Consider the following 65067-nt stretch of genomic DNA (forward strand, 5'->3'; position numbering starts at 1 on the left):
TTGTGTCGCTTTTGTTTTCAGTTTGGGATCCTGGAGGGGACTTTCCGCAGGTCCGGGAGCACGGGAAGGGTTTGGGGTGTGCGGAGAGGCTGTCACCGCCCTGTCACCGCGGAGGGCAGCGGGGGGAAGGGACCGTGTCCCCGGCGTGGGAGTGCGCCGTGCCTCCGCAGGCTCTTGGTGGCATTGAAACACGCTCAGCATCTCCGGGCAGGCTGGAAGTTACTGGGAACATCCAGTGCTGGAGAGTCTCGGGGGAAATCCCCAAAGGGCCAAGAGAACGTTTTGTGGCCCAGTCTGGGTGAAAACCGGCCAACTCGGGTTTTGTTTTTCCAAATTTTATTTTTGTAACAAATTCAAGAAAGTGGGATCTGTCATTGTTCCCTTTGTTCCGGGGGTTGCAGCTGCTGGTAGCACTTCCTGGGTTTATCTCTCTGCCTTTTGCTCAGACTTCAGTTTTGCTTCTCATCTGTTTAGTAAGGGGTTATATTCACACGTCCTGCCTTTGTCTGTCATCCAAAATGGAGGCAGAGCTATGGAACAGAAGTGGTTTGAAGAGATGTGTGCCTGCTCCAGTCTTTTGTTCCATGGGATAAAGCTGGAATTGGATCCAATCTGATGTTCTCTATTGAGCATATTTTGGAAGTTGATTAAAAGGAATGGTGGAAAACACCTCTGAGCGTATCGGTGGAAATATGTATTTTCATTTATAGGAGTCATTAGCTTGCTAAAAGAAAAGTAACTTTGCTCACCCCAAATTCCTCTATTTAAGTATTGCTCAATGAAGAGGAAACAATAGAACTATCTTCTGTACAGTTAGCGAGGAACTGTAATGTAAGTAATCTCATTTTGATAATTTTTACTAAGCGATTGTTAGTTACTGGCAAGAGAGCAAACGTCATGTAGGTGTGTACAACAATGGACATAAATTCTTTGGGTTTACAAGAGAAATAAAAATGTAAAACTTAACTAAAAATTAACCAGTCTATTGTTCAAGCTGAGAGAAACGTACAAAGGAACCACAAGTATTACAAGGGGCAGAACTAGACTTCTCATGCATATCTTCTCTTCTGCCTCTATCAGGTTTATTTTATGTTATGCTTTCATTAGTGTATCCTTGGGATTTTGAAACTGAGGATCACATCTAATGGAAAGGAATAACTCTGTGATACTAGTTTGACAACACTGAACTCTGATGTAGATGCATGAATTGAGCACCAAATCTATTTTAGCAGAAGTAATTTTATCCTGCTTGTTGGTCATAGTATGAGGCAAGGTACAGAAAATATCTTCTTAGAGGCTACCAAAGAAAAGTATTTTCTGAATACTTCTGTACTTGGAAAGCTTAAAACATCTTGCCCACATTCAGCCTGCTTACTCGATGGGTTTGTGATAATTTTTTTGAGTCTGCCTGGCAAACTTGAGTCTAGAAAGGGTTAAAATCATTTTGTAAAGTCTGGGTATGAAATGAGGAGTCATCACCGTTTAACAAACGATTGATTAAGTGTGTGGGTTGAACCTTTCTACCGTAGAAGTGGTCTCTCTGTCCATAACCTCCTCAGGGAACATAGAGCACTGGAACAGCCACTGCCTTTTGTGCTGTGCTTCAAGTCTGATTTGAACTTGGTTGGCTTTGTGGGGCCGTTTTCATTGCTGTGGCCTCAGCTGTGTCTTTCCCATTACTGTCTCTCTGATCTAGCACTGACAAAGCACGAAGATTCTGTGTTTACATTTTTCATACAGCCTTTGCTGGATAGAAATTCACTCCAGAAAAGAACTGGGGGGAAAAAAACCAACGACATAACCTGTAAAAGAAAAAGTTGCAGAACTGTAGGTTTTGCTTTGTGGCTGTTGCAGAACCAGCAATGAGGGGCATCAGCTAACTCATCACGTTTCTAGAGCCGGGGTAATGCCGTGATGTTAAATACCAAAACAAGGAAGTTGCTGGAACAGAGCTCTGTGTGTAATACTTACTTACACTTGACACCCATCCCTAGTGTTTCAGTGTTTAAAAAGAAACACTAAATTGTGTGGTATCCATTAGTGTTACCAATGAGCTAGAAAGCAAAGTTTTTCTAGGTTACCTAGGTCATTGCCTTGGATGGTTTATGTTTGACGTGACCAAATTTATGCTGAATCACATTCACTTTGGGATGCACAGTGTAGCCTGGGCTCTTTTAATTGTGCTGTAAAAAAAAAAAAATAATATGGCTTTGTGCTGTTCACTGTCAAACTTTTTATGATAAAGAAGCTATTTCTGAACATGAGGGAAGTGATTCCCTCACGCCTTTGAACAGTACAAGCTAACCTGATTTTAATTTTCATCATAGCTGTTGCACAGGTTGAAAATCCTAATTTCAGCTGAGCCATTTCACAGGGGAAAATACGACCATGGCATACTCCCTTGTACAGTTAGGAGATTAAAACAATCTGCTAAATCAATAAGTTACTTATAAACACAGGGGTTTACAACAGTTACCACGCGGGCTGTACTTGATCTAAATGTCACCCGTTTTTCTCATGAGATTGTTTGTGGGAACTGTACCACGCTGACAAAGGTAAAAGAACCCTGGTTTTCCTTGTTTAGCCCCTTCATCTCAGCCCTTTACAACAATGTGACCTTGCAGATCTTGATGTGTGTAGGTAGCTATGATTGACCTATGGCAGGCAGGACACTTTAAAGGCAAAAAGATTTTTTTAAAATGTGCTTTCCAAAGTGAAAGTGATCTTTGATGCTGTTCATTGTCATGAGAAACTGTGCTGATGGTTGTTTGGCCTACAATGGTTATTAAGCAGTATTAAGTCAAATTATATGTAATCTTGATATTTGATTTAGTAAAGCCCTTTAATAATTTTACAATTACCCAGATAATTGCATTACCCAAAAGTAACTTCCCAAAACTGAACTGTGTTCCAAAGTGTTCTGACCACAGTATATCACGAAGTTTTTTTGAGATTGGGACAGAAGAATTTTTTCTCGTCATTTTGGAGTGCTCTTGTCCTCAGCAGAAGCTCCTTGTAGAATGCAGGCTGAAGGATTATGTGAAGTGCAAATTTTGTTTTAGGAAAGGGCACCCTTTATTGCCCTGACAGGCTGGAATGTCGGGACGTTAGACTTCCCTGTGGAAAGCTCTGCTTTGGGAACAATGACATATAGTTTGTTTAAGGTCCATAACCTGAAATATGGACTTGGAGACGCAGATCTGCATATTCTGAACTCTGCATGTGGAGCTCTGAAAAACAGACTCCTATCGGAGTCAGTGGCATTGTGCTAACTTATCTCCAGGGTTTTGATGCTGAGGTAGGTAGAGGGGTAAACCATGCTGGAATGACTGATGTGATCATTGCATGGAGTAGGAAATACAATGTATTACTCCTGGAAAAAGTAGATTTAAGTTGATCCTTAAGTTATTTTCGCTAGGTGTAAAATGGGTAAGTGACAGTGCAGACTTGTGTTAGTACTCACCCAGTGTGTCTTACCTGTGCCCTGTAAGAAAGTAAGAGGTTAATGAGGCTCTGCAACCATTAAGTCATTCATTTTCTTTGTGAAGGTTCCCCTCCTGCAGTGTTGGGGGGAAGATCTCTGCAGGTGAGAGAATGGGCTACTCAGTTGTGTGTGGTCACGTACAACATGTAAACAAAGCACGAGCTTTATTTTAGGAATTATTGAGGATACTACTCACGCTCAGTGTGGGTGGTGTTCTTTGTAAACTCCTGTTACATGTTATTATGTCAGTTGATGTCCATCTTACTTAGCAGAAGGGTGTGATAAGGTAAGTGAAGATGACTTTGTGGGCTCAGTTATTATTAAGTAGCCTCAGAGTTCTCTCACCTTCTAATAAGAGCTTAAGGAACGCTCCAGGTGTACTTTAGGTAAGAGTGTTAACAATGGCATCAGGCACTTGTCTCAACCCTTCTGGATCCTGCTTGTTAAAGCTGCACAGAACAGGAGAGTGGGGCCTGGGAACTGTAACAAAGGCTACTTTTTGAGAAGCTTGCCAGGTCATTTCTAGATCTCGTCTCTCCTCGTCAGCAATATGACCCCTTCATGTAGATGTGAGCCAAAAATATTCCCTTCATCGGTGGACTGACGTTAGGCAACAGCTTATTTCCAGAGCACCTTTGCCACATATTCTTCGTTAATGCAGCGTGTGTTTTGGGAAGTTCTTAGCAACGGTGATAGCAGGTTTGAGATGCAAAACTTCCAGAATTTAGTTACGTATTGTATGTGCTGCTTGTAGAAACTACTCTGATAAAAACACCTATATTCATCCTATGAATGAAGCCTAATCTGAGCAGAGTTGCTGTGTTACAAATACTTGTGGATAAGGGTAATTTCAAAGCAGGGATGCTCTATTCAGAGCGCAATATGAATCAGGACATTGCTACTGAGCCTCTTACCTTGCTTATGTCAAATGCCTGATATAGTCACAAGCTTTTAAGCTCTATATAATACGCACTTTTAAATTCCACCTTGACAACCTTGAACCTCCAGAAGGTCTGCAGAAAGATTGCTGAGCTGTTCTTATTTCAAAGATGCATTTCCTTTGCCGAAATAAACGTCTAATAGTGGTAGTCTGAAAAGGCCTTGGTTGAAATTAAGTTTTTGGTGTCTTCAGGGCTACACAGGACTTATGGGAAGAAAAGACAAATTCTGTAGACAGAGATTAAATATGAGGACAGATTTTTTTGTTCTGCTCCTGGCTACTTTGTTGGCTCTGCATGCCACAAGATTTTAGTGGTTTCTGTGGACCTGGTTGTGTAGGTCATTACTATAGAGGTGTGGTGCACAGCAGTCACATCATTCATAAAAAAAGCACATTGTTGATATAATCTTTTGACTTGCCATTTAATCTACATGTTTTGTTGTACTTGTCTTGTGTTTTCACACAGTAAGCAGATGTTATTTTCTGGCTTAAATACAGCATGGATTTCATAATAATAATTTTTGATGGATTCCTGAATAGGGAAGAGGGAGCTGGTTTGTCCTCAGATTGCCAGTTCTCAATAACTTGTGTGTGGTCTGAAAAAAGCTTGGCAGAACTGTGAGATTTGGAGTAGTTACTTTTTGTGAAGATTTTGTACTGCGTGATTATGATGTGCTTTAAATGAAGTAGAGTTTGATGGCAACAGAAATTAACGCATTGGTTTCCAGTTCTCTCCCCCTTACCCTTTCTAATTTCTTTCTGCTGAGTGGCAAGAGGAATTAAAGCCAAGAAACCTGACATTCAGGTCTTAGCTTTACTCATGTTTTTCCACATGCTCCTTCAGTAGGTCACTGAATCATTCTTGTTTATTACTCTTCCATGTGGGGGAAAAAATTCCACTCTTTTGGAAGGCAGAGTTGATGTACAGTCAGCTCAGCAGCTACTTGTCTGTGTGTCCTAAAGCTGTGATTAGTCTTATTCAAACAAAGGGGTACCTAGGGGTGCAGCAAGCTGGAAAGTGGTGAGAAGGAATAAAGGGAGCTTTGTAGCCACATTGAGCTGATCTCTGGGCATTTCTGGGATGTCAGAGAGGCATTTTAAATTTGTGCAGAAATTGACAGGCTTGAAGTACAGAGCAAACTCTCCAAACTGTGATGTGTGAGTGGAATTTTTCCTCTAACAACTACTCCGAGATCTGTTGCAAAGAAAGAAGAGTTGAGAGGACAAGGACCAAGGCCAGAAGAGATTTGGAGCAAAATCAAGAGGATCTTTGAGGAATGCTTTGAATGTATTAGAAAGGCCAAGATAAAGCCACACAGTGGCCGGATGGTGTCACAGGGATGGAAACAGGAAGGAAAAAAAAAAGGATGTTGTGAAGTTCAAGTGAACAAATGACCTTTCAGTGGGTTTGAGCCTGGGTTACAAACTTGCTGAACATGTGGAGTGAGGAAGCTTCAGCAGAAGGGTTGGATGGAATGGCAGCAAGGAAAGGGTTATAGAGAGGAAAAGAGGTGGGAGTTGTACTTAGAGGAGATCTGATAAAAAGGCTGAAGGTAGATGGATAATGATGAGTTGGGGAGGAAAGAGGATGCCAGTGTAGTGCTGTTCAGGGCAGGAGAAATAGGTACGAAAGGGAGGATGATATGGAAAGTAAGGGTAGGTGATTGAAGGTGTGGCTAGAGTCAGAGCATTTCTCCCTGTGCTTTGATCTGTGACGGGAGAGTTAGATAGGAAGCATTTCATAAAGGTGCCCCTGATAAGGGAGAGATATGGAAGGGATGAATGATCATGCAGTAAAAGTGGGGCGGGAGAGCTGAGGTTCCTGGTTTGGCTCTTCTAATGCTGCCTTGCGTGCTTTGGCTGTTAGAGGGAAAGGTTTGTCTTTTTAAAACAAAACAACAACAACAAACCTTATCAGTTTAGAAACTTGGACCATTTTGGCTTTAATTTGGTATTTCATTTTTAATTAACAGTCTTCAGGCTATATGCTTGCTACTTCCTTTCCTTTGTATGCAGACATTAGTTGCATTTACAGTTTTCCTTGTCTGTCCTTTGATATTTTAACATCACTGGCACAAGCAGTCTCTTTAAAGACAAAAGTTCTAAGCTAGTTCTGAGGAAAAAGACAACCTTTCCAAACTCTTTGATGGCTATAGAAATATTTTACAGCTTTCATACAATTTTCCTTTCACTCTGGGAAGGAAACCTTTAACATGCCTATAAAACAATTATGAAGATGATTAGGAAAAGTACTTGTTTCAGTTGCCTCCAAAGAAAATAGTGTTGTTTCTTTGTGTTTCAGACAGTGATGGAAAAACCTGAATCTGATTGTTTTTAGTACAAGCTAGAGTTATGCTATTGTCACAGTTTCTGAAGCAGGAAGACTTGAAAAATGGGGTTAGGAAAAGCTAGGTTTTCCATAAATGACTTCTAGTAGTTTTACTACTGGAGCAGAAATTCTAAACATAGTCTTTTCAAAATAATTTTTTGTTTGTTTGCTCAAGTGGGAGTTGGAAGGTCATTTTTGATTGATTGTTTTGAACCTAAAACACGCTGTCTTGATGCCCTTCATAATATAACTAGTACAGACATCTCTTAGTAAGTAAAGCTGTAATCGCCATTGGAAATGTTCTGGTGTGCATTTGCCACAGCTTATTTACTTTGTGACACAAGCACAAAGCTTTTCACTAGCCCTTAGTTTCATGGCGTGTTGATCTTAGATAAATCAGTTAACTGCTTTTTCCTCCCTTTCTCCCTTCTAAAAATGACCAAAACGGTCTCAAGGCTTGTGAGACCCAGATGTGTGTACTGGCCTTTTTGAAAGGGGGAAACAAAGGCGTGAAGTTTAGAAGTGAGCTAACATAGGCGTCTAAAAGGAAGAGGTGACACTTCAGCTACAGACTTAAATAATAAAGAAGACAAGTGGAAGAAAGATTTAGGAGGGGAAAAGGAAGATAATGTGCAGCTTACTGACACCTGTTAGAAAAGCTACTGGCCCTTCTAACTGATGAGGAGCCCTACAGATGCAAATTACAGGGTAATAAAACCAGGCTGGTATTTTAATGGTAATTGTAAAGCTTCTGGAAGGCAGTGTTCTGCTGATTGCCTTTGGCATTCACTGAACTGCCTGCGAAAAGCACCTGCTCCCCACCGTGACTGGTAGTTGTGGAGCTGAGAAGCATCATTGCCCTTCTCATGAAAGGGCTGTGCTTCCCTGTCCCCAGGGAAGCTCGAATATCTGGAGCACCAGCTCTGGATTCCCTAGTCTGTTACTTGTGGGGACCTTCTGGAGAATCTGGAAAACCCTCCTGCTTTTAGAATAACAGGAGCTGTATTTTTCATAGAGGAGTTTGGATTTTTCACCTGTGGAGAGCAGTTTGATTGGGCTTGGAAGTGGTGTCAGCCTCCTTGAGCTGTCAGACACGATTGCCATGTCAAGCATGACCCCTTTCTGCAAAGAGAGATTTGTTCAGAAGGTGAACATGCTGCTCCCATTTGCCTGCCTCCTAGGGAACCGTCTTTCCTCTGCAAGTGGGAATGACGAGGGCTCCTTGTCTGCTTTCCTCCCTTGGCTTGATGCGCTGCAGTCGCTGGACTCTGCCTTCCTGTCTTAAGTGTAGTGTTCAACTGAGCAGTTGTTTGTCTTCTCAAACTCCAGTGTGAATGGTGTTCATCTTACTGTCATTCATGTGACGATCTCCTGCAGGTCTCTTACAGGCTTTAATGCCTTAATGATTGTCTTTAATCAGTGATACGTAACTGTGTTTTGGCCAGACCACTGCTGACCTACAGATAACCCTTTTGACATGATAAGGTTTATAATGTAGTATGATGCTAGGAAAAAGGTTCATTGTTTAAGTAACTAAGCATGCTACTTAATGAATTAAATGTTTTTTTCTGAAAAGCAGAGAAAGATTTTAATGACCTGTTAAATTTTAATGACTTGTTAGATAATTTCTTGATCCTTGGGCTTGTGTTCACAGCACAACATTATCTATATCAGTAATGCACAGTTAGAGGCTTTCTCATCTCTCCACTTTAGCTCAGCTGACAGTATGGTGCAGGGAAGCAGTGGATGCAGTCCTTTATTCTCCATTTAATGCCTTTACTTACCTGAATTTTTTTATATCTGGGAATGTCTTGCTACATACAGAGAGAAAAACTTTATTTTTTAACATAGTGGAAGATTTCTGGATTTTGAGAGGTATCTTTATTGCTCATTTATACCACACCAGAGCAAGCAGAGGATATCTTTATGGGTAGAGTACATATGTGGTTTTTGTCCTTCTCTTTAATTGCAGATTAACAATATTTCCCTATGCATTCTCTCAGTGATTTGGGAAACAAAGGTCAGAATTTTGGGGGGACAATTCAGAGCAGAAATAGAAGAGCTGAGGCTGCTTTTAGCTGAAGGAGCAAAGGAAGAAAGCTCTAGAAATCTACTCCCTTTAGTCCCTAAAGAGTTGTCCTTATACAAGTACAGGGATCTGGTGCTTGCTACAGCCTTGTTTCTGCTTGAGCATAAAAAAACTTCTTCCATCTCAGTTGTGAGGTGAAAAAGAGGTCTTGTCTTTGCTGGTTGTAAGTGGGGTTTCTTTGTACTAGGGTTGGCTTGTGAATGAGAACAAGAATTGAAGAGTTGAGCCTTAACGGTGACTGAGGGGGTAAGGAGAAGATCCAAACTGCCTTGCTCTTCTGTAATAGGTTTGCCCTTCCTGAGAAAGAGGATTGCCATTACTAGTTTTGGAAGTGAGACAGCAGTTGTGTTGTTTATGTTGGATCTTGGAAAGTGACACCTTACAAGTCTGCCCTGGTCTGAACCCTCAGTGTGGTGTTTGTGTGGTCCTCTGCGCTGTTGGCTTTCTACACCATATCTACCCTGGTATTCTTCCAAAAGGGTCCTGCTTGTGTGGACACTTCAGAAGTCACTGTGTTGAGAGCTTTTGTGAGCACCGGAGCCTTTCTGCCGCTGGAATAGTTGTGGCAAATACAGGAGCTTGGTCTGGGGGCTGTGTCCTGCCAGACTGGGTGTGAGAGGCGTACAAGACTGTTCTGTCCTGAGGACATCTGGTTGCATCTTGTACTACTGCAGATCCTCAGGAGCATACATAAACAGGATGAGGCCTTGTCTTTGCACTGATCCACCCAAGAGTGAAGCCTGTTAGTCCTCATATATCAGCAGGGGATTTTTTTAAGTGATATGTTTGTGTGACAAGATCCAAGCAAGTGCTGCAGAAGCACGAAGGACGCTTTTGCTGCTGAAATCTGTCAAGTTCATTATTGTTCTTACTCTCTAGCGTGGGATGTTTACTTGAAATCCTGGCCTCCATTTCCCTCTGCTGCTTTATTTACTCTCCCTTCCCTCAAGGTCCAATAGTAACCAGTGCTCTGCCTGCAGCAGTTCAAGGACTTGTCAGCTGAAGTGACCTTGGCCAGCATGGCTGTGAGACCTCTAGCAAGGCTGCAGCAAGTGCAGTGACCTTTCTATCTGACAGCCAGACTGCTTTCCCAGCGCACTTGAGCTAGTTCTCAAAAGCATTCTTCTTCTCCACATTGTCCTGCCTGTGTCAGGGGCTTTGTCTCCTTGGCTGAATTCTTACCCAGTGAAATTTCAGTTCAGGGCAAGGGTTAGACTCAGACCATCAAACCAGGAGTGATGATATAGAGCCCAGGCCTGGGTGGTGGTGGTGTGTCTTTGGAGCAGCTGGAAAGAAGTGACGTTAGGGTTGCACAACAGACCTAAAAATAACTTAGGCTCCCTGCATTTAGTTACTGTCTAGCAACTGTACGTTCATGTGAACGTGCACGCGAGCCATCACAGGCTGTTCTGCTAAATTGTTCTTACTGCATCTTGCATCCAGATTTTAGGCCACTGTTAAAATTATTCAGTTTGCCTTGACTATTGACACTGTTCCCAAAGAGACAAGGACGAAATGGAGCACGAATTGTGGAAGAGTTTCTCAGTTCTTTGTGGTTCTTCTTTGAAGTCCATGAATGCACTTTATTATCTTCTTATTATGCAGACTTTTGCTTTTGGTGCTGATATGACACTTGATGTAGCCCATGTTAGTTACTGAAAACTATTACTTTACAGTGTCAGAGGCAGAAGTGATCAACAAAGTGAAATATGAAAGGCATGCATGTAAAACCGAAAATTTTTAAAAAAGTTTAAAAGGAAATGCCTGGGCTGTTGGCCTGGCAGCTGTTAGAGAAGTGCCAAAGAGGAAGAGGCCACTGGAAGATATTGTTGTGTTCCTGATCTGCCAATCAATGAACGTGGATATTATCTGTTGACACATTTCCCAGAGCAAAGAATGATATAATTTGTTATTTTCTAGGATGGTTGGTCTCTGCTCATTCTGATTAATTTCTGAATGTTTGTATAGAAGCTGTAGCAGTGTGAGTAAGCTTATCCATGGCAAGTCAAGCTCTGATAATAATATTTACAGTGACAACTACCTGCATCAGGAGAACTCTCTGTATGCGAGAGGCAACACAACCAAGTCCTGGTTCTGCTAGGCTGTATTATGGATTCAGGAATGGGCTCTGAAATTTGCTTGTCTGTCAGCAGCCCATAAAGGTCTGGATGTTATACGTTGTCCTTCTTATGTTAGCTCATTGTGTACAGTGTCTAGAGAAGGTATAAATGTATATGTTCATGTCCTGCATATTAGTATCTGCACAGATACTTCAGCTTAGTCCGGCTTTCTGTTTGCTTGGTAAACGTCTGTCCCTGACAGGGTGGAGGTTGAGAGAACTTGAGTAGAAAGTACGGTGGTGGCATGTGACGTGTGGGAAAGCATGAAGCAGTGAACAGGAACGATGTACTTGCTTTTGCTCTTCGTAACACAGCTTTTGAGAAAGCAAATTGAGAGTAGGGGTTGTAATGGGGGGAACAGTTTAGTGACCTGGAAGCACACACAAAAATGACTTTTCTGGGTTTGAGGATGTGGAACTTGTAGAAAGGAAGGGCTAAGTCAAAGGATTTGGATATTGCTGTGAAATACTTTGATCTGATACAGAGCTAGAGAAGTTCTTTGCATGTTGTCAGCTTACTTCTAATGAACCCAGTATTGATATGGGAGACCTTAATTAGCAACCATGTTTGACACCTAAAACCTGTTGAAAATAGAAAGCAGAGATTGCGAAATAGCCAAGAGCCTGAAGCAATCTATCCAAAAGCTGGGGCATCTGAGTGGTTGCAGTAGTCACTGCAGTGGCTGTTCTCTGTTAAAAATGTCATCATCCCTCCCTTTTCAAAGCAGAGTCCTGCCAAACCAATACATGTATTCAACTCACCCAGGGGGAAAAAAAAAAGGGGGAGGGGGTGTCTATAAAACACAGCAAAAGGAGAAAGAACGTAGTTCTTCCAGTTCACTTTCAGAGAAAAATTCCAGGCAGCATTTTCACTGTTTGCTAACCTTTTTTTTTCTTTTTTTTTTTTTTTTCTTCTAAATAAAGAGATTTGTCTTTTGCTTGATAAAAATTACAGGTTTAAAGTGCTGTAATTTTATAACTTTTGCTTGGTACAGACACGTGTTTTCTTCAGGGCAGCATGGAACAGGATGTGTCAGTGGCATTAGGGTCTGGAAGCTGCAGATAAGCTCAGTTTGTGTTGCTGCATGGCTGCTTTCTGTGATACCAGCCTAGTTCTGTGCTGCTGCCTTCCCTGACCGGCTGTCTGAAAGTACGGGATATTCCACGGTATTGTGGGAGCAGAGAGCAAATATGTTTGTGACTTGAGTGGCTCTGTGATCTGAGTCATTCCTCCTATGGCAGAGGGGGAATCTGTAATCAAACTGCTTGGGAACAAGAGGTGTTCCTGTGTTCTGTCTGTCTCTCATGCTGCGTGAAATAGTTAACCCTTCATAGGAACCATATGGTTAGATTTTGCTCATTTACTTTATCAAATCAGCAAATGTTATTGACGAGCACAGCTCAATTTAGAGACTCTGTAAGTACATGCACAGAAATCTGAAATAAACACAAACTCATTACTGTTTCTAATAAAGTTTTGGTCTATGAAGGCTGTTGTTTAGGAACCCAGCATGCATCCCATCTGTTTTCAGTATCCAGTCATACAAGTAGAACACGCAAATCTCCAGTAGAAATCTTAGCGGAGCTTAAAAAGCCTAACATTTTTATTAGCCATTTTTATTAGCACATAGGCAGGCGTGGGGCCTGACCTCTGCCTGTGGTGATCACAGGCTGTGTGGATGTAGCAGGCTTTTTAAAATGGTGAGGCAGATCCCAGGAGGTTTTGACAGATTGCTTCTCTCTGTAGCAATAAACGTGTAAGAAATGTTATTTACCTTTCATTTGAGCATTCTAAGGGCCTCTACAAAGTGAAGGTTGGGGCTGGTTTATTGTGATTTGGCACATGGGAAAAACATGGTTCAAAGAAGAGACTCGTGCAAGGGTTGTTTAGTGAAGGGTGTTTGTTGTTGCTTTGTGTGTAGCAAGGTTCAGGAAGGTGCTGATGCTGTCATGTGTTTTACTCTGGAAGTCAGCAGTTGCTTTGGGACATAAACCATCTGGATCCATTTGAAAACGCGTCCTTGGTAGAGAAAGGGGATAAGTCAGTCCAGCTGTGTCTTTTAACCAGTGCGCAGGTGAATGGTGTGAGAATTTCTGAACTGTTTTCCTGGTAGATATTTAGGCCTGGTGGTTACTGTGAGCTTTATACGGTTGTATTGCAATAAAACTGGAGTCTTTCTCTGACACTCACCACATATGGTAAGGTTAAATATTGCTGTATAAAGTTAACTGCTATGAAACATTTGTCAGTGCCCTGTGCTGAGAATAATGACCATAACCACAGGACAGGACGGATCTTCACGGAAAAGTGTGGTGAGGAGGCTGTGGTCTTAGGCTGGTGGATCCCAGGGAGTTCCACTGCCATGCCTTGAGGTGTGGCTGCTCCCGTAGCAGGGGCAGGAGGAACTGTGGCTTCACAGGTCTGTGTGACGTTCACCTCTAATTGAAGGGCTGTTTTTAGTGCAGGCATTGTCAAAGCATTTGTTTGCACTTAGATCCAACAAAGCTATAAGTAGAGACTTTTCCTGGGAGGTGTGCATGACCCTTTAGAGATGCTTTTATTTTTTTTTTTTTTTATTATTCTTTTTTTCCTTATTACAGTCTGTTTTATGTTAACTGTGGAAGGGGTTTTCTCCCTACATTATCTTTCTATGGGATTTTTTTTTTTTATCTTTCAGTAGCTTTAGTAGTGACACAGCAGTGCCTTTAGTCTCCTTCTGCTTTTATGTAAACTTTGAATAAACTGTATATGCTGTTGCAGTCTTGAGTCTTTAATAACTGGATTTGGTAATAAGTCTGGTGTTTTTCACGCTGCAGGGAGTTGCAGACAGCTGGTATGAGAGTTCTGTTTTACAAGGGGAGAAGTGGGGGAGCATCTCTTCTTTTTAAAACACTTAAAGTCGCTTTCAGAATAAGATCCTGAAGTCTTGCAGTGTATTTATAGGCCTGTAACGTTGTACAGAGAATGTTACGCTATCCCCTGTGGCAGAAGTGCCGGTTTCGGGTTTCCCTGGGCTCCTGTCGGTATGTGTGCTGCTCGGAGAGCTGTGCTGATCTGCAGTGCTGATATGGTTTGTTTGGGTTTTTCAGAAGCTCTGTGTGTGAAAAGTCTTTGAACCATAATTTAGGTGCTTGAAACAAGGTCCCAGGTCATCACATCTTGATCAGTTTATTAATCTGGGCTAAGGCCTTAACGCTCAAAAGGATCCTGACCTGCACATAGCTCTCTGTACAGGAGGGTCCTTGGCAAGAGCCTGCCTTTTTAATGAGAGGGAAGGTGCACTGGACAACTGTATCAGTTCATGCTGATACTGATCATCTGTATTGGAAAACAGCACTTTGTGATGAATATTCTGTTTTTGATAAGGTTGATGGAAAACCAGAGACAGAAATCAGGTTTTAGGAAGAAGTGGAAAATTTCAAGACACTGAAACAAGTGAGTAGGATCACTTCCCTTTATACTGAAGCTGCTCTAAAAATGACACTTCTTACTTTTCACTGTGCCTGAGAGAGCACAGGGAACACTTCAAACCAAGGAAATCCAAATTTATTGATCTGATGTGAATTACTTTGTTGATATATTTCTCACTACAATGTGTTGATCATCATCATCGTAACAGTTGATAGCAGTAGGAAAGTTCCTGTACCTCGTAGCAGAAATTTTGTCAGAAGAGATCACAGTAGAACTGATCGTGATATCCTTGTTACACCACCTGCAACACTGTTAGATGTATAGTGTTTCCTTTGCCTCACCAAAATCTTCTAAAGCTTGTTGAACAGCAGGGAGGCAAGATGAAGAGAAGGCAGTGATGGAGAGGAGAAGGGGCACATTGAGTGCGGTGACTGTTTTCTGAAAGGGAAGCATGCAACGGGGAGAGACCTGAAAAGAAAGCTGTTGGTAAGGATGATGCAGCAAAGAAAATTAATAATTCTCACAGCCCTCACTGCTGCTGATCACAGCGTCAGTTACTGGTGCACCATTGTGTGTTACAAAGTCACAAGGTAGGTCAAAGCTGATGTTTGTCTTCTGCTCCTTTGGGGCAAAGCATAGAGTGTGTGTTCCCTGAAAGGAAGTTCTCAAGCTGGTTGTGTTAAAAATAGTTTTGGCAACTTTGTGAACGATGCTGGATACTCATTTTCTGGTCATTCTGGCCCAGGGCACAACACTGACTGAGCTACAGGAGCCTTGCAATCCTAGCACCAAAGAGAAGGGGAACTGGAGAGGGGGTTGGATTTGAAGTTTTGCATCTCTAGTAGCTTGACTTCAGTACTTGGCCTGCAGCTTGCAGGCAGAGAACAGCTGTCTGGCATTCTGTGAGCGGGTTTCATGCTTACTGCTTTAAGTACAGGGATAACATGATCATTTTGTTACCAAGGGTGAGCCCTTTAAAATGTGAGGCATTAAGCTTCACTGCAGAAAACATTAAAAAGAATTTGCTTCCCACCCTCTTACCCAGCAATTACTGTAGGCAACACTAGTAGCATCTGTTCTTAAAGTTGCCCACTAATCCCTCCTGTGTAACTGTACACTTGGTTGTTTTAACCGTTTGATCTGAACTTTCCCATGTATGAGCCTGTATTTTTTGAATGAGAAGTTGTTCAAAGGGGTTAGTCTGTTCCAATGATAAAGCTGAAACAAAATGTATTGCCCAAATTAAAAACAAAAACAAAGGAGTTCCAGTCATTGTTCAAATACTATATTACCCTAAGAATTGGAGCAGGGCCTTGAGATTTGGTGAGGAGGTGTCCGAGTGGAGTGCTCTGTCCTGCAGAACTGTTTTTAAACTTGGTGAAGTTATAGTTTTCTAAGAAACTAAAGGTAGCAGCTACTCCAAGCAGTGACGAAGCTTAGGAAAGTTTGTGAGGAATTTGTTAAGATTAATTAGTGATCTATAAATTAGGGTATAAGGACTGAAAAGCGAGTGGCGTTAGAGGCCACCAGTGGAAGTGCTAAATATTCAGGATGTGCTGCGTGTGTGGAGGCTTAGGAGATGAACAGATTGCTTGTGATCCTATAGTAAAGATTTTTCATAATAAGAAATGTGCAAAGATACCTACATATAAATTCAAATTCTTCCTGCCTTTTGTAGTGAATGTGTATGCTACCATAATTTTCCTTTTATGTAGGATTTAATTCAGTATTAAACATGCATTAACATTCACTTCCAACTGAGATTTGAACTCCCTTGTACAGAGTATGTGCTAAATTTATACATTGTAGGTTCAAGCCCATGCTTAAACTACTAATTCTTACCTCAAAGGAACATTTCTGTTTTAACTGAATACTTAGAAAATGTGATAATCTTCACTTTGCTTGCTTTCCATGTCTGCATCTGATCTGCCAGGAAAATCAATGACAGATTGTGTCTCTAAACATTTTATACCAGAATAGAAACCTTGGGTTGCAGTGTTTATTTAAACAAAGAACAATTTCCTCTGGAGTTTATATTTTAGATAATAAGCTTGTATTACTGCAAAAGTTTTGTAACTGTCGTAATTGTAAGATTTTAAACTACTGACGATGTTTACAATGATGCTTTCTTCTAAAGGAAGGTCTGAGGATGTTTTTACCCATGCTGATATCTGACCAACAGATGTGTTCCTAACAGACCCCAGAAATTGTTTAGAAAATATGAATATTTTAATGTTTATTTGTAAACAAAAAAACCTTCTGCCACAGGGATAAAAATGGATTCTATGTTGTTTTGAATTCTCTAGCCAAGTGGAAGAAAAATTAAGACTGCTTCCTTCTGTCTTTTTCATTGACCAAACACAAGTTGGGAAACAGCAACGCAAAATAAAATGATGATGCAGGTGCAGGTCAGCTTAGTTCTTACAGTGTTTTCTTTATACCGTTTTTCATACTGAGTCTGTTAAAATATTTGCCGTGGCGAAGCACAGGTCTGCTGGTGTAAGCCAGGCGCTCGCAGGGCAGCGCTCAGTGGGCCGTTTGTGAGCTGCCAGCATAGACATGGTCTTTATCAGAGCAAGAGCCCAGACCCTGCAGACCTTCATTTATGCAAATTAATTTAAACTCCCAAACTTTGCTTAAAATAATGTTCAATTTGTAAAATAAATAAAGGAAGGGTTTTAGTGCATTCATTGGGGCAGGGATGTTTGCTTCTGGTGTGTGACCGATCTTTTACTTTCCTGTTTCTTTTCAGGAGCTGCATACCTCAGTGTTCCTGGGTAAAATCAGTCTAGATAACAAGTTCCTTGGCAGGTGTTGCAATTCCACTTTGCCAGTGCATAACTTTGATTTTTATTTTTTTTTTTACACTTCTTAATATATAAGGCTCATGTTAGAGGAAAAATGTTGGTCTGTTCTAGTATCTCTGTCTTCAAGATTGAAGTATTATTTTTAAAAGGGCATCAATCAAACCGTGAGGAGGGTTTGATTGTTTTAAAATGTTTGGTGTAACTGCGGGCAATAAAACATCCCTCTGCAACCCTGGAGTCCACTTCTGCGGGAGGATTTCACGTTAGGAGGATGAGCCTAGGTAACCAAGAAAATGAGCTGCCCTAATGCTTGCTTTTAAAATGAGCTCTGTCTGGGATTAGTATCCTAGGGCTGCATCTGGGATTGACTGTGTAGGTACTAATAAGATGCTAAAGCCTGGCCTCCTCGCAAGCCTTACACACATACACTTGGTGTAGAAATGTTTTTGTTTCACTTGCCTGCCTCTTTGCTCCAGCACACAATGCATATAATCTGATTCTCTGAATGAACCTTTGTTTGGGAAAATACTGTTAGTTTTGGCTCTTGGAGAGCTGAGCTGACAGGCCCAACTCCCCAGCAAAACAGATTGGAGATTAAAAAACAAACTAAAACCACGCCTTCATATAAAAATTGCTGGGGAGAAGCCAAAGAGTTCCTTTTCTGTGTTGCTGAAAAAGCTGATCTGTTTAGCTACTGTAATATCAAATGAGATTTTTTTTTTTCTGTTGCTCAAGAGCCTCATTACCATCACCTGCAATAAAAGGAAGACTCTTAGTCTACATTGAAAGATTGCATGATCATGTACAGGAAGGAATCAGGGTGCGTGAAGGCACAGAGGAGGTCGGTTTTGAGGTGGGAATTAAGGCAAGAAAGAGGGCTTTTAACACAAGGGCAATGGGAATCTGTTAACAGGAAAACACAATACATTTGTGTAGCTCATTCGTATAAACTGAATTTTACAAAACTGGGTTTCAAAACAAAATAACTTGCTTATAACTGTAGTACACAAGCCTCCTGTGGTCTGTATGAGAAGAGATTCCAGCAAGTCTGCAGTAGCTGCTTTTCAAGGTATCTTTGCTGTGTTTGCTGAGAATATATATTTGGGCGACGCGGTCAGGCTTGTGGAATCTGAGCCATGGCGCTCAGAGGTTTATGTTTAAATTCCATGTAGGATAGATCTAGGCCAGGTGCTATCAGAGCGCAACAGAAGAAAACAACTTCGCCTGAGCTAGAGAGCCAACTCCTAGCCAGAGATTTTCCATGCCCCTACATAGCAAAACAAGTAAAAGATGAAAGAGTGGAAATGAGGCTTTTATGTGCAGAGTATGGCAGTATGTCAGAAAAATCTGTGTCCCACTTTTAGTGCTGTCACTCACTTTGTAGCCACGGGCATATAATTCAGGCTCACAGTTTCCTTCTTTTTCAAGATCAGGCATTTCTTCCCTCACAGAGTATTTTAAAGAGCTCTTCTTTTGTGCAGCATTTAGTTCACTACAATCGCAAGATAGCTTGCCAGCTGAAATTCCTTGCTCAGCAACATTTACATGTCATGGTGTGGAGAATGAGCTTGATTTTTTTTCTGAATGGGGGAAGGGGATTTTTTAGGATGGTTTTTAAAGCAATGTCTTCCTTGTTGTCTTCTATTAGAAAAAGATTTGAAACATAATGCTATGGTACTGTTTTGACTGTTTCTGAGGTAGATTAAAAAATGGGGAACTGCAAGTTGAATCAGAAACAGCTTAGTAAACCATTTGAGCTGTATAAAAAAAAGTAAGTTCTACTGCACTGTATAGTTTCTGTGTAATCAGCGTGTATTCTAACCACCTATTAAATGGAGGTTATGTAAGCTGACCAGACCAGCCTTCTGAGATTTTCTTGTTTGGGGTGGAATTCATCTCAATATTTAAAAACTCTCCTCTGCCCCTTCAGTGCTCTGTGTAGAAATCAATGTGTCTTAAAATGTTAGTGTTTCTTAATGCTAGTTAGTAATGAAAAAAACCCAAACTTTTTCTGGGTTTGCACACAGATAAATGTCCATTTCTGTCCAAATCCAGAGGGTGGTTGTGTCATGGGGTTTTATGCTGACCGCAGTCCATCTTAAAATCCTCTGATTTAAGGGAGGAGAACATGGGATTCTTCTGTTGTGAGTCATCATATATCAGAGCATGATCGTGCTTCTGCTGATGTTGGCAGGAGTTTTTCTATTTGAATGTTTTTGTAGTGTTTTAGAGAGCTACTGGTTTAAATGTGAATGTTGTGAATGTGATGCTGTGAATGGCATCTCACGTGCCCCATACCTGTTAAGGAAGAAGATCACCCATTTGCTCTGTGTCTACTGAGTCAAAAGCATCGCTAAAACTTCCTGGAAGATCATTCATTAACTGCTCTTCTAGGTAATATTTGTTAGCCATACACTTAAAATGCTGTTCGTTGCTAATCACCAGTGGAAGGCAACCCTTTAACAGGCAGTCTTTAAAAATCTGTGGAGATGAGAAGGGAAGAAGCCTCCATAAGTACTGGTTGTATGTGCGTGTCTGAAGTGCTTTATTCTGGGTGTTATTAACGTAGAAGAAAATGGTGAGATTCTCAGAGGCAAAACTTTGCATAAAAAGGGATGTTGCCAGGGTAAAATTTATTTTGTACCATGGTAGAATGCATGCTTTCTTCCTAATTACATTTCAGTTGATTGAAGAAAAATTGTAATATCAAATGTGTTTAAGAGAATCAGGTCATGCTTTCACAATGGGTGTCTGTTTCTTGTGTTTTGCTATAAATCCTGTGATGCCTGAGGGTTTGTAGTTGTTTTTAAAATGCAGCTGTTTTCACTGGAATTTTAAAAATGGAGAGAGTTGTGTTACTCTGACAGATCGATGCTGTGTTATCTGTCTGCCTGCGTGGATCTCGGTTGCCTGTGGTAGTTCCTGAGCTGGGAAAAAGTGTGTTAAAAAACAACCCCAAAAAACTTGAGAATGGACTCCAGCCTCTCTTGGCATATCCGGGACTTGTGTCTGAAAGCTGCAGCATATGAAAGTGGCAGCCTTGGTTGTCTGCAGCTTCTCTTCTAGAAACACTGAGATGCCTCCAAAGCACGTCAGGGCCCCAGTGTCCAAGAGGATTTCCAGCTCTGTTGGCTGTTCAGCTGAAGCTTCTAAAATTGATTTTCTGTGATTAAGTCACTTGAGGACATTTGGTCTCAGGAGGTGAAGATTTCTACATGGGAGACAGAACTGAGCTGCTGGAATGTATTGCACCTTACCCACCAGGTGGTTTTCAGCCACTTTGACTTGGTCTGTGGTTGATAGTGATGACAAGATGAGAATCACATACTCCTCCAGCATTGCTTAGATGAGGCGGCACATCCTGGGTAGCACAGGCTGTGCTTCTGGCAGCAGCGACCCCTGCAGAACGCAGAGCCTGGTCCCTCTGTGCTCCTCTCCTTGGGCACCATCTGTGCAGCACCAACATCCGCTCGGTCTGGTCAGCACGTTGCTCTGCATTTCTTGCAGGAATTGGCATGGTCTTAGGAGAGGGGGCTGGCAGAAGCCACAGCCAGTGGGTCTCTCAATTTGGTTTTTGTTGTTGTTGTTGTTTTGGTGCTTTAAGATCTGCAGGTGGGTTTCAGATAGGCATCTGCTTCCAGTCAAAGTGTTGTTCAAAGTAATTGACTTTCCATGACTCTGGAATTTAGAATAGCCTCCAAATATTGTTGTCAGCTTCATGCTGATTCCTCTCCACTGAGGCTGAAGGCGTTTCACTTGTGGCCTCAAGCTGGACTTGTGCTTTGCTCCCATGGGAAGTAAAAATAATAATTATTTTAAGAATAGGTTCTTAATCACTTCCTTCTTTTGATGCACTACTTTTGTTTAGCATTTGTGAGAATGTAATAGAAAATGTTTAAAACTATTTGTTTGAATTCCAGTTTTAATTGGCTCTTTGAAAATGAAAGGAGTATACAAGAATTAATTACAGTCTTTCCGTTTTTTTGTAGAAAAGCATCTGCTCTTGTTATTCTGAGTGAAGATTATTGGAGTTTTGTTGCTTTGGCAAACTATCCAGTCGCACAGGGCTATGAAGAGATGAACATTAAGTTGACAGATTTCTTAGTCAAAGGCATGTGGGCATTTTGTCAGTGTTAGTGATGCATCAGCATGCTCATCTCCCGTCTCCAAACTGTTAATGTACGTAGAAAAAACAGAAAAGGATGTGCTTTAATCAGGGTTTAGAAGGAATGATAAGATATGCAATGATTTTGTGGCAGAGCTGGCTGTGCAGTGAATACTATGGAGGTGATGAGATAGTTTGCAGAGATGGGGAAGATATTAAACAGATGGAGATCCACAGTCTGCCCCTGGCCCACAGCAGCTGGATAACAGTGAGATAAAATAATTAATTTGGAGATCTTTCCATAAACTGGAAGAGTCTTGAAACTCAGAAGTGGGGTTTTGGGAGATGTATTTCAAAGAGTGGCATATGGGCGCTCTCGGGGGAAAAAAAAAAAAGAGCAGAAGGGCTTTCCTAGACTCCAGTGGGAATACACAGTGGGGTTGTATGGAGTGTCTCAGAGCCCAGCTACAGAGAATAACACAAGTACATTAATTATTTTTCCTGTTCCTTGCTAATAGTTTACATGATTTACTATTACTTCCAGTCAGTGAAGTTGCTTGCTCCAGCAAGTCTGCTTGCCTTAGAGGGACCCAATGTTCTATTTTGTGTACCAAATTTTGTTTCTACTTTATTTCATCTCAAGCATGAGAATCCCAAAGGCTGCAGCAGAGCTTTATAGCGTAGCCCAGAGAGCTCAGCAGACAGCATTCACCCTGAGCGGGCAGCTGGGCATGGGGCTCGCAAGCTTGTCACTTACCTGCTGTGATCTGTCCTTTTAGTGCAGCTGATATCTGGCCTCTCCACCCACTTCCTTGTGCACATAAAAGAACAGCAGTTTTAGCTTTAAAGAGGATGAGGAGCAAAAAAAAATATTTTTACTGTCGAGCAACATCTCACCTGATGGTGGTTTAACCTATTGCTACGACTGCCATTATCTGTAGTGGTAAAATTGAAAGAGCAGAACTGGCTTTTCTCTGCCTGTCACTTGGCTGAGGTCTGGCCTTTGCTCATCTTACTGTCGCAGTTGTGGGAATACCTGAGTGGTAACAGCAGTTGTGGTGCTGGCAGGGGAGAAAAGAGATGATGAGCCAGATCCTTGAAAAAAGTGTTGGCTTAATATCCTGCTATGGGCAGCTCTGGCATTCTGTCTTCTTGTGTATAGTCTGTGAGGACTTTTTACTTGTTTATAGTATTACAACTTTTATTGAAAATTTTCTTTAAAAAGAGCTGCTATCAGGAGGTTTCCCAGAACAAGCAGGAAACTGGGAATCAGCAGTTGTTCAGCTTTCAGGCCTCTCTCTGCGTGGCCTTGGGCAAGCCAAGGGAAGTGCCTGGCACTTCTGAAGGGTGTGCTTCCTATTTTCACTGTGATTTTAGAGTGTACGTGTAAAACAGGGACTTTAAAGGAAGAATAATTCAGCTCTTTGAGTTCATTTGTACTGAATGTGTGATGGCAAATATACGGTGCCTTAGCGCAGGCCAGTTCTAGTACATCTCTCTCCAGTGTCACTGCAATTCATGGTAGAAGTCACTCCCCATCAACCGACAGAGGGCAAAGTGTTTGGAGATGACGTTGCTTGTGTCATTCATCTGTGTACTCTTCACTACAGAAGACCTTAACCTCTTGACGTGATGCTCATAATGTTTCAGGATGAACTTGTTGCCTTTCTGTCGTCGTATTGATTGCAGTTGGTGTTGCTGGTCCACTTCCGTTGCAGCAAGGATGCCCAAACAGCACAAGGAGATGTAAGCTAGGAAGATGTATGGCTAAAACCACAAAAAACTGAGAGGGAGAACCTGGCGTAGGCACAATGCCTATGCTTTAATCTGTGGCTTGAAATTTTCAACATTATGAATATTTCCTACTTCCTCTGCTCTGTCAGTAGTATGGGCTAGTGATTCATACAGGTATGTTTTAAGGGCTGGGTAGTTTGTGTTTATACAGTGTTTACTGGAGTCCTTGCTGCTTTCTTTTTCCTTCTGTCTCCCTCCTACCTCCCAAGATTGTTCGTACATAAGCCATTTCTCTTTCTAGCCTTCCCTGTCCTTTGTGCCCAGCTGTGTTTACCAGCATTGTAGAATCAGTGGGTCATGGTTTTCTTGGGCCAGAACTGGCATTTAATTCTTCCTTTCCAGTGTTACCAGCCTGGAAAATCAAATGGAACTGCAGAAGTGAACTTGTGTTGACTTCATCCAGCTCCTCAGCAAAATCCAAGCCAAAACTGTATGTGGCCAAATGTGCAAAAACCTCTAGGCCAGGTTTTGAACTTCATTTTGAGCAATCCTGTTCTCAGCTGATGGAAGCTCATAGACTGGCATTTGAGAAGGTAGGATACTGGCAAGGAGAAGAGTATGGGTGAAATGAGTTTCAGTCCAGCTGAAGATACTTGTGAGAGTGGTTGTGACAGTTGTGAGCAGGCAGATGAGGAGTCTCGAAAACTGGACTAGTCTCTGGAACCTAGATCAGTAAGCCGTGGACAATGTGTGGCAAAAGTTGTCACTGGCCAAGTGTGTCTTGTTGTGCTTTTTTCTGTTGACAGTTTTAGGGGGATGCTTTGGCTTGAAAGGAGTGGGAAGAGAAAAACTGAAAGCAGCATGATTTTTTTTGTCTGTTTTGTTTCAGTGGAAAACTGGTTTCACCAAAATGGAAAAATTTTAAAGGCTTGAAACTCCAGTGGAGGGATAAAATCCGTCTAAATAACGCCATCTGGAGGGCATGGTACATGCAGTGTAAGTATCCTGCTTGGTCGTGTCACTTGCTGTAAAATATTTTCCAAGAGATGTATACGTAAGAAGCAAGAGAATTGAAATTGCTGTCTAATGAAAAGCTCAAAAATTGGCTGAAGGCCCAGGTGTCTCAGAAGCTGTCATGGCAGTGCCATTGGATCAGTGCTTACTTAGCGATCCCCATACAGTGGTCCAGGATCTCCCCATTTCCTGGTAATTATCTGGAAGGAACCCTGGCTAGATTTTTTTTTTTCCACGTCTTGCCGTTGAAGTGACAGCTCTCTGCAGAGCCTGCACGTGCTGAGCACTTGAGTTTTCATTCTTCTTTCAGACCTGGAGAAGCGCAAGAATCCAGTTTGCCACTTTGTGACTCCCCTGGACGGCTCTGTTAATGTTGATGAGCATCGGCGGCCAGAGGTGTGTAAAACCTGAGGAACAGACTAATGAGCTCTAGAGTTTATAACAAGATTTTCTAGTCCACTACACGCTGCTGTCTGTGATATATGGAAGACCCGCATTGTCCTGATCCTTTTGTTGCTGTTAGCACGTGGCCTGCAAGGTCACACTTCTTGAGCTGGTTTCTGTTGCTTCGTGTCATTCTTAGCAGCTTTTGTGTATGCGTGTGCATGTTCATGGAACCTTGTGAAATTCTCTTTGCCTGTTTCCTGCAGAACAGAGTAGTGTATGCTTTTATATTATATTTTAGTAAATTCATTGTAAATGGGTTTTTTTGACATTTTTAAACTATCGGTTATGGGTGAGCTGATGTGGGAGATGCAGACAGTGCAGTCAGACATCCTCTTGTTTGTTTATTGTGAGAAAGATGAAGTTAGCACCGTCAGATTTGCTCTGTGATAGCTGAACTCTGGAACTCTGTGGGCTGCTGATACATGAGCTCAAACAGAATTAACGTGCTTTCTTTTGCATTTTTTATGCCTGAATATTTGCTTGGAAATTTATTGAACATTCAGCCATCATGTGATTCCGTGTAATTCATGGTATGTGTTTGTGTTCTCAGGCCATTGCAACAGAAGGGAAATACTGGAAACGAAGAATTGAAATAGTCATCAGGGAATACCACAAGTGGAGAACGTACTTCAAGAAAAGGGTCTGTTGGTTTACACAGTGAAAGGAACTTACTTGAACTTGATCACTATCTTGTTGCTTTTTGAGTTTTGATGTTGCTTTTGCTAGCATGCAAGAATACTTCAAACAGATGATAAGCTAGTACAAGCACAGGCTGATTAGCCCCACTTCACTAAAAATTATTGTTCAGGGACTAATTGTGCCTGATTAGGTCTTAAAAGTTTTGCAAAATCGGGTTTTCTACTGGCATATGTAAGACCTCTTCTGACTAACTTTTGTTCTCTTTTTGCAGTTACAGAAACATAAAGATGAAGATCTTTCAAGTTTGGTCAGGGTAGGTAATACCACTGATAAGGTGGCAGCAATTGTGCTTATAGAAGCAGCAATAAATAGCAAAGCTGGAACATGCAGTAGCTTGCATTGATTAAGATCTAAAGACAAGCATCTTGCTTAAGTCTTAATTAAGGTTAGACACCTTAATGTTTCAGTGCCTTAGAGAACACTGTAAGATTTGTAGCTTAAATTGGATGGAGGACAGGTTGAATGTAAAGTGCTGTGACAGAAGAAATGAGAATCAGTGTTGGGTGCCCAGAAAGATCAATCTCTTTGAGGGCTGGCACGTTATTTCATCTTATTATTGAGTTGCAATTGACGCTACTGCCTTGCTTGTGTAACTGCATCTGTGAAGACGTGTGTGCTACAAGTTGCAGCTCTTCCTGCTGCCCACAACATGGGGAAATAATGTGCCAGGATCCTAAAAAAGGCAAAATGTGTACAGGAACAATGGTATCACCATTTAGTATGCCCCCTAAAGCCATCAGACCTGCTTTGGGCATATAAGCTGATGATCAGAAGCACTGTTCTGGCTTTTTTTTTCTTTTTGGAGCTAAGCATAGGTCTTAATCTGTTCCAGTTTCACAAAACTCTTGGCCATGAGCTCCATCGTGGTATGTTGTAGTTACAGCTGCATGTTTGTTCAGCCACAAGAACTTGACTACATGTGCTTTTAGTCTGCAGCAAATACGAGGCAATGCAATTTAGCTTAGCCTGTAGTGAAGGGCAGGTAAGCCAAGTCACATTATGTTGTATTTTTTCATGGGCTAAAAGTGCCCACAAGAATATCAGCATACCTTGTGCAAAGTCAGATTACAATTACATTTAACTACATTTCAGAGATTCAGATACACTTCAAGATAGGAGTTATTTGCTTTTGACTTTTTGCTGTGCATGTTATTTTTTAACCATTCAACCTAAGGATTGTTAAAGTGTAGGTGCAAAAATACGCATCTAATCAATGAAACTAGAAAGTGTTGATGATTTTGTCTTATGTCCTTCTAGTCAACATCTGTTTTTTGGGCAAAAACCTTTCCCAAATTGTTGTGGTATTCTACTGAACTTTTCTGTTGTTGCTCAAATCAGTGAGCTGAACTTGGTGAATTAGGAGTACCACTGGTCTGTTTCAGTCAATATGCATGGCTCCTAAAGGAGAGTTTCTTTCTCTAAAAATGTGAAAAATGAAGCCTGTTTTCGTGTATCTGCTCCAGACTGCTTTAGCGCTGTCTAGGCAGCCTGACTTTTCCTCCTTTCCTTTGGCAGGATGATGATGTGGTTCTCTGGCAAAAAAGAAGGTATGGCAGAGAAACCCCTGTGCCTATGGAGGAAGGCAGCCTCTTGGATGCAGATATGCTTATGTCCGAGTTTACTGACACACTGTTCTCCACACTGTCGTCACATCAGCTGGTTTCCTGGCCGAATTCCAGGGACATAGGTATTTGTTGACTGTTAGCTATGTTGCAGTGAGAACCTCTAGGAGAAGTCTGGTTTGTTGCTTTGCTGCTTGTCTAGTCTTGCCTAAGAAGTTTATCTTACTTTGCTGATACAGATAAAAATACATCAGAGAATGTACTTTCCTTATCCTATATAGGTTATGGAATCCCAGTTATTCATCCAAATTTCATTTCTGTCTTAGCTTCTTACGTGCTGCTCCTAGCATTATCCTCTAATGTTGCTCTGAATAAATCCATAATGAGCAGCATTTACCTTTGTCAGTGGTGAAGGCATTGTTATTTAACATCTACGTGTGTGTGTATTCTTAAGGGAGTGCCTATGTATTTTTCTTTGGATATGTCCCTTGAAACAGGTGCAAGTCACATCTCCTGTAAAAACAATCCCAAGAGCTACACAGTTCTGTGGAATGCTCTCTAACTGAAGTGGGACAGCAGATGTCTGCTGCATGGATCTCTAAGCTGTCTGAGTAACTCCAGAACAACTGTGGTTTACATAAAGTGTACTTGAGGCAAAATAAAATGGATGATGGTTTATTTTAGAATACTGTGCTGTGAGCTGTGGTGGGGCAGGTTGTGCTTCCCAGCAGGTTTATGTGATGTGTAGCAGGGGCATGACTAAAGGTTTGGAACCAGGAGGTATCCAAGCTGGCAATCCCCAGTTGTTAGTTAGAGCCTTCAGGTTTCACCTCTTCCATTTTACTAGTTGAAAGTTTCATTCCCCGGTGGTTTTGATTTCAGAACTGTGCTGTAGTTCTGAAGAAAAGCAGATGCTCCGTTCATTTCAGCAGCAGTTCTTCTGTAACCCCTCTGGCCAAGCCTGGCTGTGGAGTGTGTGTTGGTGTTCTAGCCAGATGCTGTATTCCTACTGCTGTTTCTGTGCGAGTGATGTGAAGCTAACCTAATGTCTTCTGAATTTTGCAGCGCACTTAGGAAATGCTGACATGATTCAACCAGGGCTCATTCCTCTCCAGCCAAATTTTGATTTTATGGATACTTTTGAGCCTTTTCAGGGTAAGAATCATATAGTCAATTAATTTCTTTAAAATTGCAGTGATTTATGAACTAGTTTTTAACAGAAGATTAAACGTTGCAGATACCTACTGTCTTTAGAAGGCAGATGTGAGCGAAAGGCGAAGAACACTTGATATATATTTTCATTGTTCATTTTTTCAAGCAGATGCATATGTGGGTAAACCACCTGTGAGTGGGAGTGACCCCAGTCTTTAATTACCTGGGCTTGAGAGTCACTCTGGGATTGCCCCTTCCAAGGTTTGAACTCGGGTGTTGATTTGTCTTTCAAAAGAATAGCTTTTGGACCTTAAGTCATTGAGTAATTAAAGACAGAACATCAGATGTGGACAGGAGGACTCACAGAATCACTAAGATTTTCCCATTTAACGCTTGGTGATGACGTGATTTAACACTTTGTCTTGGAACATTTTCTGGAACTCTCAAGAATTACACGACATTATACTATTACTGACAACTTTGGTGGTTATGGATCTTTGTGGAAGTCAAAAGTCACATCTGTTTGCTGAGCCTGCATGCAGTCTGCATCAAATAACTGAATTTTGTGGGACTGCATTGAGAATCAGCTCTTGGCTGTCTGTGTCTAGGTGAACCTAAACAGCGGACTGATTTTTGTATTGTCCTCAGCTTGCATGCAAGTTGAAGAAGTCTGTCCTGAAGAGATCAGTTCCTCTGGAAGAGGACAATTCATTGTTTAGTCAACAGCAGTTGTATGAAGCAAAGATCTCGTGGTTTGATTGTTTACTAAATAGTATTGATATTCCTGTGAATTTTAGTATCTAGCAATGCAGTACCTTGAGTATGAAAAGTAGAAAATTAATAGGTGACTTTTCATATTTCAGATTTATTCACGCCCAGTCGTTCCAGTAATTATTTCCTTTCTGTGTCTGCTGTCAGCTCAGCTACAACAGACAGCAGCAGCCATTCTTCCCAGGTAAGAGAGGTTCTCCATGTTTAAAACAGCGTCATCTCAGAAACATATGTGCTGTGAAGACTCTCAGACATGAGCCATGTCCTTCTCAGAAGGAGTTCAGACGAGAGTTTCAAGGGTCATGTCTGAATCTGTAACATTTTTCTTTTCTGTCAGTCTCCTGTGCTGCCGTCAGGTTCATTACCCAACACGCTTCCAGCAGGGAACATCAGTGACGGACTGATTGCTTCCTCAGTACCTGCTCCGGGCAAAGCTGACCAGTGTTCCACCATTAGAAGTGGAGGATCTTTCATCCAGCAAGCGGACTTCACTCCCGACTCGTCTCTCAGCGGGCCACAAACTTTTCTGCCAGTGTTTCAGACACCCTTGCCACCGCTTCAACCTGCAACACAGCAGCACCAGTCCCCGTTGCCCGCAGTGCCTCTGAATTCTAGCTTAAGCTCTCCGCCAGCTGCGTTTGCTGCACCAGAAACCCAGAAGTTTGGCCTCTGTGAATCTACAGTTATCACCCACACAGCTTCTGCTACATTGACCCACAATGCCCCTGCCACCACCTTCAGCCAGAGCCAGAACCTTGCCCTGGCAACGCAGCAGCCAGGTGCAGGAGTGCCTTGTAACCTGGCTTTCCAGACTACTGTCCTGCAGGGCCAGCCCCGGCCCCAGCTGCAGTCCCAACTGACATTTGCACTTCCCAAAGCTGTTCCTCTGGCCAGTGCTGGGACAAGGCCCAAACAGTCGCAAAAAATAGTGCCTGCTTCGAAGCCTGAAACAGTGTCCTTATTGTTAAAGAATGCCTTCATCACCCCAGGTGAGAAGCACTGGTGGGGTGATGTTTTTCTTTTCTGAGTGGGACTAGCAGGAGGGAGAGACCTTCTTGCTTTTCTTGTTCTTTCTTTTTTTTATTTATTTACATAATAAGTGAAAATATAGTTTCCTGAGGGTGTCTAGGGAACCCGTGAACCCACTGGTGTGTGACTACACTGTTCAACGGGATGCTCTAGACTGCTGCGAGGATGGGAAGCAGTTTAGTTACAAGTGTGAAAAGCTGACCTGTGAAGGGGGGTATCTGCTTGTAAAATTGTGCTGGGCTGTATAGATGCATCAGCACATGGGCTGACCAGAGTTCTGTGCTCCTGCCCCATAGAAACCTTGGTTTTGATGTTTAATGCTGTTCTGATTAACTCTGCCCCTCAGAGGAGAGCAGGAGATGGTAGGGAGGTGGTGCGGGATGGGGAATGGCAGATCTGTCCCTGTCAGTGACTCAGCTGCTTGCCCTGGACAAGTCGCGGTGCCTGTGCATCATCACGCTCTAATAACAGGGCACTGGTGTACATCCTTTCGTAATACTTTGGATGTATTCTGACATTTGTCTTAGGTGTGCCTGGAACAATTTTGGGTACAGTGTTGGCTAGGGAGCAGCTGTGGAAGTGGACCACGGCGTTGGCCCAGATGGAAGCATGGGAGTGTGCCTCTCATCCACCACCACTGCTCCCTATCCTGACCAGGGTGATGAGAATCAGCCCTTCCAGTGGGGAAAGGACTAAGAACAGGCAGAGGAAGCTGGAGATCTTTGTCTCAAGCCATGTACAGACTCCTGAGATGCTGTCAGGAGCACAGAGTTTTCAGTTCAGAGTACGAGTGCCTAACTGATAATGCTGGGACTCCACATCAGGTGTGATTGGGAGCCAGTGGCACTGCACGAGGCTAAGAATAGCAAGCGTGAGCAGTGAGGTTTATGCTTGTGGTGGTTCTTGTGGGAAAGCTCAAGGCTAGAACAGGACAGGCAGTACACTTTTTCTTGGGATTATTGCACACTGTTTTTAGACTTGTGCTGGCTGGGGGCCAAGTGACTTCAGCCACCTGAAATATGCAACAATAATCCAAGAAAAACTCTGCCTGGAGGGGTATTGTTAAATAGGCTTTGCTAAGGAGTAGGTGTGTCTGCCAGGGCCTGGCATTGTGGTTACCCACCAAAAAAAAATAAATCACTGTTCAGGAGCAGAACAGACCCAAGGATCTAATTCCAACATGTCACTGGGAACAAGTTGGTCCATGATTAATAGCACTAGGGTGTTAATGGCTGTGTTTCTATCTATAGTACATTATAAAGCAAGAGTCCATGTAACTTCAGCAGTCAAGACATGCATTTCTCACCTAGTAAAGCATTGCAGGCAACTCATTTTCAGAAAAACTTTGCTCCTAGCTTTCTTAGTGCTTCCTGGGTGGTTCCTTACCCCATATATCACTGTCCCAATGCTTCATCAGTTACTTCTAGACCATCACAACAGGTGTCTTTGTTTCTCATCTAGATTTAAAGTTGTTGCTGTTTTTTTGTTCCTGGTAGTGGCATGTGTTCAGGGATCACAGTGCTCCTAAAATACTGGGACACCAAGCTCAGAGGTCAAATCCAAGATTTTATATAAAGACTGGAGCTTTATTTTTGACGATAGAATAAGCATTGAACAGGCATTTGTGCCTGTCATTTGTGTTCAGGGCAAACGAATAATCTCGTGACTGTAAAGCAAATTGCATTTCAATGTGTGTTAGAAAGGGATGTATGACAGTTACTGCTCTGTGATGTAAGGACTCAAAAATCTGCACAGATTGTCTCATCAGGTGCAAGACTTCACATGGGAAAGAACTCTGCTATCACCATTTTGGGATAAATGTACTTATTTTGAGTGGAAATTCTGCAAAAGATGCATGTGTATGATAGAAACATGAAAAATGTAAAGGGGCATCTAAATCTGTGCTGATTGTTACAGTTACCCAAATGTGGAAATCAGAAACATCGAGTCTGTGCAGCAGCATTAATGCACTGGTAAGAGCAGGCTCTTCAGCTCAATAGAGATATTGTAAGTCCGGCTGAATGTTAGTGAACAGTGGAAGGGTTGTGATTCCAGCTTTATATGTGGGAGCGCTCAGACAAAGAATGAACTCCCTGTATCAGAGGGGCAGTGCTCTCTGCCAGGTAAACCCATGCAAGGGCTGTGTCGTTGCATGATTCTTCCCTTAGTAACAGCAGAGGATGGTTAGTGGGATGGGTAAGAACAACATCAGCATTAATGCCATGTTAATAACTGTACATTGGTTAAATTGAGATCTTAACAGATTTATGCTAGACTTTAATACTAATCATGGTGAAAAAAACTTTAGAGGAAGGATCCTGATTCCTGTCATGGGGGCAAGCCTCCTGTACAGACTTTTTTTGAGAATTTTTGTAACTTTCTCTGTGGAGACAATTGCTGCTATTCATAATTATCTCTGTCTAACACTGCAGAACTCCTGGTTCTTTAGCCTATTTTTCTGGAATTTTGGTGCTGATTCCCAATCCCATTTGGTTGTCTTATGCTTGTGTGTCATGTAAAGCAGCTGTAAAACCAGAAAGTGAAAGAAGCTAGTAAAGTGAAGTGGTGAAGAAGAGAACTATTTTTATACGTGTGTATATATATATATATACACACACAGGGAAATGTGAAGTATTGAATATGCATCCTTCTGTTGGTTTCTGTCATTGACCCCTTCTGGGTCACAGAGCCAGCCTGGTGTCCAAGAAGTATGAATGTGAGAGGAGAGGTGAAGATGATCCTCCTCCTGTCAAACCCAGCTCTGATAGAGTGAAGAGAGTTTGCACCTCCCTGATTTACTAGGTACCTCTGTAAATTCACCTCGAAGCTGTGACAGTGACGCTAGAAGCCTCAGAAATAACTGGTGTGTTAGTCATTTGTACTGATTAACAGGATTAAGATGATCTGAAAACTGTTGGCACTTTGTGTTGCAATGAAATAGTACCAAGTAGGTGCCCATTAATCCATTCCCCTGTTCAATTACAAGTTATTTCATACAAAATAATCTCCAGCTTTTTTTTTTTTTTGTCTCATTAACTATTCTAACTTAATTGTGTTCTTCAGCTGCCTTTCAGGGACAGTCCAGAGCTGTGATTGTAACTCCAGCACCTTTAAAAAGAGAGGGGATTTTGACGCCAGCCACGTCTCAGTCTAATGTTGCAATTGCACCAGCTGGAATTGTCAGAGTAAGGAGAAGAAAAATAAATATATATTTGTTTTCTAGGCCTGTTATTTGTAAGTAGTTAGAGCCGTAATGTGCTCAGGAGGGTAACTAGTCTGCTAAATCTCACCTGTTACCCAGCATATGCATTTGTGCATTCAGCATTATGTTTGCTTATTTTTAATTTAGCTACTTTATGGGCCTGGAAGCACTATCTAGTCTTCACAGACTCAGTCTCACACAACAGTAAGATTACAAAGAGGCATGTATACACAGTACTGTGAATGGGGATGGTTTGTGCTTTTTCTTAACTGTGCAGAAGCTAGAAGGAACCCAGGATGCTCACCTTTCCATTTTACACATGGGAAAGTATGCCCTGAGTATATGAGTGGGTTTCCCAACATGCTGTATGCAGGAAGATGGAAACAGATTTTAGTATATTATGCTGTTAATGTGTTGTAATATTGCTTTAAGTTATGAAAGGATACTGGTCTCCTGCCAGAAGTATGACTTCAGTGCCTGCCAATTCTTTATACATTGGCTCTTGTTTTATGTCATCAGATTGTTAATCATGTATTAATTTGCTACTTTTAGTGTAAGGCCAGGTAACAAATCTCTCTCTCTTTCTTTCTCTCTCTCTCTCTCTCTCCCTCCCTCCCCTTCCTTTCTTCTTTCTCATCCCTTCTCTCCCTCTGCCCCCATCCCCCCCTTCCTGCTCTCTTGTTCTTTCTCTCTGTGTTTCTCTGTGCTATTTCTGTGCTGTTCCCAGGCTCCCGGGGTGACGGACTTCCATAGTAACATTCTGGTTGGTCCAGCACAGCGAGCACCAAGTAGTCAACAAACCCAGTCCACAGTCTCACATCTCTTCTCTCCTAGTGTAGTCCAGGATGCCTTGGTGAAAGGAGAGCAAATCTCTTCCCACAGTAGCAGTTCACAAGTTCCCTCACCTACACCTAGTAAGTTAGCAAGCTGTGAGCCTTCTCTCTCTCCCGCACATGTAAGTGTGTTTCCGTTGGTTAGGCAGGGTGTAAATGGGCCTTGAGGATTCCTGGATAATTTTTGAAGGAAAACCTTTCAGGCCCTTCTACCCCGTAACTTTGGTTGCATCCTGCAATTTTTGTGTTAAACTACTGTGCAGCATTCCCACAAACTGCGATTTTGTGGTTCCTGTAAGTGGCTCCTTTCGAAAAGGATGTACTGTCATAGTCACCGGAAATTAAACCTGTTTGCAAGGTGTCTGTGCAGAAAGCGCTGAATAGGTTTGTTGTTCAGTATCATAACTATAATTTTGATTGGAGGATCTCAAACGCAATCCTTGTTAACGGTAGGTAAGTGCAAAGACGCCTTTTGCATGCCTGTTGACAGAGTGGTATCTGGGCTGGTTTTGGAGACATATGCTGGTTTTGCTGGTAAATGGCTTCTAAGTGTTACTGTCATGTCCCAGGCCATTAGAGCCTCAAATGGGAGCGTCCAGCAGGACAGTGGAATTGCAGCCTACGTGTTCAACATGCCTTTGCTGAAATGTGTGTGTGAAAAGAGTGTTACATATTGCTATTCGGGTTGTGTTAGCCTTGTGCCATGAAATACTAAGCTTTCCCAGCAGTCTTGACATTTTCTAGCATGTGGTTGCTGCATCAATCAGTATAATTTGATTGTCAACTGCATTTCGGTTTAATTATGAATAGAAACTTCTCAGCAGTTACATTTGCTACAGAAAGTTGTTTGTTAATGTGACTTGTCTTTCTTTCTTCATGAAGGTCGAGACTGTCAGAATTCAGACCAAGCCTCCCCCTGCACTTCCGAGCAGAGCCCCAGTCCACAGTCTCCCCAGAACAGCTGCTCAGGAAAACCTGCCACTGACCCGAATATGGCTGCACTTAAGGTGTGTGTCTTTTCCTTTGAGGTGTGTTTCTTCTTTGCCTTTGTAGCTGCTTTTCTGCCCTGATATCTGAGCATGGACTAGAGTAAGTTGTGCTTCTGGAATGGTGGAGTGTTTGTGCTGAAGGCTTAGCTTGCATGGCATCTATGCTGCTCTGTTCAATTTAAAATGTCAGACTTTAATGATCTGCTCTGCTCCTCAGGGTTGTGTCACCAGAGGAGCCAGGCTTAACTGTACCTCTGCAGCTCCTTATGGTCACGACAGCAGTTCCTACTGTGGTTCACAGGAGTGTTATGACAGGTCTCAATTTACTTGGTCAAAGGTTTCAGGCTTAGTTTTCTAAACTGTGGCTTTTTGCCATTGTTCTGTAGTGGATCTTCAGGTCTGCAGGGCTCTGGCCACTGCTGGAGGGGGAGTTCTTGACCTGCTGAGTTACTTACATGTCTCCAGTGATGCTATGCTGCTCTACAGAGAAGCAGCTCCACAGACTGTATGGGTTACAGCTGTAAAACACTTCAAGAATTATCGGGGTAAGAACTCAGTGGTCTAGAGATAGCATCTGAAAGCTGGCTGCACCTCATGCACAAGCTGACCTTGTCAGAACACTTTCTGTGATGGGATGGGAAGCTTCTCCACAATAAACAGCCAATGCAGGAAAATAAACCCCTCATTCATTCTGTTGTGAAAAGGAGTGTTACTAACCAGTTCGCAAGTGCCAGCCTCTTTTTGGCTTCTCTGACTTTATATACCCTGTGAGTTGATGTCAGCATGATTATTCCCAGGGCAGAAAGGTAAGTTTAAATGCTTGCAACCTGTGATTGCACTCAATTCTACCTTTGTTGCAGAGGAGAATCAGAACTGCAACTTGCTGAGCATGCTGCAAGTCACTCGTAAGAGTTTGCGGTTCTTTGCTTGGCATGAATGCTCACAATCGGTAGTTGAAGCCTGTTCTTGCTGCTAGGGAGAACATGAAGGAAGGAGGAAATTATTAGGACTGGCTGATGGTAGGAAAGTGGCCACTAGATGGAGGAGTGTTCTTAGAAGTGAGAGCATTGCAATGAGGTAGGCTGCAAAGCCATTTAAACTCACCTGCTTCGGCAGGAATTTCTTTGGGTGTGTACAGTCAGCAACTCTTTTGTAAGAGGAGAGAAACAGTGAAGTTCGACAGTCTCTAGATGTATGTTCTATATTCCTGGGTAATATTGTTTATTTTCAGTTTGGCAAAGCATAAAGGGTGCTGGAAATCTCAGTTCTGCTCTTGAACCTGCGTTTTCTGTGGTTTTGGGCAGCCACTTCACCGCTTTATTACATTGTTTGCCTCTATTATAAAATGGGGTGATGGTGAGCTGCTGCCGGACAGCCTAGCTCTGCCAAGAATGCATTCTCAAAGTGCAAATTCCTTGTTTTCTTCCTAGGATTTTGGTGGAAACAACTCTAAGTTTTTAATGCTGCAAATGAAAATGTTAGTTCCTGAAGAAGCCTTTATCCTCAGGATAGGTCAGAGTTGTGGATTCTTTTTCTTTTTTATTTTTGTCAGACTGCCTCTTTACATCAGTAGACAGTATGTATATATTAAGAATAAAATATATGGACTGTTTTAAACTTAAAGGCTTCAACAGGATCCTAACTGATTACATGCCTCAAAAATTGGAATTTGACTTCAGAAAAGGAAATTGTGTAACAGTCTGAAATATAAATTTTTACTTTAGGAAGAAAATCTTGCAAGGTTTGGAATTGAATTTAATACACTGGACACTTCTTTTTAATATCTTCAGTCATTGTTTGCAAATTTATAGTTGTGTGTCATTGGGAAGACTATGAATGCCACCATTCAAGAAAAATGACACTGAATTTGAATAACTGAAGTAACCATAGTAAAACTGTAAAGGAGAACAGCATAGACTGAGCTAATTTTGTTTATGCAGAATCGAAGAATGAGGCATATTTCGGAACAAAAACGAAGGTTTAATATCAACATTGGTTGCAGTACTCTGAACAGCTTGGTTTCAGCCAACTCCAAGTCGGTAAGTCACATGGCAGCACTAACAGTTTAATATGGAATATAAGAAAGACTTGTTAAATTTAATTTCTTCACTGTTGACTGAGAATGCCAGTCATTCAATGAAGATGCTTGAACTGCGGGACTTGAGAAGGAAGGGGTGATAAAGCCATGGCTTATACTTAAAAGAGTGGGTGAACGCGCTTCATCTTTTAGACGCCGTTCTTCTGATACGGCTTCAAAATTTGAACAAATCTTGTCTGATGAGATGTTGCAGCTTTAAAGCCAACAGGGAAAGAAGAAAAACTGATCTTTGCAATCCTTGCTCTTGGGACCCCAGTAACGAATATTTTTGTCACGTTTGCAGTATAAGATGACTGCATTTACCTTTCTTCTGACATGCTGGCTTTTTATACCCATTATGGATGGGTTCTGGTCCCCATAGTTGGATCTGAAAAAGCTGTGGTCCAGCCAGCATTGTAAGCTTATTCTGCCTGAACTGTGAGCCACCCAGAAACTGGGTAGATGCTGTTGGTACGATGCTGGGCCTGGCATAATATACCTTGGCATTTGGTCTGAGCTAATATACCCACCTCTGAGCACAACTGGTTAGCTTAGGCTTCATGCCATGCTAACCACAGCTGTGCTGCGTTTGGTCAGCTGAGAGCACAGCAGAGCAACCTCGTGTGCCTGCAGATACTGCTGAAACACATCGGTGAGCCAAAGGAAGAGCAAAAGTGTACAGTGGAATTTCTGAAACTTCCTACAGGGATGAGATCTCTACCTCCCAGGAAGAGTCCGGAGCCTGGCCAGTTCAGATGATTTTGAAAATCCATCTAGGACTCTCTACATCTAGTATCACCCAGCTGCCTTTAAGAATTTGGCCCTCTGCCCACAGCCTTGCAAATATTCTCAGGGCTTTTTTCCCATCACCTGTCTTTTGTGCATAGATTTACAGAGAAAAAAATTCCCAACTGGCTTATCCTTGTAAAATGGCTCTATCCAAATTAAGAACATATTCTGGCTACACTAGTTAACTTAGTTCACTAAACTGAAATCCAAATAATTGAAACACAGGCTTGTCTGCACAACAAAATTCTAAATGTCCTTTAAATACCAGTACCTTTTGAAATAGGAAAGCTTATGATGCATCATGTTGATTTGTTAAGATAATTTTTATAGTTTTATACATTTAGGCCATAAGTTGTCAGAATTTCACTGCCTGATTTGAATAGGCTGTTTGAAAGTTAGTTTTGAAAACTCAGCTTTAGTAAAATGTCTATTTTATTTCTCAAGTACATATTTTTAATTATTTCCTCAAAACGGAAGCCTATTTATTTTTAAAAAGATCTGTGACATTGTTTCTGTCTCCTTTGGTGCTAGCTAGACCATGACCTTCTGTTTAATAACTTCAGGCTTCCCAAACTATTCTATATGGTCAGTTTTGAACAATGCTTTTAACAGCACCATAATCCTATTAGCAGATGTAGCATATCCTTCAGTACTTAAGTAAGAATTGTCATTTTTTTAAGAGCATAGGTAATGAAATAAACCATTTTAAATTATTACTTCTTTTCAGCAAAGTAGCAAAAATATAATTTGTCGAAGAGAACAGCCACTGCAACCACATTTCTCTGTACTAGTGTGGAAGCAGGAGTCAGAGAAATGAAGAGTTCAGTATTATCGTGTTTCAATCTGCCTGTCTGTGTGCTTTTGCACACAGTGAAGGAAACTTAAGAAAAGGTGCTGAAGGTGTTACAGCAGTTTAGGGCAAACTCTTCATCTGTCTAGCTTTGTTCCAGAAAGTGAGCTCTGTTTGTGTTTGGTCTAGATCAGCCATGCAATCACACTCCAGAAAACAGTAGAATATATCGCTAAACTGCAGCAGGAAAGAACACAGATGCAAGAGGAAACCAAGCGCCTTCGGGAAGAAATCGAGGAGCTAAACGCTACCATCATGTGAGATTTGGGGAAATTTCTGTAATGAAGCAGAGCAGCTTGAATGTTGCTTTGGCTAACAGCAGGGGATGTTTGCCTCAAAAGTCATGCCAAACAGCAGATGGGTATTGAACAGAAGTAGAGCTGCTACCAGCTTCCAAACAAAAACCAGAGTTGCTGTAGGATGGGCATTGGTAGCAAGCTGTGTGGATTTTCAACAAGCTCTGAGCATGAACGCGCAACAGTGGTGCCAGTGACAAGGGGTTGTTTTAGAGCGAGGCTCACTGGGTGATCAAACACTCTTACTCTTTGTGGTGGCTTTGCTGCGGTTTTCTTTCCAAATGCAGTCAGTTTTGATAGGGAAATATGATTGAGTACCTAAGTCACAGGACTTTGAATCAAGGACCTTGCCACTGGCTGAACATAACTCTGATAAGTCGCTTCACCTTCCTGGTGCCTTAGTTTCCTCTGTGGGTTTACGATAGTCATGTACTATTGCAAAGCACGTTGAGAACCCCAGTGGTTTTTCTTCCATCCACAGAAGTGTTAGGCTTAGGCATTATGTTAGACTTATCAGCAAATCAAAATATTTTTATTTTTCTTTGAAAGTATAATGGTGTCTGGTTTTATTTAAATTGATCTGTTTCTTAAGAATCTTTGTAATATTTTCTTCTGTAACGTTGCTCAGGAGTAACTCTGTAAATTTTTTCCTTGAGTCCTAACATGCCTTTTTCTAATTGGATGCCAAAACCTACTTTATTCTATCTTCTACTTTGCTTCCAGTTTTGTTGCTTGTAATAAGAAGTGTGTAGCAGCTTGAGAAATCACTTTGCTGTGTGAATATAGACAAAATTGATTGGAAAACAGTATGTATTCCTGGCTGTAACAATTACATTGCGGGGCGGGGCATGCACTGGGAAGCCACCTCGGTCAAGGATACTGGGGATACAGACTTTTCTCTTGCTGTAATTTAGTCTGGAAGAGAAGTGTGTCCTTTCCAGTGGGCATTCTGACCTCAGAACATCTTCTTTTCAGTTCTTGTCAACAGCAACTCCCTGCTACTGGGGTTCCCATAACGCGGCAAAGATTTGACCACATGAGGAAGATGTTTGATGAGTACGTGAGAAGCAGGACCCTGCAGAACTGGAAGTTTTGGATTGTATCCTTTCATATCAAAAATAGTACTAACATATTTGGATAATATATTATCCTCCTGATAATGCAGGATGTAGAAAGACACAAACTGGGAATGGAACCAGGTTAGGTGCATTTGTGCTGTGCTGTACAGGTTTAACTAGTTTGGATCAAATGTTATTACCTTGAATCAGTTCAGGGATATTAGTAATTAGCAATGAGCAGAAGTGTTAACCTTGCCTTTTCCCATTAAACCTCATATGTTCATATAGTTAGTTATTTGCGACTTGGGTTTTGTGTGTTTGTGTTCTGTGCTGATTGTCCCCTTCCTCAGTACCTGGAGAATCTCAATATCTACGTGCATGCTTGTGCATGCTTGAAGTACAGCTTTTTAATGCTTTGATACGTGAAAATGCTTTATTTGGTGTTTTCTGGTTGATGTTGGTTCTCGAAAGACACTCTTCCTTTTAGGAAACAATTCTCGGCAAGATCTCACACAGTCTCTGATACCTTAGAGCTGGTGCAGCTGTGGAACCTCTGGATTCTACATCACCATTAACTCTGCAACAGTTTCAAGTGAATCATGAAAACAAAGGTCTTTAATATAACAGTGAAAATGGTTATTTAAAGACAATCCCACACATTTATTGATTGGATAGTGTGTTTTTTTTATGCTGCTCCAGGATATTAAATAGCTCCAGAATTTAGAAGGGAGAGACTTGTGGAAAGTGGCAGAGGTTGTCAGGGAGAAAGGTGCAGTTCTGGGTAGCTGAGTTTTGTAGTATTTGGGGAAAGGCAAAGGCTTTTGTAGCTGGTGAAAGAGAAAGTTGATAGGCAAAGTACTGTTCCCAAACTTCCCTTCATGGGTCGGGATGTAACTGTGATGGGCCAGTTGTTCTAATAGCTGAATTGAATCCTTAACACATGCTGATGTATTTCAGAATGTCTTACAGTAAAAGCTGGCAAGGTCCAGGGGTGAGTGCTAATAATAATAATTTCTCCTCCTCATGAAATTACTGTGTGAGAGAGGAGGGCAGTTTCATTAGAAATATGATAATACCATGGTTTCTGTTGCATATAGGAGGGAAATGAGTAATCTGGTCTTGGGCTACTAGAGATAAGCCAAGAATAGAATACTCTTGAATATAAGAATATCAATAGAAGAATGCCCATGCTGTTCTTCCAGTCACTCTCTAAAAGTCTATAAGGGCATGCAAATCCGCTCAAGTGTTCCAGGCAATTGTTAGATCTATCTTGTTAGCCACAGTGAGAAAGATGGGGGTATGTGACAATGCCGAGATCAGTCTGGGCCCCTTTCTCACATGCTGCTGACGGTAGTCGGAAAATCCCGTCTGGAGTAACATGGTAAAACCACAGATTCTGAGCCTTCAGATGAGTTTTATCATTCAACCAGCTTCTGAAATAAATTTACCTGTAAGCTGGAATCTACTTAGTGAATTATCATGGAGATGTTATAACAAGCTCTTATGAGTTCAAATATGGTGACTGTTCCAGGAAAGCTCATCTGAAAGTCTGGGAGCTGTGGCGAACTGAAGCGTTGCGGTGGTGCTCTGCACGTTTTAATACACGGCAGGCTCTGAATTCTGTCTGCTCCTTTTCTGGCAGGAAGGTTATTGCCGATTCAAGGCACATCCTTCCAAGCTGTAATGATAGCAAAAAGAAAAGCCTGACAGTCCTCAGCTTGCTTATGTACTTTGAAGTCTTTGTTTAGCTGCAGTAGCAGAGAAGTCTGAAAAACCCGCCTGGGAAATTGGCTGAATACTTGCACTGTTGGCCTGTGCTGGACTCGTCCAGGTGCCCCACCTTGGATGCATCTGTGGTGTGCTATGGTAAGAGTGGTGTGGTCATACGAAGGCTTCTGTGTCCTTTTGCTATGAAAGCATCAGTGTTACGTGAAAAAGGTGGCAATGAAGAAGTTGAATGAATTACATGTATGTAGAAGGTTCAGATACACACTTGCAGCAGTGTTGCAGCGTGCAGTTGGTTTGAGGGAGATCAGATGAGTTGTACAAGAATTTTGCAAAAAATAATGAGTATAACTAGGAACTGAGGTTCAATTTTTTCCTTTGTCTTAGTGTTACAGATTTTAAAAAATATTTTTTGAAATGTTGCAATCCCTCTAGTAATTGAAGTCCCTTTAGAAGTCTGTTGTTTTCTCTGCAGACTGAGCTGCAGTAGCCTTTCCCGTAGAATGTTTTGAACTCCTCCTTTGTTGTCTCCCTTAATGTCTGATGATTTGCAGTTCAGCATTATTATTAAGCCGTTATTTGAGTCCTTCAATGGGATGGTTTCCACAGCAAGCTATAAGGATCTGAATAAAACTGCCATGGCCTGGTTGGATCAGCACTGTTCTCTTCCTGTTCTGAGGCCAAGTAAGTGAAGTTCTATCCAGGAGTTATTCCATATCATAGGAAGTGAAACTGTATAGAATACCATTTCTTGAAAGTCAGAGGGTGACAAAGAAAGCACATGATGCTGAATATGACTTCCAGTTCCTTTTTATTCTGTCAGTGGAAAAATAAGAACCTCTTTTGACTGTGAAGATACTTGGTTGCAGCTTAACAATGAACAGAAAAAAAACCCCCAAATTGCTGAATATAGGTACCAGAATTTAAACAGTCTCAAGCTGCATTTAGATGTCAAATACTTTGCTCTAGTTGAAGTAGGTGATTGATCTCATAATGAAGGAAGACTTCTAGATTTTTGTTCAGCTTTGGAATGATCTTCTGTTTGGGCATGATTGCTTGATCCTTTCCCCCTTGCAATTCAGCAAAGATTTACATTTGCAGTTATAATTGCCAAGTCGTCCTCTCTTTTGTAGAAGAAATAGGTGTTTTGTTAAGTCCTAGATCTCCATTCCTTGTTGCCTGGGCACAGTTTTTGCACATCTGTGTCTCTTGCTGTCACTGTGTGTGGAGGTGAGCATGCTTTACAGAAGCATTTTCATAATTCTGTCATGCGTAACAGCCTTGCAGTACCTGCACACTGTCCCACACGGATCTATTTGCAGTCTGACTAATGGCTTTTCTTGATACTTTTCTGACTTTTTTTATAGTGGTGCTGAACACCCTCCGGCAACTCAGTATAACCACCTCAATTCTGTCAGACCCATCGTGCCTGCCAGAGCAAGCCGCCGAGGCAGTCAGCAAGATGAACAAAACAGCTGGCGAAACCTAACAACCAAAGACAATGAGTTGCTTGTACAAGGGGTGGGGAACCTGCCAGTCCAGCAGAGTCTCCTTTCAGTCGGTGCACTTTAGAAAGAATTCTCTCCATCACCTGAGACATTGTTCAGGGCATCTGGCTCTGCCTTCAGAATATGTGAAAGTATGATGCAACGTTGTCATAACGTTTTGATTCCTCTTCTGTGCTGTGCTGTACTCCATTAAGTGAGAAAACACCAAGCTCAGGTAAATTTAGCAGGTCTGAGTCCTGCAGGCAGCAATATATCTCCATCAATGCAGCATGCATCTATATGCAACAAACGTATTTCTATGAAACGGCTTCAAGTACTAAGTTCTCTGAAGTGTAAATCTTGTACACCAAGGAATGTTTTCTTCAAGGGGAAATACACTTTTGATTTAATGAAACAAAATGTGCTTTTTGTTTTGTTTTCTGGTATTCAGTTCCATTTGTTTTACTTGAATAGTGAAAACTGTTAAAGAGGATCATATTAAAAACCAAAGGAGAAGAAAAATCTGTCGACAATGTCAACTTGTGGCAAAAATACTAGCATGAAAATCTCAGGCTATGTTTTCTGTATCTTTATTTTAATGGGTCTATCATTGCGTATGATCTGTTTCAAGATATGCTTTATTTTCTAGCAAATAAAGTAGCTGATCTTTATTATTTTTCCTGATATAGCCATTGCAAGTGAGCAGCAGGCTGTGCAGTGAGTGCAAGAAAGCAGTTTTAGATTGCATAGGTTCTGGAATTAGGATAGATACATTAATTGCATACCCATTTAATCTGTGAGCTGTTTTCTTGCACTCTGCAGAGCTCAGCTGCCTTCCTCATAAAATGTGTGCGTATAAAACACATCCATAGATAAATGTAGTAGTGCTTCAGAGATGAGAATTGAGTTTGCAATGTTAAGAAATTGGCTTTTTTGTTATCTCAAACTTTATCAAACCACATGGACTTGTAGTCAGTTCTTTGCTTTGTCTTTTTTGCCTGTTCTTTTTGCCTTCTATCTGAAAAACCTGAAGGACTTAGCTAAATCTGGTTTTTATGGGAAGGTTACGTTCAACATGAATTATAAAACATATAAAAATATGTTTAAAACCTGAAATACTGCATAACATTTTTCTGTGAGAGTCTCAGCAAGTACTGTGCTCTGCTGCAGATAAATTGTCTCGTTACAGCAGTGATAGCCTGTCCATCCTGAGACAGCGCTGGGGTGTTCGTTCCAGCTGATCGCTCATAGTCTGGTGGGATCCTAGGACCCTTGTAATTCCACTCGTTACTTGATTCTGATTCTTAAGAGCTATGCAAACTGTGGGTAACATTTCCCTGGTACCTCCCCTGAGTAGTTTTCTTCCAGTTTCAAAAGCCGACTGTCTGGAGGTGATGAGCAGGCTCTCACAGTGCTGAAAAGAGGCGCAGCTAAAACATTCGGGCATTGCACATGCCGAAATGGGGTCAGGAGGTTCTCCTTCGGGGGGGATGTAGTTTTTTTCAGCATTGTCCCCAGTCTTCTCCACTTGGTATGCCAAAGTTTAAAAAGAAGCAATAGGCTTGGGGAGTGGGATTAAGCACGAAGAATATTTTTCTTTCATCTTTGTCCTGAGATTTTGCAGCTAATGGCTTTCATTGCAGAGTTCGCTTGTGTGTGAGCAGGACTGTAGCAAGAAGAAAGCGTGAAAGGTTAACCCCAGGGCCCTCTCCCTGAGCAGAGGAACTGTGAATTGAGGAATTGGGGACTGAAGGGGACTGCTGGGGGGGGAAAGGAACCTAAGGGGAAGACAAAATGGTGTGATCTGAGTACCACCATGCCTTTCTGTATATGTGCAGACAAATGAGGAGATGCTCTTTTTTTTTTTTCTCCAACAGTACATCTGACATATCATTTGGAGATTGTGGCACATGTGAAAACCTGTGTCACTGTGACAGAACCAACAAAAATCCAGGCCTCAGCTAAGGAATGGTTTTTGAAATAGTGTCTAAAGGTTGTCACAGTAATTAAATAGCGAGTAGATTTTCTGTGGGGTCCGTATCTAGGTCTTTCGTACATAATGTTGTAATCAGTTAAGCAATATCCTTTGAGATGCATCTGGATAAAAAGTGTTGAATACGTGTAAACTCTTTTTTTAATCGCTTCTTTACATCCTCCCATTTTTATCATTGATTGTGAACTTGATTCCAGTAAAGTCATTTAACACTGTGATTAGCTGGGGAGCGTCCCTCAAGTTCGTTCTTTACTGGGCTATCTCATTGAGATGCATAGATATCTACATGCGTATTTGCATGTTAAAAATATGTATCCTGTTTTCTAGAAAGAAATCAGTTGGCAAATTGTCCAAGAACAGACTCACATTTTTGCTGTACTTTTCAGATGAACAGATTCTGTAATGCCTTCCCTGCAGTGTGATCTCCTGCTGGTCAGGCAGTGATTGTGCTTGATTTTTACCATTGCTGGTATCAGTGACTAATACTAGTTATGTCTCAACAAGAAAGTGCACTACGAGCATACCTCAAAACCCAGGGAAGCCTGATGACTTCTAAACTTAAATCCTAAAATCTCAGATCTCACTGAATTGTTTGGAAGCTGAAAGGAACCTTAAAGGAATAGGAAGGGGTAGTGTCACTGAATTGCTAAAAATTTTGTCCCTTGGCAATTTTTGTCTGGATGGGGATGAAAAAGCCGTCACGCTCATTACACCATGAGCTGGTTACAATTGGAGGGAAAGTGCTGATTTTATTAACTTGTGGTGGAGAAACAAGGTCATGGTGCTATTAAAAGACTGCAAATCTTAACGTTGTAAAGAGAAAAATAAAGATTGCTTACTTAGGCAAGAGTGTAGGAGGGAGGGAAGGAATAGTGAAAAGATACTTTCCACGTAATGCAATTCCTGGAAATGATGTGGCTGCTCTTTGAAGCAGCGATTCAGTGTATTTTTTTTCACCTTATTATTGCAAATCAGAATTCTTTTCTTTTATCAGTCCACCTTGTGTATGATTTCACTTCATTTGGAAACACAGGAGGAAAGAGCTGTTTCATGTCTCACATCTGCACAGCAGAACTACTGAGGATTGGTATGAAAAGAGATTGACCACGTATGTATTAATTCCTGCATAGTTTTCTGCTTTGGTTTATACTTGAACTCCTTAGTCTGTCTTTCTTACCACTGAGGAGTCTAAATACTATATTTCTTTTAAAAAAAAAAAGTTTGGTAACACTTCCTCCCCTAATTTAAATGGTCCAATTTCCTCAGTGTCACCAAAGTATTCTTAAGCAAGCAAAACACGCAGTGCCTATAGTCTACACAATTACAGATGATGCACGTCTGTCGTCAGTGAATTGGTGCTAAACTTTTGAAGAATTTCCATATAATTGCATACAAGTCATATTCAGTCAAATCCAACGTATGTGACTCAGTAAAGGAGTGCTAGATAAAACATTTGTGGCCTGTGATATGCACAAAGTCAAACTGCGATTGTCTAGTGGTCCCTTCTAACCTTGAATTTTGTTAATCAGTATATTGTAGATGGCTCCCACCCCAAACACAAGTTCTGGAGAATTTGCGCATTATCTGGTGTAGTTGTGAGGTTTGTATGATGCTCCCACTTAGCAGGAGAAATAAATGGTGAAAGTCAGGAGCAAACTAGAATAGAGCGAATTAATTAGGAGTAGGAACAGAGACAAGTGCACGCTTCATCTTGGCAGTCTGATCTCTGCACACAACCAAAGGATTCTGGATTAATACCATTTCACCTGATTGGCGTGTTCTTCCATGCTTTTCTAGACCCCTTGGGAAGCCTTCCTTGAAGGGAGGCTCACTAGAATGTTTCCATCTGTGCCTTAGATCTTGGCATAGCGTATGTATTTGATTTATCATAGGTCATACGTTCTTCCCCCTAATATAATGCTATGTGGAAAATTCTGTGAATTGGCAAAGTGGGGCTCCCCTGGGTTTTAAGAGGATTTTATCTGTGTGGCATTGCTGTGTCCTTTTGAAACTGAGGTTGTGAAAAATTGTGTGTATGTGTGGGGAAAAAAAATTGCACATTCCCTGCTGACTTCCCCATCCTCCACTCCCATGTACAGAAGCACGTATGTACCTACTGTCCTACCAGAAGTTCAGCAGAAACCCAGTAAATCTAAATGCTTAAATCTCTAAATCTGGAATGGCTTAAAAAGACCAAAGGGCTGTCAAATTGAATGGAAAAATAGCACCCCTTGACTTTGTATCTTCAGGTTTTTTTACATTCCCTTGAGAGTGCGTGCATGTGTGTGTGCGCGCACATGTGGGAGAGGTGACAGGGGCGGGTAAATTTTCTTCTGTTTGCTTTTAAAGCCCAAAACTCCTAAAGAGCAGTTTGAGAGCAGGAGAGGGAAGCTCGCTGCAAAAACATTCAGTAAGGTAATGCTTTTGTAGTACAAATTATTTAAAACTATTTAACTTTCTGTGTTTCTGGAGTGGATAATTCTTGCCTTGATGTTGCCAACTAGAAGATACTGCTGAAAGTAGAATGGGTTGTTAACTGTTTTGGCCTTTTTCCTTCCTTCTTTCTTTCTTTTTTTTTGGTTCCTCACCTTTATTGCATGGAAAACCAACCCCAGTAAAAAGGCTAATGGTACCTGGCTTGGGTGCTTTAGGGATTCAGTCATACCAGTCTCAGAGGACTATGGACTAGTTGATGACTTTTAGGAGGTTTTTTGATTAGATGAGACAACAGGAGTTTTCCTATTACTCCTTCTCGATTTGTACACTTGAGTTTCAGAGGATATAATTTCATTTGGGGTTTTTTCTTTTACAGGGCCCCAACATTGTTCCCACAACATCAGTTAAGGCCTCAATTTTCTTTTTGTTTCATTCTGGGTTGGATTTCATGCTCATTTACTGTGTTAGAGCAGAAGCGGTAGTACTGAATTGTAGATTGATCTGTAAAACTTGATTCAGTTACAAAGAAACACATCTTAGGTATATAATAGAATGACTTTCTAGGCATTGTCTGAACTGCTTTTATATCTGAACCTTTCCAACATGAATAAGGTTTTGAATCAAAAGAATCAATGTTTGGAGCAAGCCTTTTAATTAACAATATAATGAATAGAATAAACTGCTCTTTTTCTCTTCTAACCTTGTATTTAAATGTGTTTTAAGTGAATGGAGTTCATTCTTGTTAAAAGGCAAAAAAAAAAAAGGCTTGGAGATATGAGGACTTCAGGTTGTGCTCTTGCTTTGCCTAGGTTTCCTGTTCTGTTGCATGACACAACTTCTGTTGTGCTGTTGATATGTAGCACTTTTCAGTAGGTCTGTTAAATTGTGCAATGCATTTTTTTATATTTACAACCAAAACAATAAAGGTTATTTTTTGGAAGAAACTGGTTGCAATGCCTTTATTTTTCTAAGTGGATGTGGGGAAATGGTAAGTGGAATTGTTCCTGGACCTGGACCAGCACCTGCCATCCTTCTTGCAACTCTGAAAGGTGACAGGGGCTCGTTTCCCTCTGAGCAATGCTGAAGTTACCCCTTTGGGATCTGTGTGTTTGGCTTTCCCATTGCAAGGCTTATTTCCTCTGTTGAGCTTCTGAAGTTTGGACTCTTTTTAAGAAACTGTGCCCTTCGGGCCCTTCTTGACTGAAAGAATGAACTCACTCTGAGCTTACTTGGCGCTTACAGCTGATTTCTTTTTCTCGTGCATTGGCCACCAGGCTGTGTTTGCTCTCTGCTGGGTTGTTCCCTGTCTCACCAGATAAATGTTAGCCAGATGAGCAAAAATTGCAAGTTACCCTCTGTAGTCAACTCTGCTCCCCTTCACTGAAGCAGGTTAGAGACTGGGAGTGGAGGGGTGGGCTAAAGCACCATCTTTGCAAGTCCAGGTGTCTGCAGAGTGTACATGTTTCTTCACCCTAAATAACCAGGGAGCCTGCTCTTTCACTTTTGCATAACATAATTTTCAAAATGTATTGAGATTCTGGTGTGTTCCTGAGGTGATCAGACCCTTATTGTTGTTAATGGTATGAAGCATAACAGTGAGAGTGACAAAAGCAGACAAACATCTATTTATTTCTGCACCTACTTCTAACAGGCTAGTAGTTCAAAGCTATCCCTGGCATTTCTCCAAGAAAGGTAAAACTCTTAAGCCTGTAGGGGCTGCACCGACGCCTTGAGCCCTGGTGTTCTTATTTTCTTGCAGGCTTGGATCTGGGGCTCTCGGCTGAGGTGCTGCCTGGACAGTGGGCTCCACAGAGCAGCGCTGAGGCTGGATGACCTGGTATTCCCATGGAACTGATGTCAGTGTTAGGCACTGAGCTGCTTAAATCTATTTAAAAAATGAAAGAAATAGCATTTCATCTTTACCTTAAATTACTGATTTCTGTTTTTCCCCAGTAGGACAATTCAGCTCTCTGTGCTTCAGTTGTCACCTCGTTGGTATATTGGATTTTCTTGCCTAGTGAAGCAGCATTGGGTGACTGAGACTCTAGTTGAAGTGAAAGGTGGTAGGTGAGTGAAAACAGGGATTTTTATTTTAAAGTAATTGCACAGGAGTTGATGCTGGTTAATCTCATCCCTGTGATTTGTGGCTTTGACTTTATGAGAACTTCTGGTGAGTCAGGCCTGTGGTTCCAGGAGAAGGTATAGCAGTTTTCTTACTCTCTTTGCATTTAGTTTTTTTAATATCTAGATCTATCTTAATGTCACATAAAGCATTTTGGTAGAAGGCGGTGATTCTTTGCCGCTATTTGAACAGCGATAAACCAACACTTCAGCCTGACTTCACTCTCGACCAAGCATATAAATGCCAGTGTTACTGCAATGATGCTGTCAGACTTCTCTGTGAGGAAGCTGTGGCCGGAGAGCCCTGTTTCTTTACTACTGGTTTTGTGGTGATTTCATTGAGGCTGGTATGACTGTAGCTGATATGCCAAAAGACAGTTATTGAAATGTCTTATTTTTGTGGCTGATACTGCTAGTGCTTAAACAGTCCCAAAGGTGGGTCTGCATTTGCTCGATGGAACTTAACGGCATATGAAATCACTGCTGTAAGAGAATTGGCCCTTCGATGGGCACACAGCTCAGGGCTCTCTTTATATGTAAAAGAATGGAAAGCAATGATCAGTAGGGTTTTTTAAAATTATTATTTTTTTTTAACCTGTATTTACCCTTAGGAGCTCTTCTATGCCTGTTCTCATCCCTAAGGACTTTCTCCTCCTGAGTGTGCTCATCACCGGGAGGTCAGCAGGCAAGGAAGAGTTGGGTGTAAGGGAAGTTCCCTGTGGACAAACACAGAAGAGTCCCTGTTGTCATCCAGAAAGATGTTTTAACATGTTCCTATCTCAGAACAAGGTGTGTGTATCGCAAACCCCGACACCTTTCCATCACAAAATGGAAACAAACCCACAAAAGATTAGACTCATCACATCCCTAAGTCCTGCAGCTCACGGAGTCTGCGGGGCTGGCAGTACGATTCTGTGCCCTTGTGGGGAAGAACAACTCTCTTCTTTTTCAGGTTGCTCTTCCCATGACGTGAATTGGGACAGACCGTCTGACTCACTTTAACAGCTTGTTAGAGCTTCTGAGGAAATCTGTTTCCCTTTCCAAGGAAAACACTTTCATTTAGCTATTTACATATTCAGAAGGTGAAAGGAAAGATGGGCATGAGAGGGGAAACCACAGGGAGTGGCCCTGTATAATCCTCTGGCTCAGCAAGGTTTAAGTGGTTTGTGTCAACCTTTGGAAATGGTGATGTCTAAGCCCTCAGGATGTAAATGTCTTCCTGCTTGTAGTGGTTTGCTGACCTTACCTGATAAGGTCAGCAGATGTTGCTTCTGCCTTGAGGAGTGATCCTTTTCCTTTCACTCTTCTTTCTCTATTAAAAATTCAGGATATGAGGTTGGAATTGCACCTTTTAGACCCTGGAAAAATTGCTAGACCTGGAATGGAGCAGAGTAATTTGAGAGGGTGCCTCAGCCACCACCGTGTCTCTGCTTCAAGGGGTTAGCACTGAGAGTGTCAGGACTTTACGATGCAGGAGACATGAGCAAATACCCACCTTTGGACTCGCCATGCTTGCATGGAGCTCACACAGGTTAGAGAGGTGATTTATTAAAACATTATTTGAATTCAAGGAGTCCCAGTATTGCACTAACGAAAAGGGAGCTGTTGCTAGTTGTGTTAACATCAGAAACCACAGTCATGGTCTCGGATGTGCCTGCATCCTTCTGCCTGTCACTACTATGTGACATCTCCATAGTGGTGTCTGACATTGGTCCCATTTCGGAGGAATTCTTCCCCTGGCTCCAACAAGGAGCTTGGTTCCTCTGTTCCTCTTGGGAAACCAGACTACTTCTCTAGGACCTCCCCAGATGGGTGGTTTTTGGGGATGGACAGAGACTCAGTTGATGACAAGAAACATTCTTCCTGGAGAATCCTGGGCAGAATAGGACCAGTTCTCCAGCCACAGGAGGAGGAAGAGCTACAGCTGCATCGGCACTGATGGCACCATCTTGGAGAACCACCCCATCAGAAGGGTGAGCTGGGTACGGACGGATTTGCATTGAGATGATTTCAAAGGAGATGGAGGAGATGAGCTGCTACCAAAATCCCTCACTCCAGCTCCTCTTGGGCTTTGCACAGCCTCGGAGAGGAGCACTGGTGGTACTGGGATGCAGAGGCTCAGTCCAACTGGAATTCCCTGGACATTCAGAGCACAAATCTAAATACTCTTGAGCAAAGTCAGCCCTGCACAGGGCTGTGTGCTGGTATGGACCGCCACCAAGGAACACAAGGGATGGCAGCAGAAAGAGGAGTAATCCTTTACGTGTGTTTTAAGTGGGCGTTTCAACTCAAATTATTTAGATAGATAAATAACAGATATCTAATTAGATAAATAATTTTGGAACCGATTCTATAGCTTAGACTGGCTTGAACTTTGTATGGTAATTTAGACTAAAATAATTGTATTATTGTTATTAACCTCCCCATTACTGGGGATAATCAGAAGTTGATATGAAAAAAGGGAAAACAAGGATATGACAAGTCCTATTGCTCCTGGGCCACTTGGGTGTCTTTGCTCTGTTACCAGCTCCAGGAGTGATAACGAGCTCAGCTGCGTTGCGGTGCAGTGACTGTGTCTAAGCAAATCCAGCAGGTTTCCAGCAGAGTTGCTGCTGGCTGTGAACCACAAAAACGTGTAAACCCAAGCCAGACTCTGGAGCTGTGATGCAGAAGCTGCAATAATTCAGCCTTCAGAAGGAAGAGCTGGTTAGAAAACAATTTAGCCACTGGTGGATCCAAACTTCATGTCTATGAATAAAAATGGATGGGAAGGGGGCTATGTGCTGTTTCTAATATCTTTAACATAAAGACTATAGTTAATTTGCTGTTTGTTAAAACACTAGGTTTTCAGTGCAAAAATATTTTTTAAAAGAATTACATAGTAAAAAAAAAAAAAAGAATCCAGCAATATTAGTTTTATTTAACCTCATTTTAATTAAATTCCAGGTTTTATCCAAATATAATGACAGAAAATGAGTAAAACCATTCACCTACTAAGTAGCAAATACATAATTCATCCCCTTCAGTATTAAAATATAAAAGTTAAAAATCTAAGTAAATATAAACTGTGTAATTGCTTAAATAAATTTATAAAAATAGATGTGTTACATAAACTCATAAATACAATTCAGTAGCAAAGAGAGAAGTACAAAATCAGTCTATTGACAATCAAAATATAAATAACATGAAAATTACTGAAATCATGCTTTCCTGTTTGCTTGTTTATATCATGATTGGTTAATTAAATCACCTGGAGTGGCATCAGCCCATCTTTTTATATGATGTTGCAAATAAAACAGTATAAATAGTTTAATAATAAATACAATCAATAACTTAAGAAATTCATCTTTAAATATTAAATTTAACTAGATTATATAGTTATAATATGTAGAAGAGCAAGTACTTTGTCAGAGTTGTTCCTGGCATCAGACCGATCACATAACTACTGATAGGTCACATTTAGCCAGGTCCCTACTATCTTAAAGTTGTTTTTTCATCCTGAGATATTACATTTCTGCTGAAGAGTACATTTTTGTTGTGTTTTGCATAAATTGTTCATATTTCTGTAAAACCCGCCAGATGTACATCTTCCGGACCTTACTACGATCCATCTGTGGAAGGTCCTCGTTCTTACAGGTGTAAAGCGCAGCTCGTTCGCTCAGTGTCACATTCAGCTGATTGATATTTGCATCGACAAACCGAACTAAATTCTTACCACAGAGTAATTCTATATCGCTTCTCACGTTTTGCAAAACGTTGTAAAAAATGTGTAAAGCGCAGCAATCTGCGTCAAAAGCCGGGCACTCGGGTATTCTCTGCAGCATCTCTGCAGCCTGGGCGTCAGCAGTTAGCCAGTTCACAGTTCTGGTTGTTACAGGGCTACACGCATTCTGTATGGGAGGAAGAGGAGAGAGAAATTATTCATCTTTTATTTTCCATCTTTCCTGGTAGTCGCTTCGTGTTTGAACGTTTAGGCACATACACACCTACCTTTCAGTTTGTGTGTGCTTGGGGGATTTGGTTATTGTTCAATAGCTGTATTAACACCTACACTCTTTTTATCGAGGAGGTATGGCACGCCAGCTGTGGCTACGATTGTGCAGTGATTTCTATCTTAATAGCCTGCTTGGCTTTCTTTTCAGCTTTTCTAAGTCTTTTTTTCTTTTCTTTTTTTTTTTTTTTGCCATATGGGCAAAATTTACTCATGCAAGAAATTTGCTTTGACCTGAGCATATTTTCATCTGTTTCAGCAGAGATGGTTTTGATTTCAAGAATTAATTCGGGGGAAATATTTACACTGGTTTTTAGCCATGCTCCTGGGAGCTTGTCTGAAGCATTGACACTTGAGTTCAGCGCACATTTTACCGTCTCTAAGGAATGGACGGGCGAGCAGGATTTTCAGCAGAAGTGCTCCTGACTGCTCCAGAACTAGGATCAGACCAAAGAGCAAGGCAATTCTCTCCATGTTTCTGGTGGTCTGACCAGTTTCAACTGAAAAGATGCCTTCTTTAAGCCTAGCGTGACTCAGGAGACCAAGAAAAGGAACAATGCATTTAATCTGGAAGATCACAGCTATCAGTTAGCTGAGGTGAAGTTGCCCAAGCTTTCCCCAGCTGTCGTAGACCTTGCTCCAACCCTGCCCTAAGAGAATACAATGTAAATGCTTTCCTTCTTGCATGGAATACAGAGAAGAGACAATTTTAGGTTCTAACCCAAATATTTATTTTCTGTTAGGCTTTCTAGCATTTTATAAGTATTCAAGAGATTTCTCCAGAGACATAGACACAGCAAATATAAAATAGTACACTTACGTAGTTTTTAAACAAGGTAGTTGCTTGCCTTTCTATCACTGATGCTAAGGGCTTTATTCTGGTGGTGAAGTGCTTCTGCCTCTGTCCTGTAGTAGTTTTGCTTTCTTCTGAGGTGGCTGTTGGTGCCAAGGAGCCCAAAGGAACCAGTGAACAGAGGAGGAAGATTGTAAATCTGCTGATCTCTGCATTCAAATGGTGAGGGGGAGAAAAGAAAGGATACCATGATTAGTCTCAAGCCTCTACATAATTTTTGCAAAACTTCCGGCTTTTGTGCGGCATGATAAATTTCTAAAGTGTATAGACATTAAGTGGCTGAGCTAGCGATGAACATCAACCAATGCAACCTTACAACACATACCAAGGTTAAGTTACACCCACCTCCTTGGCGTTTCATGGCGGGCTGGGAGAGCAGCTGCCTTGGCCGAAAGCTGCGGGATGTTGGTGTCCAAGCTGCTTGTTGCCTGGAGTGCTGTAGAGGTGGACAGCCAAGCTGCATTTAAGTACCATGGAGTTTTGCGTCAGTGGCTTCTCCATGGGTTTTTTTTTCTTTTGTGGGTGATAGTTTGGGTTTTTTTCTGTTTTGAAAGATTACATCAAAAGTTGGTTCGAATGCGTCTTCACTGATTGTGGTCTAGATGCAGTTTCAAACTGGTGCAGACAGTGTCCCTTATCATCTGTGCGACTAGGAGTTCAGGGCGCTTGGTGTAGCCATCCCATCTAAATCCCAGGGCTCTCCAAAGTGTAGGATTTAGAACATAAACTCTGTTGGCTTTTTTAAAAACATGGTTGAAGCACGCAGGCACACTATTGGTGCCCAGAGCCAGCACCCTTCTCCGGCAGGGTCAGGGTAAGAGTGGGCTAATGTGGGGAGCGAAAAAGCCACGAGGGTCTTGGGTGCAAGGCAGGTCAGGCCTCCAGGTCAACACATAAATCCTTTTGCTGGATGTCTGTAAGCCCTGTCCATGCGGTGTGACCCCCTTGTGTAACCCAGCAGAGCATGTCCTGGATCCCACCTCCCCATCTCTTGTCACCCCTCTCTCTAACTCCCCTGAGGCGGTTTTCCATTTCCAGTAGCTAAATGGAGGAACTTTTCCTACACACCAAAACAGAGGAAAATCATTCCTAGGATTTACAAGTATGAGGCTGTGCTCAGAAGAGAACCTGCAGAACTGATGATAGTTTAGGATAGAAAGGAGGGCAGAGGAAACCCCTATGAACACACCTTTGTGAAAATGCGAAGTGACATGTACACGCTTGTACTTTCCCCGCTCCGTGATAAAAGATCCCTGAAACGTAGACGTTGATTTGAAGATGAATGCATGTCAAGTCACCAGAAAACTTTCAAGAACAATATCTTGGTGTCAAAATAATCAGTTCTGTTTTCTATGTGAAATAGTCTGTCTCTGAAAATAAAAAGCTTGGTGTGCACATGAACTCCTCTGAAATGCCTGGGACTGGAACAAGGACTGTTCTCAGGGCAGAACTGATTCCCAAGGCTTGAAATGGGAACAGACATTTCCCCTGGACCATCTTGCACTGGGGTCCCACCAGCCTGAAACTTCAGACCTCTGTCTGAAGTCTACCAGACCTGAACCCACAATAATGGAGATTCACAAACTGAACGTGGTTCTGTCACCGTGCTGTGAGGGAGCCCCGGACAGCCAAGCAGAGGGATGCATTTATCCCACAGGGATGCATTTCTTCTTGCATGACCCATGTTCCCAAGTGCTAAATAATGCAAAGAAAGAGAATGAGTTATAGGCTATGGTGTGAGGCAGCAGACAGTACAGCAGAATGCTGGAGAAGAACCAGAAAAGGAGAGTTCTGGCAGACGCTTTTTTTATTTGAGGTTTTTATTATTATTTTGGGGTTGAAATGGGGAGAGAGAGATGTTTCTTTGTGCAGCGTGTTCATTAGGAACATCCCTACAAAGAAAATGATGAGTACAGATGTCTCCTTTCAGGTAGAAGGGTGATCTTGGAGGGCTGCTTGTTTGGAAGCATCAAAAAAGCAGAGATGCAGCTGGTTAGTGCCCCACCATGTGTTGCAAGTTGTGCGGAAGGTGCGTGAGCTTGCACATACAAGAGACCATTCTCCCTCCAGCTGCCCCAGATGGGTACAGCCAGGGAGGACAGCCATGGAATCGCAGCTGGTCTTCCTTGGAGAGCACAGAATCTCTCTTTGTGCAGCACCGAGGGCAATGGCGCCCAGTTACTTGTAAGAGTGATACAAATTAGAGAAGAAGCATTCTTGCAGCTTGGCTTTTCCATGAAATACGATTCAACTACTGGTAACGCTTTTTCAAAGATTTTTGGAAGATTTTACTTCATTTTCTACTGAGCTGAGGATAGCAGTTTACCTGGTTATTCCATTCCCCAGCATGCCACTATCTTGGTGTGTGCATGCTCTGCACGTCCTTTCCTATCTGTACGCAGCTGTGATAAGCTGCTGAGCTGATAAGGGAGGAGATCAGCATCCGTCCTGTAAAATCCAACTTGAGTGGAAGTTCAGCGTTCTGCCACGTAAACCTAGATGCCACAGAGCATCTGCAGTTCATTTGGTGAAGTTTTGCTGACACAGACTGCTCTATAGGCTCCCTAAAATGGTATTTGCATCCATTGCCTCAACACCTGTCACTGGAAAAAACAAATAAACCTCAGAGTGCAGAGACCTGAATCTGACCTGGGACAGAGCTGTGGCTTTTGTTCCTGGGGCTCATCTACTTTTTCCAAGTGTAGGAGCTGGTATTTTTAGCTGTGAACTTTGATTTCCGATGACCTTGCACTGCTGTGGCGGCGAGCGGTACGCTCTACACGAGCGAACAACAGTGCTTTTACAGCTAACTGAGAACCTGGCTGCTTCCTCCCCGAAACCTGAGTGACACTCAGGATGTAGATAAGTGAAATGGCAAATGCCATGCCCCAGGTCCTCAGCCAGGGGACAGGGCTGACGCTGCACCCTGCAAATGCTGTTTGGGGCCACTCGCTCTTAAAGGAGCAGCCCCCAGAGCCCAGGGGGAGATGCACAAAAGCAAGGATTATTCCCATCCTGGGGAGCTCAGTGCCATCCCAGGCTCGCTCTGCAGTTCCGCTTGCTTGCAGAGCTTGGTTGCTGGTCCCCAGGGCACCCGCGTCCCCGTCGTCTCCTAGCGACAGGAACACATGCTGCCGAGCCAGGGAATTCCCTGCCAGGCTGGGGCTGGATGTCAGCGCCTGGCTGCCGCAGCGTCTCAGCTGCTTTTTGGGAGCATGTACGGCACCTGGGTCTGCAGAACTTCCCCTGTGGCCTCGGCAGCTGGGTAGGAGGCCAGGGGGGCACAGCTGTGGGACATGGTGGGGGGTCTGGTGTCTGCAGGGCTGTTACTGCCTCTCCTCTCTCCCTCTCTGCAGAACAAGTCCCGCTTTGGTGAACGCACAAGGTCCTGCGGAGGCCGGCCAGGGCTGGGAACAGACCCAGCTGGGCAGGAGGAGGCCATGCCACTGGATGAGGAGAGCCCTGAGGTGCTGATGGAGCTGCTGAGAGACCGGCACAGCCCCTGGGCCCCGCTGCCAGACTGCAGCCCCCAGGACCAGCACCTGCGGGAAATGGCTGTGCTGGACCCCGAGCTCGTCCATGGCTCCAATGTCTTCCAGATATTCAGGTCCCTGCGGATCGTTGGCAAGGGAGTAAGTGCAGCTGCTGGTGCCCTTAAAGGTACCCATCTCCAGGGCAGGAAACCACACCTTCCTGATGGGAGGGAAAACATTTGGGAAAAGGACGGTTTCCTCATCTCAGGGTCTTACTAGATGCCATTATTGCAGCTGGGGTAGAGCTCCCAGCCCCCCTGCCCACTGTGTTGTGCTAATCTGTGTTACATGTGTGTCATGTGGATCAACACTACACATCTGCATCACCTTGCCCATGAGGTGGCTTGGGGACATGTTGCCCAAACCTCTCTCATTGCAGGTGGAGGAGGTTGACGAAGGACTGTTGCAGTTACAGCAGCTGGAGGAGCTCATCCTCAGTGCCAACCACATCAGCAGGATAACCTCGGCCAACCTGCCCCGGACGCTGAAGGTGAGCCAGCAGTGCCTTGCATCAGCAGGATGGGGAAGGATCCCATCTGGGAACGCAGCAAGAGCCAAGCAGCTCGAAGTAGTGCCAGCAAAGGGTGTTTTTTGTTCCCTGTGTCCTGGGCAGTTCCTGGAGCTCTGCTGCAACGCTGTGGATGATCTGCAGGACCTGTGTGCTGAGCCTCCTCCAGAGCTGCAGCACTTGGGGCTGGGATACAACAGGCTGTGTGGCCCTTCACCGGAAAAGTACCTGACTGCGGACTTCTGGTAACGCCACAAGCTGAACATGGGCTCCTGAAAGGGAGGTGGGCAGATGTGAACTGGTGACCTCAAGCCATCAAGGTGGTCCCTGTTAAGAAATTACAGCCCTTCAGCAGAGTTTTTTCATTGGTTGGTGTCCAACGCTGGTGCAGACCACTTCTGTCTCACTCTTAGAGGGTGTCTTGGTCTGTGGCCAAGGTCTGGAACAGGGAGATCACCTGGGGAACTTCCTTGACACCCTGCCCACCACAGTTCTTGTGTCCCTTAGTAGCTTCCTTTTTCCATGCCCTTCCCAAAGCTCTGGCTGCCCTGGGAAGGATCTACAGCTTAGGCTGCATCACCTTGTGATGCAGCGGGATGGTTAATGGATGCTAAAGGAATATGTTTTTGAGTCGTGGGGCAGACTGGCAATGGACCATGTGGGTCAGGAACTTGGAATTGGCTTCTTGAGATTGTACCATTAGATTCCCGGTTTGACCCAGTTTGTGTTGGGGAATCACAATTTTTGTTTCTTTTTTTTTTGACCTGGGGCAGTAGCTCTGTATTCTCAGATGGACACTGTTTGCCTGACCTCCTTCTCTGGGTTCTCTCCTTAGGCCAAACCTTGTCTCCCTTGACCTGAGCTTTAACAACTTCACGGATCTGCTGGGGCTGGTGTCCCAACTGTCCACTCTGCAGAAGCTCCGCATCCTGGTGCTCCAAGGGAACCCGCTGGCTCTCATTCCCACTTACAGAGGCTTCCTCGTGGACAGCCTGCCCAAGCTCTCTGTCCTCGATGACATCCCCATAGGGCCTGACGAGAGGCGCCAGTTCCACGGTTTGGCGAGGCAGACAGGTGAGCCTTTGCCTTTGAATCTGTCCGTGCTGACCCTGTGATTTGGGGGATGGTTTCATCGTGGTTGAGTTAGGAGTCCTCAAGGCAAACTCTGGATCCAGTATTGAATTCCTTCTTGCTCTCCTCAAATGGAGATCTTTCTCCGTGCCTTTTTACCCCATCAGTACAAGTGGGGAGACAAGCAGAGGGCCCTGCAGCAGCATGATTACAACGGAGGTAGTTTTAGCCTTTGTCAGGTCCAAAGATTGCAAGAACAACCTAGTCCTGCCACTGCCCCCGTCTTTTCTGCCTAGACACTGTCTGGTTTCAGACCGTGCATTTCCCTCTCAAACTGCTGAAAGAGGAACATCTCTGCTGGGGAAGATGCTCACGTAGGTGCTGCACTGTCTGCACGAAGCAGTGCCACCTCTGCAGCGTGGCACATCCCCAGCTGGGACGAGGGCAGGGGGATGGGGACATCGGGGGTGGGAAGCGCCTTCTGATGGCCCCTACTCAGTGAGTTTGTGCACTGGATGTGCTCTTTGGAGTCTGAAACGTTCAACAGGCTGGCAAAGCAATCACGCTGGGAGATGTTTGCGTGGCTTTGGAGTGACCCCATGTGGCAGTCGCTTGTCACAGCACTAGCACAGGGTGGCAGGGAGGGATGCCAGGTGGTGGGACATGACATCCTGGAGGCTTCTGCCTGCTCTGTGCCTTCCTTGCTCTGGAAGGAGCATGCTGGAGCTTCACAGCAAGATTGTCTTCCTTTTAGAGCTGATCAGGAGTGAAGCACGAGTGGTTGTGAGCATCGGGGAAATCAAAGGAGTGCCCAATCCCAGCACTTGTCAGCAGCTGGAGGTTGGCTCTGAGGCTCGGGTGATCACCTACAGCTACTGCGTGACCTACGAGTTTGCAGAGGGAGAGGAGATCGAGGACGGTAGCAGCACTGAGGTTTGTGCTTAACTCTTGAAGGCAACAGGCAGTGGCAGGTCACAGCAAGGGGGACTTCACCTCTGGGATGTGGAGTGAGACTGTTTATAGTGGATTTAGTGTGAGCAGCAGCAGTACTGGGGACAGAATTCATGTGTGGCCACATCTGTCAGGACAAGTCGCTGCTACCCACGCTCCCTGTCCTCTTGGGGAGCCCAGTGCTGCTCTTGCACGGTGAGAGTGCATTCACAGCCCCCTCCCACTGACTGTGACAGACCCCTTCCCTGGCGCTGGTGCCCCTTCTTCCCGTGATAAGGGTGGGCTGGGGAATGGGAGTTCAGAGGCAGCTCTGCCTCCTGGTCCTGATGCAAACACAGCCAGACATGCCAAGAGATCCCTCTCTGTTTCAGGTAACAAAAATCCATCAGAGTCCAGCGGTGGCCACCCTGGATGTGGACAGCTCTGCTCCGGACACAGGAGAAACAAAGAGCCAGCAGGAGCCTGAAGCCACGGAGGAGCCCAAGGCCAGCTCTGGTAATGAGGAATTGTACATCCCCTGCCCCACCTCTGTCCTTGGGAAGGAGAGGTCTCTCCTCAGAGCTTTTTTTGTGTCCCTGCCCAGCAAAGGTGTTTGTCACCCCTGGAAAGCCCTGGGCAGACACCATTGACTGCAGCTACAGGAAGGAGCACACTGCCAAGGATTTAGTGCGGCTGAAGTCCTACCTGGAGTCTGGAACGATCGTCTCAGTTGTGGAGGAGAAGGTGAGCATTTGTCAGCGCTGGATGAAAGGGGAAAGAGCTGCTGGGAGGCCCAGCAGTGGTATTGTGTTCTGGGGAGGCACCTCAGGATGGCAGTGACCCTGGGCCAGGGTCCTTGAGCATCCCAGCCCCTGCAGCACCAGCTCCTCTCTCTGGGCAGGTGCTGTCATGGCCTGTTGGTGCTGATCCAGAAGAAACTGCAGTCACAAAGGGGAAGGCAGGACAGAAGGATGGTGCCAAGGTAGGGTGCTGGGAGAGAATTATGTCCAAATAGCATTTAAGTTGCAAAAAGAAGGATGGGGGAACAAGGGCCCTTCTCTTGGATCAGTTTGGTGTGTCAGAGAATCTCCTCTCCACCCCAGACCTCTCGCCAAGTCCCCCCTTGCTATGGAAGGAAGGCAGCAGCTGTTTTCCATCTTGGTCTGGGTGCAGTGGTGGGCTGGGCTGGGTTGCCTGCCATTGGATAAAGGGACCCCAGCCCTCTGCTTAGGTTTGTCCCCATGCTGGTGTCCTGCAGGGTCCTGCACCCAAGGAAAAACAGAAAAAGAAGAAGAAAAAGGAGCAGCCACGTGAATTCCTCAGCGACCCCCCCATTCAGAGGACCCTGGGCTCTGGGAGGGTGACCCTGGAGGCCCTGCTGGCCACTGAGGACGTGGTGACAACTGTGTGTGACTTTGGGATCCTGGTCACTGAGCAACTGCTGCAGCCACTAAGTCTGGAGAAGAAGGTAAGGAGCGTATCCCAGGGCAGAGCAGTGAGTCAGGGCTGCCAAGGACGAGCAGCGCTGCAGGCTGGGGCTCAGCACATCCTTCCCTGGAGGCTGTGCTGCCCTCACCGGCCTGGGCAACCCTCCCATCCACCTCAGTCCTCCTCTCCATGAACTGGGGCTGAAATAGCCCTGCCTAAGCACCATCCATTGCTGCTGGTGTCATTATTTAATGCTGGTGTTAGCAATAAGTACTGCTGCTTTTTACGGGCCTAGGAAAATAGATGAGTTTATTTTTCCATTTGAGAATATGAAAGCAACCACTTGTGCTGCCTCTGATGCTCGCTCTCTCGGCATGGCAACACACACCAGCAGTACTGACATTTTCTGTTTCCTGGACTCTCTTCTCCAAGCAACTCCTTCACTGTGCTCCTGCTTCCCCTCACCTCTTCCCTCTGCCCTTTAAATCCAGGGGACAGAACCCAGACGGCGATGGCTGTCACAGGACTGAATGCAGGCAGTGAATTTCAACACAGCCTAACTATGGAAACATCTCTCTCTGCAGGACAGGAAAAAAGGCAAAGACAAGAGCAAAAAACCAAAAGCAGAGAAGGAAAGTCAGGCCAGCAGGAAAACCACGGCGTCTGCCAAAGGTGATGGAGACTGGAGCTGGCTGGGCGGAGGGTGACGTGTGCGAGAGCAAACAGCAGCGGTGTCCAGGTGGGAGGCAGCCGCAGGTCCCCGCCACGCTGCCAGCTCTGCTGAGCAGGGCACTTACTCACATCCTGAGCTTCAGGCTGTGAATGCATCCATTGACAGCAGGGGCTGTAGGGTTACACACGCCTGGACACCTTGTTGAATTGGTGTCTGAATAAGCACCGAGGGCGGGCTGCTGGCTGTCCCGGGAGCAACACACACCTACCAGTGCTGGGTGCCAGGGGACAAGGGCAAAGCAGATTTTCGGGTGAGAGATGTGCTGCCCTCTGTGTCAGCTGCCAAATGCGGTCGGTGGCGTGGGCTGGCGCGGGCAGCTGGGGGGAGTGCTGTCTGGGATGCATAATAAGGTCCTCATCCATTTCCAACTCACATCTCAAAGCACTTTGCAGAGGGGATTATTGTTCTTTCTGGTTTAGAGATGAGAGGCACAGAGAGCCCCAAGTGCCGCAGCCAGCCCAGACCCTGGTCTGCTGTCACCCACAGAGACCACCCCAGCCCCTGCCGGGTGTCTCCTGCCGGGTGTCCCCTGCTTCCCCAGTGCAGAGCTGATGGTCTGCTGGGCCAGCAGCCTTGCTTAAACCGCTGGAGACAAACCTCAGCCTGCCTTTCGCAGGTTATTTTTCCAACAATCTTGTTTTGACTACAAAAATAGCAGTGCCAGCACATCAGAGGGGTAATGCAAGAGCAGGAGGAAGTGGGGGAGGGAAGGGGTGGCAGGGAGATGCTGAAAAGCTGCTCATGGGCTGAGGAGAGAATGGAGTGGGCCAGGCCTCTGGAGTGCCGCTCGCAGCCACCAAAGGAGCCTTGTGTCCCCGCTCTGGAATCAGATTTAGTCACTAAACTCCCTTCCCCAAGAACTCTGGATACTTTTCCATGTCCTGTCCCCCACGGCGAGGTCCCTGTCTTTGAGGAGGATCTCGGAGCCCTGCCGTCCTAGGCTGTGTCTGCGCTCAAGGAAGCTGGATGGCTTTCCCAGGTACCTGAAAAGATGAAAAAACTCCTTGAATTGTTGTTCCCCACCAGAAGATGTGTATTTGCAATATGTGCTCAGACTCTTGCTGAAGCAGGGAGCTGCTGTCAAACAACTGAAGCTCAGCAGCGGGGCTCTTTACTTCCTTCCCCCCCCCAGTGCCTGTGGTCAGTGTGCATGGAGGAGGTCTCTCCTGCAGCTTGAGTGAGAATGAACCCTTTCTGCGGGGGGTTGTGTGGCCGGAGATGGTGTTGGGTGCACAGAAAGCCGCTGCTGCTACAGGAAACCCAGAGTGATTCGAGACTCATGCTTAATTTGGTGTCCCCTCATGCCTGTGCAGGTGGAGGCTGGCTGGCCACCTCCCCAAGCTGCTGCACGGCGAGGCCACCGAGTGCAGATTTCAGAGAGATAATGCCTAAAAATCCGCTGCCCCCACATCTTGCTACACCCAGTGCCCGCAGCATCCCGTGGCCGTGCGCTCCGCTGTGACTCACAACTGACAAGCACACCCCGATTGCGACTGGGGTGACAGACACGGCCGGGGGGGCAGGTGGGCTGCTCCAACGCCGCTGCACGCTGTGTGTAAGCCCCAGCTGCTCCGTGAGTCACCGAATTGCACCATGGCTGTTTGGCACCTGCTCAGCACCTGGGCACCACGTACCACCCTGGAGCCGCAGCAGTGGCCGTGCCCCGATGCACCGGGGACGGCTCCCAGCCCTCGGCCATGCACCCAGCGAGGCTGCGTGGGGACCGCAGGGACCGGCACTCGCGCAGCTGGGAGCTGAGGCTGATTTGCATCCCTCAGTCAGCAAATGCACACAAATAATAAGTCCTCTCAGAGGAACTGGGATCCTGTCCAGATGGCTCAAAGGGGAAAGGCAGCAAGCTTTGTCTCGAGCAAACAATTTGCCCAGACATTGAAGGATGTCTTTGGAAGCAGTCTCACATAGGTCTCATTTTACCCCACGTTTCATTTTCCAGGATCCTTGAAATGATTTATTTCTGCATCTTTCCTATTTCCTAGGAATTACAGGGGAAATTAACAACAAAAAGCAAGTTTGCACTCAGATTGGTTGCCTGCTTAAAGATGCTTTTTGGGTTTCTTATTTATAGTCATATTCAGACAGATTTTCCCTGAGGGCCCGGAAGTCAGTGCTAACGCAGTGGGCATTCCCCCCCTGAGCACTGCTGCTTTTAGGGTGATTTACTCTGTCAAGGCAGTGACAGATTTACTTCTTTCCACAGGAAAAAGAAAAAAAAAAGACTCTGCTGAACTGGAGGAGGGTCAAGTGCTCCAGCCGGTGCCGCTGACGGTTCAATTCCAGCTGCAGCTGCTCCGGTGGCCCCCGGCAGCTGATACCCAGAGCCAGGAGAGCGTGGCCACGGCGGTGGGGAAGGCTCAGTGATGTGTCTGTAGCAAAAGAGTGAGAAATAAAACCCACAGGGATGCTGCGTGGGTCCCGGTTCACCTGAATCACCACAGCTGGGAGATGCCACT

The 65067-nt window shown here is 43.5% G+C and overlaps 2 protein-coding genes across 2 annotated transcripts; both read left to right on the plus strand.

Annotated features, from left to right (window-relative positions):
- Nucleotides 1-20395: 20395 nt before the first annotated feature.
- On the plus strand, nucleotides 20396-43393 carry MLXIP (MLX interacting protein). The gene is made up of 17 exons (XM_010087949.1): nucleotides 20396-20432; nucleotides 23899-24015; nucleotides 24344-24429; nucleotides 25031-25120; nucleotides 25391-25432; nucleotides 26695-26866; nucleotides 27807-27896; nucleotides 28757-28848; nucleotides 29002-29653; nucleotides 32757-32878; nucleotides 33623-33809; nucleotides 34611-34735; nucleotides 36658-36756; nucleotides 38563-38690; nucleotides 39705-39828; nucleotides 42067-42196; nucleotides 42880-43393. The coding sequence occupies exons 1-17, from the start codon at nucleotides 20396-20398 to the stop codon at nucleotides 42999-43001; spliced, it is 2415 nt and encodes an 804-aa protein (XP_010086251.1). The 3' UTR covers nucleotides 43002-43393.
- Nucleotides 43394-57562: 14169 nt separating this feature from the next.
- LRRC43 (leucine rich repeat containing 43) lies at nucleotides 57563-64975 on the plus strand. Its single transcript, XM_010087948.1, has 13 exons — nucleotides 57563-57658; nucleotides 57750-57783; nucleotides 57817-58025; nucleotides 58306-58416; nucleotides 58540-58679; nucleotides 59270-59508; nucleotides 60260-60438; nucleotides 60828-60951; nucleotides 61040-61179; nucleotides 61337-61417; nucleotides 61694-61903; nucleotides 62448-62535; nucleotides 64815-64975. The coding sequence occupies exons 1-13, from the start codon at nucleotides 57563-57565 to the stop codon at nucleotides 64973-64975; spliced, it is 1812 nt and encodes a 603-aa protein (XP_010086250.1).
- Nucleotides 64976-65067: the final 92 nt, after the last annotated feature.

Source organism: Pterocles gutturalis, unplaced genomic scaffold, assembly GCF_000699245.1.
Source record: "Pterocles gutturalis isolate BGI_N339 unplaced genomic scaffold, ASM69924v1 scaffold42466, whole genome shotgun sequence".
Lineage (NCBI taxonomy): Eukaryota > Metazoa > Chordata > Aves > Pterocliformes > Pteroclidae > Pterocles > Pterocles gutturalis.

Coding starts and splice junctions, on each gene's coding strand:
- MLXIP (XM_010087949.1), top strand. CDS start 20,396: ATGGGAGACAGAACTGAGCTGCTGGAATGTATTGCAC. Junction 32,879..33,622: donor CACCAGCTGGAATTGTCAGA/GTAAGGAGAAGA, acceptor TGCTGTTCCCAG/GCTCCCGGGGTGACGGACTT. Junction 42,197..42,879: donor TCTTCCTGTTCTGAGGCCAA/GTAAGTGAAGTT, acceptor CTTTTTTTATAG/TGGTGCTGAACACCCTCCGG.
- LRRC43 (XM_010087948.1), top strand. CDS start 57,563: ATGTCAGCGCCTGGCTGCCGCAGCGTCTCAGCTGCTTTTTGGGAGCAT. Junction 57,784..57,816: donor TGGTGAACGCACAAGGTCCT/GCGGAGGCCGGC, acceptor GAACAGACCCAG/CTGGGCAGGAGGAGGCCATG. Junction 62,536..64,814: donor AACCACGGCGTCTGCCAAAG/GTGATGGAGACT, acceptor TTCTTTCCACAG/GAAAAAGAAAAAAAAAAGAC.